The sequence below is a fragment of the Vigna angularis genome, chromosome 9, assembly GCF_016808095.1.
Source record: "Vigna angularis cultivar LongXiaoDou No.4 chromosome 9, ASM1680809v1, whole genome shotgun sequence".
NCBI classification, from domain to species: domain Eukaryota; kingdom Viridiplantae; phylum Streptophyta; class Magnoliopsida; order Fabales; family Fabaceae; genus Vigna; species Vigna angularis.
In genome coordinates, this window is record NC_068978.1 from 15,669,146 (window position 1) to 15,741,234 (window position 72,089).

Sequence of the window (72,089 nt, forward strand, 5' to 3'; positions counted from 1 at the left end):
AAAATAATTTTCTAGGATCTTACACACTTTATCATCTTTTATAAGCTTGGGTTGTTTTGTGGATTTTGTTTGAAATTGAAATTGAAATTTTAAGCAAGTACTTGGAAAATGATTTAAAGTTTTCAAGAATTTATATTTGATGATTTCAATTATATATAATTTGTTTTTTTTATGTAATAAATTCTTGATTTTTTATATTAAGTAATACTCCAACTTAGATATAAATTATGTAAATATATATTGAAAACAACTTACATAAAAACTTCACATTTTTGTTATTTCTAGATGTGTCATAATAAGTACATAAAAAGGCAAAAAATATCCAAAATTTATGTCAAACTATACTTTATACCATGTAAATTTCTGTCAAACCTAGCCAAATCCGATGTAAATTTATGTTGACTAGGGTGTGGTTCAACATAAATTTTAAATACTTATTAAAAAAAACATTTCCTTTGGGCTTCAAATGAAAATCTAAAATAAAGAAAATTATCAACACAATATAACTTTCAACTATTTCAATACAAAAACACCTACTCTATCCTGTAAACAACCTAATCAAAAACCTAAATTATTCTATATATGCTAGTCGAGGAAGCTTGTCCACTATTCTCTTAATTGGGTGATGTTCTACTATGACAATGGAGATTAATCGTTGATGATCCAAAACATTTAATTTACATTAGTATGAAATAATTACAAAAATAAAATATATTTTAGTCTATGTTAGAATTTGTTATCTCTGTCCAAGTGCCAATAATACCTACCAAACTATAACCACTAGTGTAAAATAGACTTTTTATAGCTATTGTTTATACCGGTTCAAATTTATCAGGTATAAAAAATAATGTAATGACAATATCGTAAATAAGATAAATTCTTTTACACCGATTGTATTAAAAATCGGTATAAAAAATACTTCTACACTGGTTAGAATAAAAATAAGTATAAAAGTTATTTTTTATACCGACTACAACTTTAAACCGGTATGAAATATTTAATATTCTGCCCGCGTTTTCCCTCTTCACTTCCTCTCCCCGCGTCTTTCACTTTCACGCTGCCTTTCTTCTCCTTTGTTTCTAAATCGCCAAATCAATCGTGAAAACTCTCATCCAACTGGACTGCGGCTTCTCTCTTTTGCTATATTTGGGAGGTTAGGGTTCCGCGACTCATCTAGAAGCGATTGATGCTGAAATTGCGGCCATTCTCGATGAGGCTCGAACATCATACGCCACCCACAACCGAAAGCTCATGTCACTCCTCCGAGCCAAATCCTCTTCTTCGGTCTTCTTTTCCGCCTTCTCCAGAACCCTAACTCCTCTCATTGATTTCCAGAGGCGCCTTGCCTCTGTTGAACGCGTCGTCTCCTTCGTCTATGCCCTTGCTGCCTCCGCCTCCGACGAGTTCCTCGATTGCTTCCTCAAGTTCCTCCTAGCTGCTACTACGACATCCAACAAAACAGCCAGATTCCGAGCGTGCCAGATCGTCTTCGAGGTAACTGATTCTCACAATTTCCAAGCACTATTTAATTGAGTTTTCTGAACATTACTGAACTTTATATATATCAGTCACTGAAGGGATAGTTTTATGAAGTCTGATACTGAGGTGAAAAATGCTTACAATTTCAATATTTATGATTGCACGGAAGATTGTTAAAATTAGAGCTAATATCTCGGATTTGTTGAATTTTAGATAATATTGCGGCTTCCAGATGACTACGCAGAAGTGAGCAATGAGATATGGGATGAGGTGATTGAGTGGATGATGGTGAGGGTACGAGACAAGATCCCTGTGGTACTTTTGTAGTTAGAGCGCTTTCACGTTTTGTGAACGACTCTGTGAACAGTGACATCCTTGATTTGTACCTCGAGGTGCTCCCTTTGGAACATAATGCAGTGAGTATTACAATCAGATAACGTCCATTTCTTTTTGTTTCATACTTCGGTTTGGATCAATTGTGTCGTTTCGTGTTCAAGATTTTAGTAGTTTATAGTATCTTAGGTGCAATTTCTATTGAGGTTTTTAGACAAAATCATCATATTCTCTGTTGTCATTAACTAGCATGGCTTTGCATTATACTGCAACTGCTCTACGGCCATACCATTATCTTAGAGCCTGCACCTTACGGTTATTTGGGTACACTAAATTTTTTATTTTTCTATTACTTCATTGATTTGACTAGAGAGATATATATCTTATGATTTTGGTGTTTGTGAAACATATCCACATGTATGACCCTCTATCCATTAACCTTATTTCTTTTTTCTTGTAGCCAATGAGATCACGTAGTGCATCACCTTTAATGTTATCTCCATACCGAGCCATAGTTTTTAGGCCAAATGCAATTTTTGTGCTTCTGAGAAAGGCATATAAATATTCTGAACTGGGCTCTGTTTGTAGAATGGTATTCACAGCCAATATATAATTTATCGTCGAAACAGTTAAACATTTACTAAGTAAGAAAGTATTGTCAAAACAGAATTTAACACAATAAAACAAATTCAAGTATATTAGTTCAGCTATCATTTTGCTGGTAAGAAAAGATATCACGATTTAATGCATTTTAGTTAAGAAAAAAAAAATCAAATGAAGTTTCTCCTTGGTTTTAATTTTTATTGTATATTATGCTATATCGTTTTGTATAAAAATAATGAGTATCATACTAGTTTATACTTTCCTTGTCCATTTTCGCATTTTTAGAAAAAGTTCAAGTCACTTACTATAATTTTTAATTCAATGTCTTCAAAAATATTAATTTGGTAGCATTAGATTTTGGGAATTTATTTATCTTTTATAGGGTATAATTGTAATTTTCTGCTATAGATAATAATTTTAGGTAATTAAAGAGAGACATTGAATTCCATACAAACTTGCTTCTGAGATAATTTGTAAATGTTAAATCAGCTCTCATTATTATGTTTGCATAACAACAATTTACATAATCATCTCCTCATAAATATGTATACGTTAATTACTTTAAACTGTATCTTCATGAAACATGATTTTTGTCTTACATTAGCTCCTACTCGATTCTTCTATGATAAAACTGGGGTTGTTAGTGACAACCTTCAATTTAGTTCTACCATGGTATTTACCTTTTTTGTCTGATAAAGCTATTTTGAACAGTGAAAGTCATTGATTCCGGCTGAATAATACAAATGAAAGCTTGGAATCTCTGACTCCATAACATGGGAACTTGAATTAAATGCTTTACTGTGTTCTATTGGCTTGTTATAAGCTACACTTCAACATCAAGGCCATTTCCAATATCTGTGTGTAAGTCCATCATCTACATACCATATGAGCCATGACAAATTCATTCAAGAGTTCGGGTGTAAGATGTGTGGCAGCAAATTCAGATTTATAGGTGATTCACAATATTTTTCTGATGAAAATCTGATTGCAAATTCAGCTGAGATGCATCTGATTTGATTAAGCCAGTATCATCTGAGAAAACTTCAGCAAAGCTCTCTTTGACAATTGGCCGATCTGTTTTTTCTTGATTTGTGTGAAGCTACTGCAATGTTAATTCTGGTTCAACACTTAGTTCATTGTTGGACATCTTAAAATGCAGTTTGAGTGCTTCACTCAAGTTTAATTTGTTGAATCTGACTGTTATTGATTGTTTAAAACTCATTTGTAACATTACAACTCAAAATTGGTGTTGGAGTTGCTTGAATTGGTGATAAAAGGGGAACTCCACTAGTGAAAATTCGAATTACTGTTATTTAGCCTCAATTGGCAGCACTTATACACTTAAACCAATAATTTGGACTTGCTTGTGCTGCAAAACTGAGTATTAAGCAATCTGGTACAAATAGATTTTTCAAACACCAATTTCAGCACTTATTTTTCTGAAACAAGTTGCTTTTCTCTGCATAAATGTTTGCTGGTTTGGTACATCAATAATTGTGTGAGAATTGCTGGTTTGACCAAATGGTTGGTTATTATGCAGTAGATTTAAACATAATCTTCTTCAATTGAATTATCTATTTAGGCGATTTAGTGATGCTAGTGGAGCGAGATTTTAGAGTGGCTTAGATAAGATGGATGATGTTAACCTTTTTTTATGTTTACTTTTTGTTTCAGTGCTTTGAACTAGATGTTGTTTGCATACTGACGAGCTTAGCATCTAACCAAATTCTGTTTGTTGCCTTTTGGGATGAAGGTGGCATTAATTCTCTTCAGCTCTTTAACTGAAACAATTGGGAATGCTTTTCAGCCGTATTTTGCAGATCTGCAACTCAAGTGCTTGCAGGACGAGACTAGCAACCGTGTTAGAGTTGCCATCCTCAAGTGAGTTGATCTCTTTTATCTATCTCATTTTGTCCATATGAAGCAATTACTTTTGTATCCTTTTGTTGTTTGTTGATAATTATGACTGTTCTGTCACGGCAGTGGGATCATTCTTGGAATTCACTCATGATGGGGATGAAGTGGTGAGTTACTGCTGTTTCTGTAGTAAAATAAAAGGGAAAAATTATGTTGTTAATGGTTTTTATCTTGAGTGCTAGCAAATTGTTCTAATTTCATTTTTAGTTAGTGAATGATTTCCATATTGGTCGTAGTAAGTTCGTAGTTCAAATTATAATATGTTTCCTATCAATGAGAATTAATTTACTGCAACCAGCTCCCAGATTATGAATGATGTATGGGATAATCTGCAATTTTTGAAGTGAGTTACTGTATTGGTATAAAGACATGACCTTAGTGACTGAATGTTCTGCATAGCAGTATTTTGCACTTGCGATCTTTGCAAGAGTAACACATGTTGACTGAACTTATTTTATGTCTTAGCCCTAAATACTTGTTTTTTTATGAAGTTATTTAAAATTTATGATAGGAAGTAATCATGTTTGTGTGATGTACGTTACATTAATTTGGTATCTATAAGGAAGCCAATAGCTTATATTTTAGTTTTTGGTTTTGGTAAGCTTCTTCTAAAATTGTTACCTATTCAACTAGATCTGCATATTATATATTTTGTCCTTTTTTTTCTCTCTCAACTCATAAATTACCATCTGTGATTGAATGTAGGACATCATTTGTTTATTACATAAATCAAACGTTAGTTGTCTGTTATGCTTTTTTTGGTTATGTACATTGAGCTTGATTGTGCCGATTTTTCTTTTTGACAGTTGCATTTAGATTGATTAACCTTACACAGAGTGGATACATTGAGCATCACGAGGTGAGTTACTACTCTAGCATTATGTAGTACATTTTTTTGTTGTGTACATTTTATAACTACGATATTAAGGAATTAATATTATAACTGGACTCTTCGTTGTGTAGATATTTGATGACAGATCTCCAATGAAGCAACATGTTATAAAGGATGTTTGGAAGCACTGGGTTTCATTTTTTTTAATCATTTATAAATGATTAAATGTTTCAATATTACATTTTGAGTTTAGGAATTATTTTATGTATAACTATGTTAAGTAACTTTGTTAGGTAAATATATTTAGGACTTTGTTAGGTAAATAATACATTTTGATGTGTTAATAGAAACAACATTGATTATTTTACTCGTTATTGATTATTTAAACTGTATTCTGGGATTCAATTTTATGCAGGTCTGTATATGGATAGTAGCACATACAAATCAATTATTTTAAAAAAAGTCACTTTTTACCCCGGTTAAATCCATATCAGGTATAAAAAGTTTTGTTCTATCACAAGTATAAAAAATATTAGATTTTTATACCTATTATAAATAAAGCAGGTATAAAAGTAAAATTTTTTACACCGGTCCAAGAGCAGGTATAAAGAATCGAAAACTTTCTATACCCCCTGCTTCTATACCAGCTTGAAAATAGGTATAAAAAGTCTTTTTTAGGAGGTATAAAAAACCTTTTTTGCACTAGTGAACTTTTCATTCAATACATAAAACATATGTTATATTAGGATAAACTTAAATTTTATGTTTTATTAATAATTTTGTTTAAATATTATTTTATTGGTTTTTGGGTCTAGTAATATTTAATTTTATTTGATAGAGATAAAATAAGGATACGTAGTTATGATTTTTTATTTATCTAGGTACAATATTATTTTATGATAGATTATATTATTTTATGATAGATTAAGCAGATTTTATTTTTAAGATAGTTGATATTTTATGTTCAGATTTTATTTATATTCCCATAATATTGTAAGTGTCACGGTTATTTAAAGCCTTCAATTATCAATGAATAATAAGAATCAATTTCAGGAAAATATCAGAGTGTGTGTATCGTGAGTTTTTCTTAACAGTGGTATCAGAGTTTTATGCTCTGAGTACCTAGAGAGAGAAAGAGAGAGAGAGGAGAGAGTCAAACACCGTGAGAGAAAAAGTGAGTGCTTGATTTTTTTTGGAGAGAGATGACAAAGGTTGTCAATGGTATGCGTGTGACACAATTGACGAGAAAAACCAATTATGATAATTGGTGCCTACAAATGAAGGCGTTATTGAGATCCCAAGACGTTTGGGATATGGTGGAAGACGGGTACGTTGAACCTGATGAGAATGAACATCAGACGGTGACACAAATGACAGCGTTGAAGAAAACTCATGTAAGAGATGGGTCAACATTGTATTTTATCTACAATGTAGTAGATGAGTCGGGATTCAAAAAAATTGCGAATGCTAATTCAGCAAAGGAAGCCTGGGAGATATTGGAGGTTGCGTATAAAGGTGACAACCGCGTTAGACAAGTCCGAATACAAGCTCTCAGAGGAGAGTTTGAATAGTTGAAGATGGAGTCCAAAAAGCATATAACTGAGTACATAACTCGGGTGGAGAAGATGGTCAACCAACTCGGCAAGAATGGAGAACAAATACCATCTAGCCGGGTTGTGGGAAAAAAATTTGAGATCCCTTACAAAAGATTTCGAAAGTATTGTGTGCGCCATCAAAGAATCGAAGGACTTGTCGGTTCTCACAGTGGATGAACTTGTTGGGTCATTAAAAGCCCACGAACAAAGGAGAAGGAGTCGGGATGATCAGGTTGAACCCAACGATCAAGCATTACAGGTACAATTTGACTCAAATAAAACTCGGATTACTCAAAGTCGAGGTCCTGGTGGTAGAGGACAAGGTGGACGTGGCCGAGGTAATTTTGAGAATGATAATGAAGAGCAAACCGATCAACAGAATTGGCGTGACCGAGGGAAAGGGAAAGGCCAAGAAGATCTGTGAGGAGTTGAGTGTTTTAAGTGTGGCAAGTATGGCCACTATGCAAATAAGTGTAGATCAGTCAAGTGTGACAACTGTGGCAAGGCTGGCCATATTGAAAAGTATTGCAAGATCGAGACAAAGGGGGAGAATAATCTCCTTACTGAAGATGCAAAAGAACTGTTGCTGGTAAAGAGCTCGGATGTAGTGGACATGGAAAATTCGGTCTCAATAATGGATTAATTGATCTCGGTAAAAGGTGCGACAAACGTGGAAAAGGAACTCAAACAAAAAAATGAAGAGATTCAGCAGATACGGAGGCTTCTGGATGAAGCTAATGAGATTATGAATAAACAGAGGGTTGAGCTTGAGGAGCTAAAGAAGGCGGATGTTGGAACATGCTTGAAATCAAAGACTGATGAGATTTTTACCAACTCGGTATGGTATCTAGATACTGGGGCAAGCAATCATGTGTAGAAACGAGGACTTTTTTTATAAACTCACCAAGGTGGAGGCCAAATTTGTGTCTCTCGGAGATGACTCTAAGGTGGCCGTGAAAGGGCGTGGAACAATTCGGCATATGCAGAACAATGGACGAGTTGGAGAGATTATGGATGTTTACTATGTTCTCGAGCTGAAGAGAAATATTTTAAGCATGGGTCAGATAATTGGAAAAGATAATTCAATTTTTATGAAGGACCAGGTACTGTATTTAAAGGATAAGCGTGGTCGTCTAGCAACCCAAGCAAAAGCGAAGAAGAACTGGTTGTATAAACTAGAGTTGAAAATATTGGAGAGAAGGTGCTTGAAGCAAGGTATGACTAGTAAGAGCTTGGATAACTCTAACTCAAATATGATTGAAAGAAGCAAACTCGGTGTGAGATGATGCACATGGAAAGCCAAATGAAGGAAGGAAGAATTTAAGTTTATGGGAGAGTTTGTTGGGATAAACTTAAATTTTAGGTTTTATTAATAATTTTGTTTAAATATTATTTTATTAGTTTTTGTGTCTAGTATTATTTAATTTTATTTGATAAAGATAAAATAGGGATACGTAATTATGATTTTTTATTTATATAGGTACAATATTATTTTATGATAGATTAAGTAGATTTTATTTTTAAGATAGTTGATATTTTATTTTCAGATTTTATTTTTATTCCCATAATATTGTAAGTGTCACATCTATTTAAAGCCTTCAATTATCAATGAATAATAAGACTCAATTCTAGGAAAATATCAGAGAGTGTGTGTATTATGAGTTTTTCTTAACATGTTAGTCATAATTGTCTTATAATCCTTAACAAAGAATAATAAAAACAATTTCTAGTTGGGTTTTGTTGTGAAGCTAATAAAATCACGTTATAATATAATCTCCATGTATAATTACAATGAATGAGACCAATAATTAACGATAAAAAGTTAGTTGAATAATTATCATAATTTAAAAAATCATAATTATTAAAACCAATCCTTTAATATATGAAGTCAAGTAAATATTTCTGTGTTATTTTTTTTATATATATTTTTCAATAATCATCTTAATGGTGTGGGTAGAGCATGTAGTTCTTGTTGTAGTTCGAGAAGATGGTGGCAATACATTATAATGTTAGAGTAACCTTGTTATGCATAATTTTTCTTTTTGAAAAACTTTATAATGTTTTAAGAAATGTAATATTATCTTTTTAGTTGTACAATACGATAATGTATATATTTAATATTATAGTTATATTTTAGATAATTATAATAACATATTATATATATATATATATATATATATATATATATATTTTAAATATTAAACATGTGATATTTCTTTTACTATATGTATGTTATTAAAGAATATCTTCCATGCTGACTTTTATATTTTGTCCTCTGTAATTCTTTTTCTTATCTTCCACATTGGAAACTAAACTATTATATTCTGGGTTGGTTCTTTAATGATTTCAATTGAATTTTAAGTAACAAATTTGTTCTTCAATTTCAGTAACAAATACATTTTAATAATTATATAAAAAACTTATTTCAAAATATAAAAACCACTTTCAAGAATTTAATTATTTTATTTAGAATATATATATATATATATATATATATATATATTAAAGTGTAAGAGGGTAATAAAACAATAAAAAATAATATAAAGCATTTGACCGAATTTGAATTCAAACCCAATGAAAAAAAATTATCATAAGTTTCTCTCACATTAGTTTTTTTTCGCAACCGGGATCACGACGAGAGAGACGATGAAAATCTTGAAAAATAGTAAAAAGTTTTTGAAAAGAGTTTGGAGTCGTTACCATATTTTATTTTGAAAAACTACGGAAAAACCATAAAAATAAGGCTTGGTCTACGAAATAAGAGATTATGGATTCAGGAGTCGGCTACGCGTAGGAAAAGTATTAACACCTACAACGCCTGCTCAAAAGGAGTACCTTTAATTAAATGTGCAAAGATGATGTGATTTTCAAAATGTCATTTTTCCCCGAAAATAACAATGCAAGACAATACAAATGTAAGAAAAATATTTTTTTATTTTTAGGAAGCCCGACAAGGATTGACCTTGCTCCTACATATTCTTATGTGAGAAATCAGGGATACGTAGTTCTTTTGAAAAATATGTTTGGATAATTGTTTGAGAAATTGTTTGGAAAATTTTAGATTTTTGGGAGGTGAACCTAACAAGGATTAACCTTGCTCCTAAGTATCTCTAGTCTTGATAGAGAATCAAGGATCACGTAGTTCTGGCAAGGATTAAATGCATGAAAATTTGATATTTTTTAACCTTTTTTTAGCTTTTTGGAGATTTTACATTTTTTTTTGTATTTTGATATAATATTTAGATTTTGTGTAATGAGCACTAGACTGATGTCTACGATCGCACGAGTACTCACACGACTTTTTGTTTATTTTTATTGTTTTACGTAATGAGCATTGGGCTGATGCGTACGATCACACGAGTACTCACACGTTTTTTTGTTTATTTTATTATTTTGCGTAGCGAGCACTAGGCTGATGCGTAGGATCGCACGAGTACTCATACGACTTCTTTGTTTATTTTTATATTTTGGGTAATGAGTACTAAGCCGATGCGTACGATCGCACGAGTACTCATACCGCTATTTATATTATTATATATTTTTTAAAGTTTTATATATTATTGTCATTTTCTTATTTGTTTTTTTTTTAAGAAAGATATGAGTTGAAAGATCTATGTCATAAAAATGTTAAAAAAGCATAAGATAAAACAAATGTGGTAGAAAACAAGATAAATTTATAAACTATAAAAAATGATCAAAATGCATATATAAATAGAATGAGAACAATATGTGTACCTTGTTGAATATTTGAATGATGGAGGAAAACCTTACTTGTAATAAGTTGTGAGAAGAGGTAGATGGAAGGTGAAGAAGATGACCTTGGAGTAGAAATGTGTTGTAAAAGAAGAATGAAGTAGAATTTTGGGATGAAATGAAGAAGTTTGGTGTGAGAGAGATGAGATGGATATTGTGTAATTGTGTATGTAATGGAGTGAAGAGAATATGAATATTTATAGAGTTAAGGACGGAGAAAGAGTTAAATAAAATATAATTTTTTTAAAAATTAGTGGAAAAATAAAAAACGTTAAGGTGGAAAATAAGTAAAAGAAATAATATAAAAAGTGGGTGGAGAAAGTAGGTGAAATAAAATATAGTGAATAGTAAAAGTTAATGTGGAAAATAAGTGAAAAAAATAATATAAAAAGTGGGTGGAAAAAGTAGGTGAAATAAAATATAGTGGATAGTAAAAGTTAATGTAGAAAATAAATGAAAGAAATAATATAAAAAGTGGGTGGAGAAAATAGGTGAAATAAAATATAGTAAATAGTAAAAATTAATGTAAAAAATAAATGAAAGAAATAATATAAAAAGTAGGTGGAGAAATTAGGTGAAATAAAATATAATAAAAAAAGTAAGTGGAAAAATTAGAAAAGTTATGAGAAAAAAATTAAATAAATAAAAAATAAATATATAAAAAATGTAATAGTAAATGAAAAGGTAGGTGATGTGAACAGTGACGTGGGAAGGTGTTGTGGAGAGTGGGGTGTGATAAGAAAAATAGGTGGTGAAGAAGTAAAAAAGTGTTGAATTATTTTGGACCATTGGGCTAAGGGTTTAAAAGTTAATTAAGGGGTGCAAACAGTAAAATAAATAGTATTTTTTATTTTTTTATTTTTTTGATGAATTTAATTTACCCGGATAAAATTGGGTGTTGACAGCTGCCCCTCTTTACTTAGATTTTACTAGATGATATGAAAATTTATCATTTATATATTATCGTAGTAAAAGATAAGTAAAGGTAGAAACACTAATTTTGTTCAGGTTTCAAAATAAACATAAAAAACAAATAGCAAGACATTTTCAACAAAATATACACGAGATAAAGGAATTGAGCTATGTAAACCTTATGGACGGGGTACTAACACTATTGATGAAGAAATTGAGCTCTACAAACCTCATGGAGGGTGTGCTGACCATATGATGAATGAATTGAGGTATACAAACCTCGTTGAGGGTATTCTGACCCTATGGATGATTGAAGTGAGGTATATAAACCTCGTGGAGATTTTGAGTTTGACCAATACTTTGCAGAGGGTCAAAGTCTCAAAGAATTGGGCTCGACCAACGCTTTGTAGAGGACTGACATCAAAGAAAGGATTGGACTCGACCATTGATTTGTAGAGGGCCAAGATACCAATGACAGAATTTTAAAACTGGGCTCGACCAATGCTTTACAGAGGGCCGAGACACCAATGTCATAAATTTAAAATTGGACTCGACTTTGCAGAGGGCCGAGACACCAATGATTTGAGTTGGACCAATGCTTTGTAGAGGGCCGACATCTCAAAGAAAGGATTGGACTCAACCAATGTTTTGTAGAGGGCTGAGATACCAATGACAAAATTTTAAAATTAGGCTCGACCAATGCTTTGCAGAGGGCCAACATCTCAAAGAAAAAATTGGGTTCGACCAATGTTTTGCAAAGGGCCAAAATACCAATAGCAATGCCAGACAAAATTGGGCTTGGAGTGCCAGACAAACTAGTCTTAGAGAGGTCACCTGGATTCGATCATTGCTTAGCAGAGGACTAACATCCAAATGGAGAACCTAAAATTGACCATTGATTAGCAGAGGGTCAAGATCCCAATAAAAATTGACTCGATCATTGCACAACAGGGGTTCAAGACATCAATGACAGAAATTTAAAATAGGTTGGTTGTTTTGATTTTTAAATTTTTGAATTTTATGACTTTCTTAAATTTTTTTTGTTTTGTTTTTGAAAAAGAAATCAATGAGAATTTCTGAGGAAATGTCCTAGTATGAGGATAATATAGAAAAGTTGTTAAATCTTGGCATGGCGTTGAAACCGTGACTTAAATGTGATAAAAAAAGTGTTGAAACTTTGTACAAGGATCAAGGTGTTGAAACCCCGATATGCAAGAGAAACATAATTGATATAAATTTTAAATTTGAAGGAGATAACTTTGATGCATATTGACTTGTTTTTTTTTTTTTTTCTTTTTGAAAGAAGGAGATTTGATAATCATTCATGGAAAACATGTTCATAATTTATGAAGATTTAGGCCTTCATTTTTTTTACAATGGATGTCACAAATTCTAAAGTCAAATGTTCAAAATGAAGCTTGTGAGCTAGACATTTTATGATAAAATACTAGTGTATGCGTGCTTGATATCAGAGGTTGGTTAAAATGGTAAGAAAAATGTTTAGAAGGGTTTGAAGGGTACCAAGATCACCATGTGGGCCTGTCACTCCTTAAAACAGTTGCAAATGCCAATGTGAGATAAGAGATACTCAAAAAGCTTCCCAGTTTGAGGTCTGGGAAAAAAATGGGTATGGACAAATGTATCTATGAATTGTCAAGACATGAAATCCATATGAGTCTCACAAAATTTCCCCTAGTTTCGAATATGGATCAATGAATGTCAAGGAAAATCAGTATCATGCGAGGCCCAAAAAGGTTGCCCCCGTCTCGGGCCTACGAATGATAAGGTGAACCAACATCATGCAAGGTTTGAATATGGATTTATGAATTTTAGGACGAACTAGAATCATGCAAAGCTACAATAACTGCTCCAGTTTTGATAGAATGGACAAATCAGGATCATGAGAGGCCCACAAAGGTTGCGCCAATTTTAAGAATGGATTTATGAACGTCAGGGTGAATGAGGCGCAACAGGGCTACCCCTAGTTTGTGAATGGGTTTGGCAAGGATTGAATGAAAAGGATGCCCCCAAATGATCTGACCTTTCTTTTTGACTAGCTAGCAAGAAAATCCCCTCTTCCTAAGACATTTCATTTCTTTGTGTTTACCTTCTCTCTTTTTTTTACAACTACATTGTAAACTTATCACATAATTAAGCTTTATGAAAATTGAAGAAATCGTCATTCAATCAATGTAGACTTTTATTCGGCTTGTAACAAGGTTATGGGCTCAAGGGTTTTCAAGGAAATGATAAGGCCCAAACAAATGTTTCAAGGTTATTATTATTTGTTTGAAACAAGGGTTACCATTCCGGTCTTGAATTCTGCTAGTTGTCAACCTCTTCAGTGATTTACTCTTTCTAAAATTCTATTTCTCATTCTTTCCACTTATCATCACTTCGTGGTTTCTCTTTTTATTTATTTTTCTTGATGAACTCTCTTTATTTGATCACTAAGTATCTATGGTTTTCATCTTTAGTTGACTTCTATTGTAATGGTAACCCTTGTTCGGGTAAATTTTGACAAAGAATTTATTCTTTTTTTTAGCTCAAATGGGGTTATCAATGAACATATTTTTTGATGACTTGCCTTGAAAATAATTGACTCAACATGTGATATTTTGTTCCCCATTTTTTTAGTAAATGCAATATGAAATAAAAAAATGATTCTTGCTTAAAGAAATCTTTTTGGATTTTTCAAACTTGTGCTTCTCTATCTTTTATGAATGAAGAAATGTAAAATGAAATGGAAATTGTTTCTCCTGAATGGGACCGGGGAAAACTCCTGCTACCTCCGTCCGGAAACACTCCTCCACCTCCGATCGGTCTTCCTCCTCTTGCCTCCTCTGTGCTCGGTATCAGTGCAAATGGGTTGACCTACAGCAAACACTCCGACGATCAAGTCAGAATGGGCTCTCGCAAGTCTATAATTATCAAAAGAACAGAGAGTTTACCTTCTCCTTTGACTGCTATTTATATGATTTCAGGGAATATTCCCCATTAATTTACCTTTTAATGGCTTTCAATGCGTACCTTAAATACTCGACAATGACCGTTACCTCATTAACTAATCATTCATGAGCCTTCAACTGCTGTCCCCCGCCCATAGCTTTAGGTGTTCGCCCAGCTTGGTCGTGTTACCTCTAAGAGAACCGATCGGACGTATCCGGCCGAGGAGCCCGATCGGATAGATTAGCTATGCTTCTACCCGATCGGCCCTCTCTAAAACCTTCCCGGTCGGTTGTCCGCCCTTGGTAGTAACACAAGTCCCCCAAGCCTTAGCAAAAATACCTTTTTTGCGTAGGGTTTGAAGTGATCTCCGCTCGGTTCTCCTCTTTCTCTGTCTGAATCCTACTCTGGCGAAAACGTAAAGTCATGATTGTAATTTTTTAGGCGGGAAACACAGAAAACCAAGCGTCAGATCGCCTGATCCGTCAGATCTTTTCGTAATCGAAACGTCAAGTCACTTGAGCCGCCAGATATCCTGACGTTTGGCGCTTCGGATATACCCGTTGAGTCAGTTTTAACCTTGGTATAAATATCAAAATTTTACCCTAACATTTTACTTCCATCTTCTCACCGCCGTCTGCCTCTCCTTGCTCTGAATCTTCCTCTACTCCTTTGGTTCTCCACTCCTCAGGTAATCATGTCTTCTGATTTCTCCGGCGACGAGGGTAGGGGGTATGCTGACAATGACAATGCCAGTCCATCCTCTTCCTCCTTGGCTGCATTTTCCGGTCCCGGTGCTAGGGCCTCACCTTCCGGGAACTCCTCCGATCTCCTGGTTGATAGCGATGCTCCTAACGAAGTTGCCATCCACGTGGACTCAACCGGCGCTTGGGACGGAAAGCCCCGAGCTTGGCCACCTGTTCCTGGCTACGAATGGGTACCCCATGAAGTTAGGCAATTTCCCTCCTCTTTCTACGATCGTCAGGCTTTCCGCAACTTAATCAGCCACATCTGCCTGGTCAAGACTGCTGCCGACGCCAAGCATTTCAAACTAGCCATTTGTCAAAGGACCGAGCGCGTCTACCACGGTCGGGGCAACTACCCCTCTGACTTCTTCTACGTTTATGCCACCATGTTCAAAGATTTGAAGGTTCTTCTGCCCTTCTCTGACTTCCAGATGAGTGTATTGAGAACACTTAACTTGGCTCCTACTCAGCTTCATCCGAACGGTTGGGCCTTCATGCAAGCGTTCTCCGCCTTCTGCTCCGGTTTAGCTCTCAAGCCGACTCCTGCCGCCTTCCTTTACTTCTTTCACGTACAGCCTCATCCGTCCAAGCCTTGGGTTTCCTTTCGGACTGTCGGGAACAAACATCTGTTAACCCTCTACAACAGTTCCTACAAAGACTTTAAAAATCACTTCTTTAAAGTCGTGTCGACGGAAATCGGCCACTAGAGCTTTTGATCCCCGACCGGAGAAGCCAAGTTTCATTTCTACTGGACCCGAGATCCGCGGAAAGTTCTTTCCTGGCCAAAGCCCCAGATGGCTCCCGAGGACCTGGATTTGATAAATCAGCTTTGTCAGCTACCCCCTAAGTCCTCCTGTCGGGTTCTGATCAGTTTCCTGGGCAACAAGAACCTTTCTTCTCACGTGTTTGGTAAGCTATTTTTGACCGCCTACTATTGAGCAGCCATTTGAACTTATCTGAATTTTCGTTTGTCTTTGCAGATTATCTATCGAAGATGGATCCGTCCAAGAACAGCACCTTTGCCCGCCTGTTCGCTCAAAGGGGGGGTGATGTGAGAAAATCGGGCGGGAGCTCATCCCACGCCCCATCTACCGTCGCCAAACCTGTCACTCCTCGTCCAGTGCAACATGCTTCCATTCCTCCACCTTCGGTCGAGACTGTGGCCAATCAAGCTCCTCCTCCCAAGTCCCCCCCGAAGAAGAAAGGGAAACGAATGGCCGCTCAGGAGACTTCAGCAGAGTCCAAGCATGCTAAGAGGAGTTTGCCTGACGGGCCTCCTCTCCCCGGTCTGCTGAGTTCAGATTTATGGGTGGCCAAGCGTCTCCACTTCGACCTTTTCACTGAAGAAAAGGCCCTGGTCAGTGGGATGACCGAGGAAGAGGCCTCCAACATGGCCCTAGAGTTGACGGCACGGTTGGCCATGTGTCAGACCTATGTCGCCCAGAAAAAAGCCTTTGCTTCCGTCGAGCTTCAAGCGCTTCAAGCAAGGTTCGAGTCTACTTTCAAGGCCAATCAGGACCTTACCCTTCAGTTGGCCGAGGCCGAATGGATGGCAGAAGAGGACAAAAAGAAAGCCAGCACATTGTTGGCCGAAGCTCGCGCTACTCAACGTCGTATGCAACGGTCTTTGGATGATGTCAAACTTGACCTCCAAAAAGCCACCTCCTCCAACGCCACTCTGACAGCCGAGCGGGATTCTCTCCGCGGTCAAGTAACCAAGTTGGAGGCAGAAGTCAAGCTACTGGGCGATGAAGTGGTGAACGAGCATGTGCTCAGTTTTGACAAGGCTCTCGCCCAGTGTAATCTTCTCTTCAACGTGCCTATCGACGATCCTCGCCTGGACGTGAGTATGATGGTGGTGGACAACAAACTGGTTCCCATAAGCATCCCCCCATCTTCTCCTCCGGTCGGCCAAACTGTCGACGCTGCCTTCGAAGTGGTTGGAGAGACCGATGAAGCCGCAGGCCAATCTTAAGTGTTTAAGCTTAGGACTTTACTGCTTTTGAACTTGTACTTCTAACAACTTTTGGAAATCAATGAAAAATTCAAGTTCATTATGCCATTTTACCTTTGTTCCTGTTTACTTGCATTTTCCTGTTTACTTGCATTTTCCTGTTTTGTTTTTTCGCGCATAGCCTTTTCGTTTGCTGCTTGGTTTGCCCCGTAAGAGTTCCGCTCGGTTTAGGTCTTAGGAGCTCTCTAGAAGCGTGCCCTAAGACCAAGGTGAGAGTTCACGAGAGAATTATGCCTCACCCGCTCGGTTTAGGTCTTAGGAGCTCTCCAGAAGCGTGCCCTAAGACCAAGGTGAGAGTTCACGAAAGAAATCTGCCTCACCCGCTTGGTTTAGGTCTTAGGAGCTCTCTAGAAGCGTGCCCTAAGACCAAGATGAGAGTTCACGAAAGAAATCTGTCTCACCCGCTCGGTTTAGGTCTTAGGAGCTCTCTAGAAGCGTGCCCTAAGACCAAGGTGAGAGTTCACGAAAGAAATCTGCCTCACCCGCTCGGTTTAGGTCTTAGGAGCTCTCTAGAAGCGTGTCCTAAGACCAAGGTGAGAGTTCACGAAAGAAATCTGCCTCACCCGCTCGGTTTAGGTCTTAGGAGTTCTCTAGAAGCGTGCCCTAAGACCAAGGTGAGAGTTCACGAAAGAAATCTGCCTTACCCGCTCGGTTTAGGTCTTAGGAGCTCTTTAGAAGCGTGCCCTAAGACCAAGGTGAGAGTTCACGAAAGAAATCTGTCTCACCCGCTCGGTTTAGGTCTTAGGAGCTCTCTAGAAGCGTGTCCTAAGACCAAGACGAGAGTTCACGAAAGAAATCTGCCTCACACGCTCGGCTGTTAACACATGACGAAAATTCTGTGATAAACAATGTATTATTGATATGAAATAATGAGTACAAAGCTCTTAGCTGAAATAAAATTTTAAATGAGACGCGTTCCATGTATTGGGTATAGCCTTTCCCGTCAGGTGCTCCAGGCGGTATGCTCCATTTTGCAAATTCTCTACAACCCTGAAGGGGCCCTCCCAATTTGCAGCTAATTTTCCTGCCGATCGGTCTCGTCGGGCTTCTGCTATTTTTCTCCACACAAGGTCTCCTTCAGCAAATTGTCACGGCTTGACCTTGGTGTTGTAGCGCCTCGCCAACAGTCTCTTTTTAGCCTCCGCTCGGATCATAGCTACTTCTCTCCGCTCGTCCAAAGTGTCAAGCTCCACGCGAAGTTCCTCATTGTTATCTTGGAGATTTTGGACTTCCCTTCGAATAATAGGTTCGCCTACTTCGATTGGTAACATTGCGTCCATTCCGTATGTTAAGTTGAACGGGGTTTCCCCCGTTGTACCGTGCGGGGTGCAGCGATATCCCCACAGGACCTCCTGAAGTTTATCTACCCAGAGGTCTTTGGCTTCTCCCAGCCTTTTCTTCAACTCGGATACGATGACCTTGTTGACCGCTTCCACTTGGTCGTTCGTTTGAGGATGCTCTACCGAGCTCGTGACATGCTTAATTCCCAGCTTCTTGTAAAATTCTCCTAAGCCTTTGTCAATGAATTGTCGGCCATTGTCTATAACTATGATTTTGGGAATTCCAAACCTGCAGATGAGCGTCCACATAAACTTTTGAACCCTTGCTGCCGTGATCGTTGCGAGCGGTTCTGCCTCCACCCACTTAGTGAAATAGTCAATTGCCACAAGTAGGAATTTCTTTTGCGCTCGGCCCACAGGAAAGGGTCCGACAATGTCGACTCCCCATTGTGCGAACGGCCACGGTGACACCAAGCTGTGCAATTCGACGGGTGGAAGATTGAGGTTCTTACCATGCTCCTGACACTTCAAGCATTTCTGCGCAAATTCTTTGCAGTCTCTCTCCACCGTCGGCCAAAAATAGCCCGCTCGTATGACTTTGGCACGTAACGCTCGCTGCCCTGTATGCATTCCACACACCCCCTCGTGCAACTCCCTCATCACATATTCAGCTTCCTCCACGGATATGCACTTCAACAAGGGTGATGAAAATCCTCGTTTATATAGGTCTTCCCCTATTAACAAATACCGAGTGGCCTTCTTCGCCTCAGCCACTCGGACGTGCAAGTCATTCTCCTGCCTTTGAATGACTTCCCTTATATCTTTCCTTCAGTCAGGCCGATCGGAGACCTCGTGAACGGCCAAACACTCCACCGACGGGTTCATCATGACCTGCCTTATAACTGATGACAAGTGATCATTCCCTTTGCTGTTGGCGAGTTTGGATAGGATATTTGCTCTCGCGTTCTGCTCCCTTGGCACATGTTTGAATTCCACCGTCTGAAATTGCTTTACCAACTCTTTGATCTTGTGAAAATATCAAAGCAGCTGATCATCCTTGGTCTGGAAGCTCTCAGTGAGCTGCCCTACCACCAATTGGGAATCCGTTTGGCATTTGACCGAGATCGCCCCAAGTCCTTAGCCAGCTCGAGCCCCGCCAGTACTGCTTCGTACTCGGCCTGGTTATTGCTTATCTTGAACCGAAAGACAATTGCCTGCTCTACAACAAAGTCGTCCGGTCCTTCCAACACTATTCCTGCTCCACCACTAGACTTCTCCGAGGAGCCATCCACATAAAGGATCCACTCCTGGTGACCTTCATCTTCCCAAGGCAACTCGACTGAAAAGTCAGCCAAATGTTGCCCTCGGACCGACCCTCTTGGTTCAAACTGGAGTCCAAATTCAGACAACTCCACAGACCATCCTACTATCCTTCCAGCCAAATCTGGTTTGCGCAGGATCTTCGCGATCGGGTGATCTGTTCGGACTACCACCTGATGACTCTGGAAGTACGACCTTAGGCGCCGCGCTGCCATCACCAATACCAAAGCGATCTTCTCCACTCGCTTGTATCTGGTTTCCGCCGACTGCAACGTTCGGCTAACGAAGTACACGAGTTTGAATTCAGGTTGCTCTTGTACCAACGCCGAGCTGACCGTGTCCTTCGAGACTGCCAGGAATAGTTGCAACACATGTCCTGCCTCAGGTCGCCCCATGACCGGTGGGCTGACCAATATTCGTTTAACCTCATTAAAGGCTTGCTCGCACTGGTCGTCCCAATCCGTTCCCGAACTCTTCTTCATAATTCTCACTATCGACTTTATCCGCTCGACTAACTTCGGGATAAAGCGGGATAATGACGTCAACCTCCCCACCAATCTCTGAACCTCCTTCAACTTTTGCGGACTCCTCATCTCCAGTACTGTTCGACATTTATCGGGGTTCATCTCGATGCCTCTAGTTGTTAACAAGAATCCCAGGAATTTTCCTGCCGATACCCCGAACGTACAGTTAGCCGGATTAAGGCGCATATTGTATTTACGAACCTGGTGGAAGACTTCCGCAAGATCTCTCACATGGTCTTCTACCGATCGGCTTCTTACTACCATATCATCCACATATACCTCCATGCATCTGCCAATCTGGTCAGCAAAGACCCTATCCATCAGCCATTGGTAAGTAGCTCCTACGTTCTTCAATTCGAACGGCATAACATCATAACAGTAGTTAGCCCGTTCGGTGATGAACGCTATCTTGTCACTATCTGGGAGAAACATAGGAATCTGATTATATCCCGAATATGCATCCAGGAAACTTAGCACATGGAAACCTGAGGCCCCGTCCACTAACGCATCAATACTAGGTAGTGAGTAAGAGTCTTTAGGGCAAGCTTTATTCAGATCCGTGAAGTCCGTACACATTCTCCACTGCCTGTTCATCTTCTTCACCATCACAACGTTCGCCAGCCAGGTTGTGTACTTGATTTCACGGATGAAATCTGCTTCCAACAACTTCTTCACCTCAACTGCTACTGCCGATCGCTTCTCTTCCCCCAATCTTCTCTTCTTTTGGGCCACCGGTCGGGCCTCTCTGAATAATGCCAACTTTGTGACATAACTTTTGGATGGATTCCTGGCATGTCAGTTGCAGTCCAGGCAAACAAATCTTGGTTTTTCTTTAACTCTATGCCAATTAATCTGGTCTGGTCCTCCTCCAATTCACTCCCGATGGTAGTAACTTGGTCCTCCTTCTGCCCAATGTCGAAGGGCTTTGTCTCCCCCCAACGGCTCTATCCGATCGTCCGTATTAGTCCTCGGGTCTAAATCTGCCATGGCTACCTCTGATCGTCTTCTCCTCTGTCGACCGGGTGGGTCTAATCGTCTTCTCCTCTGTCCACCGTCATCAGACATGGTCGTCCCAATAGCACATTGTCCTCTATCCTCTGTCGACCATGTCTGAACGCGTTCAGGGCAATTGTTTGGGGTGTGGAAACAATTGCCCCGAACGCGTTCAGACATGGTCGTCCTAATAGCACATTGTAAGAGGTACTCGCGTCCACCAGCAAGAACCTGGTTTTCACCTCCTTGCTTCGTTCGGTTCCTAGGCACGTTCTGAGATCCACATATCCTTTGGTATCTACTCTCTCTCCCGAAAATCCTACTATATGCTCGTTGTACGGTGCAATCAGATCTTCAGATATGTCCATCTGTTAGAACGTTTTCCAGTACATAATGTTAACAGAGCTGTCTTGGTCCACCAACACCTTTCCCACACTATACCGGGCAATAACTGTCGTTATCACCATCGGGTCATCCTCATCTGGATCGGGAGCGTGGAAATCCTCATCTGTAAACGTGATTGGCGGCATAAAACGCTTTCTCACATCTACCCTGTGGACGCTTTTAAGCTCCCTCAGGTTTCTCTTCCTTGCGGACGCCGACGACCCTCCCGCAAATCCACCCGAGATGGTGTTTATCGTTCCCCGCAGCGATCGGTCATGGCTGCGACTTCTACTCCGCCTGCGGTCGGGACCCCTGTCCTCTCTCCTGTCACCTCTTTCCACCCTAGTCCTTCTGGGTGGACTTCTCGTCTTTCGTTCCTCCTTGACAAACCTCTTTAGATGACTCGCCCGGATCAATTCTTCCACCTTATCCTTCAACACCGTGCAGTCCTCGGTGTTATGCCCTATGTTTAAGTGATAGGTGCAATGTTTAGTTCCATCTGCCTTAGGTGATGACCGGGAAGGTCTTACCTTTATTAAATCTGCGCTCAGGGCTTCCTCCAGCACCCTTGCCCTTGGCATATTCAATGGGGTATACCGTTCGTACCTACCCCCCCTCGGGCCATCTCTAAACTTCTGGCCCTTTGGTCGTTCGCTTGGAACGAACGGCTTCTTGCCTTCTTTTTTCTCCTGTCCCGAACTTGTACCTTGATCTTGTTGTCGTCTTTGGACCGCCCTCATTTCTTCTATTCGAATGAACCGAGCGGCCCTCTCTTGCAACTCGTCCAGGTTTAATGAGGGTTCCGCGAACAAGTTATCAGCAAACGAGGACGGTCTCAGCGCAGTAGCCAAAGTATTGATGGTAAACTTCTTGCCTACCCCCCTTACTTGGCGAGCGGTTCTGTTGAACCTGTCCATGAAATCCCTAAGACTCTCTCCCTTCTCCTGCTTGATGTTGGTCAACTCTAGATACGTCAGATTTCGCGCTCTCCCCGCCGAAAACTGTCGTTCGAACATATCCCTCAGGGTGGCAAAATTGTTAATAGTCCGAGGTCTTAATGAGTGGAACCAAGCCAAAGCTTCTCCTTTTATTGACAAAGAAAAAACTCTACACCACACATTTTCCCTGGGGGAGTAGATGGTCATCGCGTCCACAAACGATCTCAAATGCTCCTCCGGATCCCCCGAGCCGTCATACTTCTCCAAGGCCGGGAACGCTCTATCCGAAATCTGCTCCTCCATGATCACTGCTGTGAACGGATGCAATGCTCGAGCCCGACCGGCTGGGGTCGGACGGTTTGCAGTTCGATGCGAGCCGGCCTCACTTTGTTCCCCCCCCTTGATAGTAGCTATCAGGATTGGGATTTGTGTCCTCTTCTGAGTCCAGCTCGGTTTCCGGCATCTCTACAATTGGAGGTGTATGAGTGCGCGCGGAGGATTGGCGATTAGCTTGCGCCCCTCCAGTCGCATTACGCTCGGCTCTAAGCATTTCAATTTCCGCCTGCATTGCCTCCATTCTCCTTCTCATCTCCTGTAAAAACGTTGTCGAGTCCTACTCCATCCTTACGGTCGAAATAGGTTGTCTTCAACTATCCTCGGCCCCACGGTGGGCGCCAAAATGTTTCTACTGAATGGGACCGGGGAAAACTCCTGCTACCTCCGTGCGGAAACACTCCTCCACCCCCGATCGGTCTTCCTCCTCTTGCCTCCTCTATGCTCGGTATCAGTGCAAATGGGTTGACTTGCGGCAAACACTCCGACGATCAAGTCAGAATGGGCTCTCGCAAGTCTATAATTATCAAAAGAACAGAGAGTTTACCTTCTCCTTTGACTGCTATTTATATGATTTCAGGGAATATTCCCCATTAATTTACCTTTTAATGGCTTTCAATGCGTACCTTAAATACTCGACAATGACCGTTACCTCATTAACTAATCATTCATGAGCCTTCAACTGTTGTCCCCCGCCCATAGCTTTAGGTGTTCGCCCAGCTTGGTCGTGTTACCTCTAAGAGAACCGATCGGACGTATCCGGCCGAGGAGCCCGATCGGATAGATTAGCTATGCTTCTACCCGATCGGCCCTCTCTAAAACCTTCCCGGTCGGTTGTCCGCCCTTAGTAGTAACAGAAATGATGAAACTTACTAAAAGAAATCTTTTTTTATTTTTCATTTGTGTCCTTGTTCTCTTATGAAGAAATGATGCATATCACTAAAACAAATCTTTTTGTATTTTTCATTTGAGCTACCCCTTTTTATTTTTATAAATGGACAAATGTACCATGAAGGAAAAATGATGTATTTTTTGAAAGAAATCTTTTTGAATTTTTGAAATTTGTGTTTTTTTGCTTTTGTGAAGAAATGTACTATGAAGGGAAATGATGCAAGTTACTCAAAGAAATCTTTTTGTATTTTTCACATTATGCTACTTTTTGTTTTTATGAATGAAAAATGTGTTAGAAGTGGAAATTATGCAACTTACTGAAAAAAAATCTTTTTTGTATTTTTCTTATTTGTGCTACTTTTTTCAGAAATTGAGTTTAATGAAAAACAATCTATGACAAATGGACTCAATGCTCTAAAAAAATTTTCTTTCACTTATTACACTGAAAAGCAATAAAAATGCATTGAACTCCTTTTTTTCATCTTTCTATTTTTTTGTTTGAAATTCTCACTCATCCCTTCTTACTTTCTAAGACTATAAAAACCAGATCGAATTGAACTTGGAAGGAATTAGGCTTGAAGGAAGTTGTGCTTATCAGATGGGTTGGCCCAATGAATCAGATGGCTTGAGCTGTGCAACTCTGACATAGGAAAATGATAAAGAAAACACTTTTCATTTTTAATGTTTTATGGAACAAGCTAAAAGAAATTAATTTTTTATATTTTTCATTATCAAAGGATTTCAAACAACTAGGCTAAAGAAAAATTTTACAACACGACTCGATCCAATGGGCTAAGGAACTATTCTTGTTATTCTCATGACAAAAATCTTAAAATAGAGTTTGAATTCCTCAATTTTTCATCTTTTTTTTACCACCAACACATTTATACACAAGGGAAATTATGAATTTGAAAACACAAAACACACAGAAACATGCATTTTCCTCTATTTTCCAGAAATTCAGATGTACTAGGCTCAAGAGAAACCACACATGGCAACTCGGCCTAATGGGCTCGAAAACTGCTCATCTTTCATTCTCAATTTTTTAAACAAAGAATTCAAAGACTACAAATTGGTCAAATGTAGTAAAAAGAAAATGTTGAAAATTTGATATTTTGAAATCAAGTTTTTGATTGACTTTTATTTTACAAGACTACAAAGAAAACTGGGTCGAACTTGGGCTTGAAGCAAATTGAATTGAATGCAAACCGGTCTGAGCAAATTGAATTGAATTCAATACCAGTGCAACTCAAGGAATTGAAGAAATAATTTTTTATAGTTTTTGACAATTATGAAACACGATAAAGGAAATATTTTTTATTTTTTATTTTTTTGGAAAAATGAGACTAAGGAAAACCTTACACTAAAAACGAGCCCAATGGACTCAACAACTGTTATTTCTACTCTCACAATAACAACTCTTGAAAATGAATTCAATTCTCTCTTTTTTTAAAAAAATTCTCATAATGTAAACATTATACAAAAGAAAATTATAAAAACAACATATTTTATCACTTTTTTCAAAAAGTGGACTCCAGGAAAACCATACAAGCAATTGGGCTTAATGGGCTCGAGGACTGTTCTTTCTCTTTTCACTCTTTTTTTAATTTTTATATTTATTTGAAATGAAAAAGAAGAAGAAATAAAATCAAACAAAATGATGTGATGTGAAAATTATGAACATGCAACAAGAATTTTTTCAACATTTTTAGCTTTAGAAAAATTGGGTTTAAAGGAGCTCAATATGGAAACGAGGCACAATAATCCTGAAAGATATTCTTTCTCATCCAAAAGAAAAAAAATCTTGAATAATTCAAATTTTACATCACTTCTCATAATTTTTCTTGAAAATTTTCCCTTTTATTTATTTTTTTTATTTTTGTTTTATTATTATTATTATTTTTCAGTGAATTGGATCATCCAAAAAAAACTTCCATATTGGGCCAGACCGACTCAAGAAAAATTTGCCCGCTTTCACATTTTCTTTTTTACTATTTATTTATTTTTCTAACACCATAACTGCTATAGCCTTCTGTAGCAACAACCGAAACTATTTACACAGTAGAGTTTTCGCTTATAAAAGGAGACGAGGAACGCGTCGAGCGACATTTTCCTTTTGCAATCTGAACATGTTGAAGAGAGAATGGGAGAGAGAGAGAGAGAACACTTTTCTTCTGAGTTTCTGAGATGAGTGAGTGAGATCTGAGCGCCTTCTAGGTGAGCTTTCGCTTCTATGTTAATCAGTTTCTCATCCCTTCCTGTAAGTCTTCTTTCCCTCGATCTCTTCCTTTTCTTCTCTAGATTCATTCTTTACTTTATGCTTTTTGCCCCTTTTTTATATGCTTTTTCTTATCTCTTATGCTCTTTACTCACACTCTTCTTATCTACTCTTGTTATTTTTCTTGCTCGCTCTTTCCTTACTCTTTAATCTTTTTATGTTATTTGCTTTCCTTTTGCTTCATCTTTTGTTTTCCTTTTTTGCATTTCGCTCTTATCTTTACTTTGTTCTTGCTTTTATCCACTTCTCTCTTCACCTTCTACATTTTCTTTTATTTTAACTTAAAATACACACTGTCGTACAAACACGGGGTATATAGGTTGAAAAAATGTTGTTAATCTCCCTTCATTTGAAGGTATGAAAGAGACATTCGGGTAAAACAACGCCATATACCCCACTTAAAAATGAAACTCAAAAGTGGAAAAACTCTTTATTTTATGAACAATTGACATTTTGGACTTAGATTTATTTAGGATCCATTACAAGGACCGTGAAACAGATCTACTCCTAGACCTCAAGACTAGACAAAGAACAAAATTAATTTAAAAGAAAAGACAACAATGGAAGAAGACACTTGACTATGAACATAATAAGTTTTATTATTTATTTATTTTTTTGCTTTTAGACTATTTACAAAAGAAAAATGAACCAGAACCTTGGAAAAAGAAAGGAGATAGAGTGATCAACCTATTAACGATAGCGGCCGACAGAGGACCGGGTTAAGATCATGACGAATATCTTCAACTATGGAGTCTCACACCCTACTCGAGCACAAATTTGTGAAATTACCGCGCGACTCAAGGATTATGGAGAAGTTGGGGAATACAATGTTCAATGTTGGTTTCAGAATCACGGAAACCGAGTGACACGTCTACACTTAGAGCTAGACCCTACTGGCACCATATACTCCCTCCTACCACAGTTCATGTATGGTAAGCTTATTTTGACCTCATCTCCCTTTTTATTACTTATTCTTTTTCTGACCTTTTCTTCTTTTCCCAGAGATCTTTCTTGGGTAACCATGAAAGGTCTAAAGCTCCTGAACCATTCTCCAGTTTCGATTATACTTGATGAAGAAAAAGAGGTCAATCAACCCCTACCATTTCGCACCAGAGCTCCCTCAATGGAGCTCTCCTTGAGACTACCACTACCCAATCAAGAGTCTCCTTGAGGAGATTTTATTTTAATGTTTTTTTTATGTTTCTGTTGGCCATAAGTGGCCAAAGTCCGAACAAGGGATGTAATATGCACACTAAGTTTGTTTGAATTTTTTGTTTGTCTATTTTTTTTATTGATGTTTTTATCGACGACTTGTGGCCAAACTTGAACGAAGTCTGTAATATGTACTTTGATGCTTGTTTTATTTTGTGATTTTTTTTGTTTGTTTGGTGTTTTTTTTGTGAAATTTCAAACGTATCAATTATTGATTATATACAGGTTGTCAACCTACCAAACTCGAAAGTGTCATTAGGAGGCACGACTTTTGAAGATCTGACCTTCATTTTTCCCTTTTTATTGGTTTTATGCTTTTTGTTTTTTTTTCTTTTGTATTTGTCTTTGTCGACCACTTGAGGCCTTTATTTGTAATAATTCAAATGCTACAAAAGAAAATGTATATTTTTTTAGTTTTTTTTTTTATGTACATGTTCATAAATCCACATGAATTAGTTTACACATTAGTTTTGCAATCTCGGTTCATGGAATTATTCTCAATTTTTTATCTCTTTTGTTTTACTTGGTTCAAAAGAAAAACACTTAATTTATCATTGAGTTTGAAACAACATTTGAATGACATGTATGAAATTGTTCAAGATTTTTTTAAAAAAAAATGCTTCGACGCTTGATGAATTAACAAAAATGAACATGAATTTGCCCCAATCTAAAACAAACTTATGTGCCCGAAGACTCAAAGTTAACCAGTATGAACTCATGTTAAGACAAAGACATGAACATATGCCCCTAATGCCAAAGTGTTGATTAACTTTAAGATGAAAAACACACGCTTGACATGACCTGAATCGGGTGAAAATGGATAATGAGATTGACTCTTAATGACTGTTACTATGGACTTACAGGCAACCGATCGGTATTGGTCTATCAGCTTCTCAGCCGGTCGGTCTCGACAAGCCTCTTGTCGTTCGCTCTCGACAGTTGTTGAGCAGATTTAATGCACAAATAAATGTGGTAATGACTACCGTTAGACAATTAAGGTTTGCATTAATGACCATTAAGAGGTAAATTAATTGGTCAGATTCCTTTAAACTCTATAAATAAGAGTTTAGGCTTGAGGTACAGACACATTCAACTCATACTCCACTACGCCCTGTTTACGTCCTATAAGGATTTCAATATTTAATTGTAACAAATAGTTCATAAAACGACCCCTAACTTGAGCGTTGGAGTTCCTTTTGCAGGTACCTCCCCTCTTTTACAAAGAGGGTGACCGAGCGATCAAGACCAATAGGTCACCTTCAATAGTAGTCGCTCGGTGAACTTTAGTCTTGACCGCTCGGTCACCCTCTTTGTAAAAGAGGGAAGGTACCTGCAAAAAGGAACTCCAACGCTCAAGTTAGGGGTCGTTTTATGAACTATTTGTTACAATTAAATATTGAAATCCTTATAGGACGTAAACAGGGCGTAGTGGAGTATGAGTTGAATGTGTTCGTACCTCAAGCCTAAACACTTATTTATAGAGTTTAAAGGAATCTGACCAATTAATTTACCTCTTAATGGTCATTAATGCAAACCTTAATTGTCTAACGGTAGCCGTTACCACATTTATTTGTGCATTAAATCTGCTCAACAACTGTCGAGACCGAACGACAAGAGGCTTGCCGAGACCGACCGGCTGAGAAGCTGATAGACCAATACCGACCGGTTGCCTGTAAGTCCATAGTAACATAAGCCCCCCAAGTCCGAGTTAATCGTTCGGCTTTAGCCGAACGGTTAACTATAGGACTTATGAGTTTCAGGGAGGTTGTTCTCGTTGTATTGAGCAGATTGTTCTCTATGTGCTTCAAGTCGTTATATCCTTTTTAGGCTGAACGGTTTCATGTATTGAATCTGGCTGCATACTTGACAGTCCTTGTTATAAGAGCTTCCCAATTGATGAGAGTAAAAATCGTTCGGTTGAGAGGGATTTTTCTCTCGGTCTGACATCAACTTTGACGAGAGGGTTTTACCTCTCGGCCAAGAGGGTTTCATCACTTGGTCTTTAACTTCAACTTTGACGAGAGGGATTTACGTCTCGGCCGAGCGAGATTTACCTCTCGGCCGAGCGGGATTTACCGCTCGGCCTTTTTCTTCAATCTGGTCGAGAGGGCTTTACCTCTCAGCCAAGAGGGCCGAGCGGAATTTACCGCTCGGTCTTTTTCTTAAATCTGGTCGAGAGGGCTTTACCTCTCAGCCAAGAGAGCCGACCGGGATTTACCGCTCGGTCTTTTTCTTCAATCTGGACGAGAGGACTTTACCTCTCGGCCAAGAGGTAGGGCTTTACCTCTTGGTCTTTAACTTCAACTTTGATGAGGGGATTTACGTCTCGGCCGAGCGGGATTTACCGCTCGGTCTTTTGCTTCAATCTGAATGAGAAGACTTTACCTCTCGGCCAAGAGGGCTTTACCTCTTGGTCTTTAACTTCAACTTTGACGAGAGGGATTTACCTCTCGGCCGAGCGGGATTTACCGCTCGGTCTTTTTCTTCAATCTGGACGAGAGGACTTTACCTCTCGGCCAAGAGGCTTTACCTCTTTGTCTTTAACTTCAACTTTGACGAGAGGGATTTACCTCTCGGTCGAGCGGGATTTACCGCTTTGTCTTTTTCTTCAATCTAGACGAGAGGACTTTACCTCTCGACCAAGAGGTAGGGCTTTACCTCTTGGTCTTTAACTTCAACTTTGACGAGAGGGATTTACCTCTCGGCTGAGCGGGATTTATCGATGATCTTTTTCTTCAATCTGGACGAGAGGACTTTACCTCTCGGCCAAGAGGGGTTTACCTCTTGGTCTTTTACTTCAACTTTGACGAGAGGGATACTTACAGGCAACCGATCGGTATTGGTCTATCAGCTTCTCAGCCGGTCGGTCTCGGTAAGCCTCTTGTCGTTCGGTCTCGACAGTTGTTGAGCAAATTTAATGCACAAATAAATGTGGTAATGACTACCGTTAGACAATTAAGGTTTGCATTAATGACCATTAAGAGGTAAATTAATTGGTCAGATTCATTTAAACTCTATAAATAAGAGTTTAGGTTTGAGCTACGGACATTCAACTCATACTCCACTACGCCCTCTTTACGTCCTATAAGGATTTCAATATTTAATTGTAACATATAGTTCATAAAACGACGCCTAACTTGAGCGGTCGAGTTCCTTTTGCAGGTACCTCCCCTCTTTTACAAAGAGGGTGACCTGGAAGCAGACAAACGGAGCGCACTAGTCGAAGGTTAGTGTCTCGGTCTCACAATCCCTACCGAAACAATGACCATTAAAAAAAATGGATAACACATGTTAACAGGAGACTGAATCGGGATTAGACACACAAGGGTTATCGAAAAAATGAGACATGTTAATGGATGAAGGTTTAGGTTTTGTTAAGATATGGGCTGAATGACAAACACAGTTTGGACAAGGTTCGGGTTTAGACGCGAATGATGGGCAAAGCTTGACATGGTTTGGGTTAAGTCAAACAAGGTTTAGACTCACAGTGGATCATGGTTTGGGCTTCACACCGGGTTCAAGAGGGTTTAAAAATAAAAGAAAACATTCGTGAACCTAAGACATGAATGATGTGGAGATGTATGACACATACAGCGGGTGACAAAGGAAAAACACGGAGTACGAATGAGAGAAAAATGCCCCTAACGTGATGAATGGACTACGAATTTTGAGGGATTGAAATATGCTGATCATTATATAAAACAACCCAAAAGTTGCTCTGCAAGCAAATCTCTTAACACCAATATATTTTTTTAAAATTTTTATTTCTGATAGAAACTTATTAGCATATTTAAATATTTTCCTTTAAATTAAAACTTTTAGAAAACTAACGACCAATCTTTAATGTATGCAAACTTTATTGAACTTGTAAAACAACTAAGGTACTAAAATGGTTTGATAATTACTTGGAACAAGGATGTGTGGACAATGTTTCATCTACAATATGCTTCGTCTTCTTCATTCATTTTCATTTTAAAACATTTCATTTCTTACTCTTCTTTTTTTTTGGCAATTTTCTTAATTTTATTACATAAATTAGATGCAAAAAGCATACCAACCTTCAAGAAAAAGTAATCCTTTTTCAGAGCAATTTGAAAGATTTATTTTTTAATTTTTTAATTTTTGACCCAAACTGGATTACAAAAAGATGATATAATTTTTACAAGCAAAGAAACGTGTTCACAATCATCTCAAATTATCATCATTTATTGTCCAGATGTCTTAGTATAAATGAAAAAAACAAAATTCAAATGCAACAAATTGAACTCACAAATTGTTTTAAGAAATGTTGAAAGATTTATTTTTTTTTTACATTTTTTTAGAATAAAATGGGTACCAAAAGATGATACACCCCTTCTTTATTTTTTATGAAGAAATGTAATGTAAAGTGAAAATGATGATACTTGTTGAAAGAAATCTTTTTTGTATTTTTCAAATTTGGGTTTAGGAGGTTAAACAAAAAATGAGTTCAATTGGGCTAAACAAAATGTCGCAATGAATATTAAAAATGAGTTTAAAATTTTCTCTCTTTTTTTTAATTTTTTTTAATAATTTTTTTATTGGATATATAGATCACTCATATGAATGAAATTGACCATTAATCCGAAAATATTAAAAAAACAAATTTATGCACATGTTATGAAATTTTTAATTACAATACAAAAAGAATCCAAAATTAAGTGTATGCTAAATGTTTTTACAAAAAAAAAATGAGAAAATTATGAGTTTGACAAAGTGTTAAAATAAATCTTTTTACATTTTTTGTCATTCTTTTAAGAAATTTTGAGGAACGGTAACAAGAAAATGAAAAATAATTAAGTATGAATTTAATTATTATTTATTTATTCTTATTTATTACGTTTTTTTTCTTCACTTTTCTTTTTTTTATTTTATTATTATTTTTTAAAAAAAACATGACACATTCATTGTAAAATACAAAGAAAAAGTAAAACAAACTATACAAATAATATCCCTTTTGTACCTTATCAAAGGTTCGGTACTCAAAGTTCTAAGGTCGAATACCTGCACTCACAAGGGTAGCTCCCTAATACTTAAAGATCAAGGTCACCAGAGCTATGACTCTCTTCACCGCATCTTCACAACAGTCAGAGTAATCAACTAGGTGTGAAGACAAAAATGAGGAGAACAGATTCTGGCTGGAGTTCTCACGATAGCCAAACAAGAAGTACATCACAGAGTGACACCGCTACACAACCCCTCTAATTCTAATTTACGCTCAAACTCGAGTATAGGGCCCCACTCATGATATTCATAATGTGTTTGTGAAGGGAGAATATGAAACATATCTAAAACAACACCAGCAAAAATGACCAGAAGGTTCCAAAGATATGTAAAACATGTCGTCTACCCTAGAGTTCAATATTCAATAATTATAAAAGAAGTACATTCATGTAATAAAAAAATACACACATGCAATTATTTAAAGTAGAAAGACATACATACAATTATTCCAAATATTAAAAAAAACACGATAATATACATGCCCAATGAGAAAAGGGGAAAGAAAAACATAAAGAAAACCACATCAATTTTGTATATTTAATTAAATGGCTTGACTCTCTTAAAATTGGTCCCCAATGGAGTCGCCATCTGTCGCAATCGGGATCGCGACGGGAGACACGGCGAAACTCTTGAAAAATAATACAAAGTTTTTGAAAATCAGAGTTTGGAGTCGTCACCATAGTTTATTTTGGAAAACTACGGAAAACCCATAAAAATAAGGCTTAGTTTACGAAAACAAGAGATTATGGATCCAGGATTCGATTACGCGTAGGGAAGGTATTAACACCCTACAACGCCTGCTCAAAAGAAGTACCTTTAATTAAATGTGCAAAGATGATGTGGTTTTCAAAATGTCATTTTCCCCAATGCAAGACAATACAAATGAAAGAAAAATATTTTTTTATTTTTAGGAAGTCCGACAAGGATTGACCTTGCTCATACGTATTCTCATGTGAGAAATCAGGATACGTAGTTCTTTTGGAAAATTTTGGATTTTTGGGAGGTGAACCTCACAAGGATTAACCTTGCTCCTATATATCTCCACTCTTGATGGAGAATCAAAGATCACGTAGTTCTGGCAAGATTAAATGCATGAAAATTTAATATTTTTAAGCTTTTTGGAGATTTTACATTTTTTTTGGTATTTTGATATAATATTTAGATTTTGCATAATGAGCACTAGGCTGATGCATACGATCGCACGAGTACTCAGACAAATTTTTGTTTATTTTTATTATTTTGCGTATTGAGCACTAGGCTGATGCGTACGATCGCACGAGTACTCATATGACTTCTTTGTTTATTTTTTATATTTTGAGTAATGAGTATTAGACGGATGTGTACGATTGCACGAGTACTCATACTGCTATTTATATAATATATATTTTTTAAAGTTTTATATATTTTTGTCATTTTCTTATTTGTTTTTATTTTAAGGAAGATATATGAGTTGAAAGATCTGTCATAAAAATGTAAAAAAAAAAAAAGCATAAGATAAAAAAAATGTGGTAGAAAACAAGATAAATTTATAAACTAAAAAAATGATCAAAATGCATATATAAATAGAATGGGAAGAATATGTGTACCTTGTTGAAGATTTGAAGGAGATGGAAGGTGAAGAAGATGATCTTGGAGTAGAAATGTGGTGTAAGAGAAGAATGAAGTAGAATTTTGGGATGAATATTGTGTAATGGTGTGTGTGTGTAATGGAGTGAAGAGAATATAGGTATTTATAGGGTTAAGGATGGAGAAAGTGTTAAATAAAATATATTTTTTTAAAAAATGAGTGGAAAAATAAAAAAAAATTAAGGTGGAAAGTAAGTAAAAGAAATAATATAAAAAGTGGGTGGAGTGGAGAAAGTGGGTGAAATAAAATATAGTGAATAGTAAAAGTTAATCTGAAAAATAAGTGAAAACAATAATATAAAAAATGGGTGGAGAAAGTAGGTGAAATAAAATTAGTGAATAGTAAAAGTTAATGTGAAAAATAAATGAAAGAAATAATATAAAAAGTGGGTGGAGAAAATAGGGAAAATAAAATATATTAAATAATAAAAGTTAATGTGAAAAATAAGTGAGAGAAATAATATAAAAAGTAGGTGGAGAAATTAGATGAAATAAAATATAATAAAAAAAGTAAGTGAAAAAATTAGATTATTTTGGAAATAGTAAATGAGGTGGAGAAATTAGATGAAATAAACATATAAAAAATGTAATAGTAAAAGAAAAGATAGATAATGTGAAGAGTGAGGTGTGACAAGAAAAATAAGTGACGAAGAAGTAAAAAAAGTTTGAATTATTTTGGAACATTGGGATAATAAGGGTTTAAAAGTTAATTTGAAAGTAAAAACACTAAAATAAATAGTATTTTTTGTTTTTTTATTTTTTTATTTGGGTGTTGACCGTTTTTATATGCAAACTTCTTTTTCATTATTTCTTCTAAGTAAAAGCTTTGTTTCTTTACAGGATTATTACCCAGAGAGTATTTGAAATTAACTTTTACTTTTTATTAAAGATAGATAAAATGGGTATGTGAAAGCATCACTGAACTGATAAGGGTCCTAGGTGTTGGTTGGCCTGGACTCTAACAACCTTTCACAAAACAAAGACAAGGTTTTTGCCTAAAATCATCTTCCATTCACTCACTCACTGTTCACATGATTTGTTCTTCCTTGAACTCTTAGAACATCCTCGTTTTCAATGGAAATCAATTCTCTAACACTCCCCTCTTCTCGTATGTCCATTCTGCTGAAGGATTCTCCCAGTGGAGCTCCTCAACAACAGAACAAGGTTTTCCACTTTTTATCACTTCATTAAGAATTCTGTTATTAATGTTATAATTGTTATTTTATCCAAGCATGCACTTAGTTGCCCATATTTAGTACAAGCCCATATGCTTTTGACTTGCATTTGATCTTGATTTTTCCTCTGTGCTGTTTTAATAGGGACCAAATTCATCTGTGTCTGCTCTTTGAATTTGAGTTTAATTTTTAAGTATCCTCACACTTAACCAATTAAAAATTAGAATGGGTATTTGTTTAGAAAATTGTTGTAAAAGTCGACAAATCTATTTTACGTACCCGTTTCTGATATTAAAAAAACAGTCTTTATATGAGCTATTTACTCTTGAATTTATAAAATCTTCAGTTTTTTTCATATATGCTCAAGTCAACCAATTAAGAATCACTTTATGTATGGCTTTTAAATTAATTATTATAAAGTTAGTTATGTAGAAATCTATAATTGGAAGAGAGGCTTTTTAGTGTTTTCCAGCATTTTATATATTTTGGGATGGGCGTTGAACAGATAATCTGGAGGAGGAATAAAAAAAGAGCTTTTGATGGTACACACAGCAGTGTAGATAGCCCTTCATTGGTTCAAAACAATAGTAGGAAAATAATGTTTCCTCAATCCGATGGGGTTTTTCATGATTCCAAAGTTGATGTTTATATGCCAAAACAGACTTCTTTGTGTGTTTTGATGCTACATTACACAGAAAATGGTCTCTTTCCTCAAGCACAGACTACATGGGAGCAGCTCCTATATAGTTCTTTTGTACCTTCTTTTGAATTTATTTCAAGACTATTTGATGCTTATGCAAAACATGGAAAATTCGATGAAGTGGTCAATATTCTACGCTATGTGGATATGAGGAATTTCAGTATATTACCTAATGTTTACTCGTTGGCTATTTCTTGTTTTGGAAGAGAAGGACAGCTTGAGTTAATGGAAGATATGGCAAAGGAAATGGCTTCAAGAGGTGTTCATATCTCTTCTAAAACTGCTAATGCTTTTGTTTTGTATTATAGTATTTTTGGTTCTTTGAAAGACATGGAGAATGCTTATGGCCGCCTAAAGAAATCGAGATTTATGATAGAGAGGGAAGTGATTCGGGCAATGGCCTCTGCATATACAAGGGACAGACAATTCTATGAATTGGGTGAGTTCCTAAGAGATGTTGGTCTAGGTAGGAAAGATGTCGGAAATCTTCTATGGAACCTTTTGTTACTTTCTTATGCTGCAAATTTCAAGATGAAAAGCTTGCAGAAAGAATTTCTGCAAATGTTGGAATCCGGGTTCCGTCCTGATATTACAACCTTTAATATTCGTGCTTTAGCCTTCTCAAGAATGGCTTTGTTCTGGGATCTTCACCTTAGCATTGAACATATGGAACGTGAGAAGGTCATTCCTGATCTAGTGACTTTTGGGTGTGTAGTTGATGCATACTTGGAGAGAAGGCTTGGAAGGAACTTGGACTTTGTTCTAAACAAAATGAACGCGGATGATTCTCCAATGTTGTTAACAGATCGGTTTGTGTATGAGGCCTTAGGTAAAGGGGACTTTCAAATGAGTTCTGAAGCATTTTTGGAGTTTAAAACACAAAGGAAATGGACTTACCGTGCTTTGATACAAAAGTATCTCAAGAAACATTACAGAAGGAACCAGATATTTTGGAACTACTAACTAATTGCTGGATATTTAGGTCCACTCAAGTTCTAGCCAACTGGGATACTCTTACTGAATTGTTCTCTGGTAAAACAAAGAGCTAACTATCTGTCTCTGCATTTCTTTTTCATAGAATTTTAGTCTTACACATAGACCTTGGTTCTATACAGACATTCACTATGCAGTTAACTTGAATCAAACTTTTACATATGGTGGATGCATTTGAGGGATCAGAGTTAAGGTGGAAACAGCGTGTTGTAAAGCGTACTGTGATGCATACAATGGAACATTAGAAGCATCCTATCTTGAAGAAAGCTTGGAGGAACTGAAACTTGGTAAGAATGATTATTGCTTAACAAAGTTGTACATTCTCCACGTGATCAACTCTTATACTACGAGATTGCTTGTCCCGGCATACATATTTTATTTCTTAATAGATTACGTATTTCACATCTTATTGTTAATAGATATAAAATCTGTTAGTTTTTTTTGGCCTTGTAACTCGTTAAGTTGTTATGGAAACATACTCAACATAGATTTTGTCAATCTTTCTTTTACCCTGATTAACCTTAGTGATGTTATCTCAACATACTTGAGGTCGGAATAGTAGCTTTGTTTGTGGAATGAAAATGAAGTTCCAAAGACAAACTCTCGTATTCCAAAGGAATGGAAAAGTGGTTCCAAAGCCAAATCCTCATTCTTCTTATATTTCAACTGGAATACTTGTTCTGATGCACCCATTAGTCTCACATCAATTGTGTTGAGACCAATGACAATTTAAATATATTTTTCTTTTTCGATCTTTCGAGTGCCTTTTAGGACAAAACTACTACCGGACTTTTGATTCTAAAGCAAATAATATTTTAGATGTGATGATTGATCTTAACGATGTTATCTTAATGGATTTGAGGTTATCTCAAGATTTTTTACACTTCTAGTGCAATTTTAGGCAAAAATTACGACAAGGATTTTGAATTCATTATGAGTCATAGACTAAGTCATGTGTCAACCAAACGACTTCACCCTTGAAATTGTGTCCAAGTCGCATGACTTTGGGTTAAATTTATGAAAAGTAGAAGTCATGTTCGAGTAGCATGACTTTGGCTTAATTTGAATAGTATTGAAGTCGTGTACATTCATGATGACTTCCAATGTTCCTCTTGATTGAATTCCATGTATTGTTGCTAATAAAGAAGTTGTGCTTAGTGCTCATGAATTCAATTGGGTTTTGTAAATTAGAAATCGTGCTTAAGGGGCATGACTTTTGTGAAAAAAAAATGTGAAGCAGTCGTGAACGACTCTGACAACTTTAGCTTTGGTATTTTTTTTTTAAATTTATTGGTACGTGGTGTTAGGTTGGTGTATGAGTAATTAATTTAGTTATTAAATTAATGTTTATTGTTGAAGAAATTTAATTTATGTAATTTTAAAGTGAATAAAAGTTGATAAACAAAGAAAATAGTAAAATTGAAAAAAATACTATTCTACTAAAATTGATAGAATAAAATTTATATTGAATAATGCTTTCATACATTTATCTACGACTATCAGTCCCACATGTAAGTTTTCTTCTTAGTCTCCTTGGTCGTCTTTGATCTTGTTATTTGGAATGAGTTGTTGTTTACGTCACTATTCAGTTTCAGAAAATTGAACAATATCTAGTGATATTTGAAAAGGCATTCTTGGGGCATAAAAAGACATTGGTAAAGAACTTGGATTATACAAAAGTGGTAGTGTCATGGTGGAGGTGGAAAACATATGTGATGGTCTTGCAACAAAGGTTGAGTGAGGTGGAAAAATCGTGTAAAAGAGACTTGTTTGTATAGGGAGTAAGATGGGATGTTAGGTCGATGGTTCACATATCCTAACATATTAGTTTGGTCCCAACTAGATTGACTGAAAGATTAATGTGGATGATAAAGAAAATCCGAAGAAGACCCAACATGGCGTATAGGAGGTTGAAGAGGCTCATGTGGGATATCATACTGTTACATAAATAATGGTTTAGTTAAGATCAACAAATATGGTTCATAACAAAATAATTAAATAAAAATAAGTTGATCTTGTTGTCGAAATATTTAGAGAATGTGATATGTAGCATATAGTGTGGTTGTACCACTACATATATGGTGTATAAATGGCCATTTCTGTTCAACGAAGTTCCTTGAATGACACGATTATTTTGATTATTTCACATTGTTATCCATCGTTCTTGGTAGTCTGGCAAATATCTACCATTTCTTCCTCTCATATCGTCTTTATGTGTCTGATCGAGGTTTATTGGCTTGAACGAAATATTTTGTCTAGACCTAAATTGTCGCACTATCCAATTGGCATATTGAAATTCAACTATTGTAGACCAAATTAGAGGAATTGTTGTCGAACATATGAGAGATATCAATAATAATTAACCAACTTACTCCATCATGCCTATAAGGAGTCCACAAAATTGTAACCAAGTGGATTAAAATGTATTTAATATGAAAAATAAATTAAAAAGAAAATAAAATGATATGTTACTTGTATTATGTAGTACTTGTTTAGTAAGTAATTAATCAAAAGTCCGACAAAATTGACTAATTGTAGTAGAACTTTTTATGGTTATATGAGTCGTCTGAGACCACCAAACATAAACATAGTTGCATATTTTCAATGAAGTGAATATAATTCTGTTAACAAGTATATTTTCAAAGAGTTCACATGAAAAGAAAATTATACCTTTATGCTAAGGGGAAACTAACGCTTGGAGCAATATCTTCATTACTTAAATACTCAGTTGGTGAAGATATGCATGCAATTCTTTTCTAAGCCTAAAACTACAAAAGAAGCATGTTTCCTCTTATATTGTCTTGATTAAAGTTAACTTTGTGATCTAGTGAACGATACATACATGCCAAGACTACAAAACTCTAACTAAAGTTGGACATAGAGTTCAAGTTTGTTAGTAGTAATAAATACATTAAATGTATCCTACTAGCAAATGTATTTGGCATTAATAAACTTCTATTCAACATTAAGATGTGTGCTCATACATGTTGAGCAATAATAACATTTGTTATGTCATCCGACAATTCTTGGAATATATTATTTAACCAAGATAGTTTAACTGTATGTCCTATTATTGTCGATTGAGGTGGTACATTTCCCAACCATTATTGGTGACAAGTCATAAGGAGAACTCCACTTGTGATTCCTGTAACACTCCTTTTAGGATGTCACATGTAGTTTGTAAACATTCATTAACTTAAGAAAATACAACCTTTGATACCATTATGAAATGGTGAACTTTAAAAACTTTATTTAATTATCATGAAGGAAATTAAAACCATGCATAAATAAACATTATTTTGATTAGGAAACTTAAGATATTGTTCGAAAATTATATTTTAAAATAAATAATCGTCTCAAATACATTTAGAAAATTTCCATAAGATTTTCTCACGAGTCTCCTCACTATAAACATCACTAGTATCATTTATAACACCATTTGCTCCTATATAACTACATGAGTTATACGATCATCGTACAAACACAAACAAACAAAAGTGAGCTAACCAGAAAACAATACAAGATAACATACAATAAACTATATTTACCCACATTGCTAAAAAAACATTAATTTTAAACCATGAAGTTAAACCACATTCGCCACCAAGTAATACCAACAATATGTTATTTTCTCGTAATCTACCATCACATAAACTTGCTTACCAAAGTCAGGTAGTCTAAGTCATCATATCTTGCTTACTAAAGCATCATGCACCAAAACCTGCTTTCTCTGCTTCCTAAAAGTCTGATGAGTAAAATCTCTATATGCTTACCAAAGACTCACTGATAGAACACTATACTCAGCTCAAGCCAAAGCCTTATGGGCGAAACAACCCTCCTCTCCCCTGACTTACCAAAGCCTCAAGCAGAAAAGAACAACACTCGAACCTCCTCCTTTTCCTCAGCTTACCAAAGCTTCAAGTGAAAAGGTACAAAACCCGATTTTACAAGTTATGGAAAGAAGGCATAATAAACAAACTCATCTTTCAATACCATATTAAGATAATGAGTCACATCAATAAGCACAACTAAAAACCAACAACACAACATTGTTAAAACATAACATCGATTAACCAACCATACAACTTGGCAACAAAACATAATAATACGACCAACAAGACATACAATTCCACAATCATCACAAACAACTCAACTAACATCACAAACAACATGACACTATATAAAATAGCATGACAACATACTCAAACAACAAAGAATCATACAAAATAGCATGAAAACATATAGTAACACATTGGCAATGCATTCCAACATCACAACATCATGTGAAAACACTACGACAACGTAAAACATCACAATCATACTAAATAACATTTGTAACAATTATGTATTTTCAAACAAATAAAGTAAAATAAAATAATACATCTAGTTTTTTTATAAAATCTAAACATTTTCCCATATACAGTAATTTATTTATTTTTAAATTCTTTGCACCAATCCATCTACTAACATTTCCCATTTTAATAACCACAAGTATTGTCAAGTTCACCTATATGAATAAAAACAATATTGAAATAAATTAGAAACTTAATTTGGTGATTACGTACTAATCACAATAATTTTCACCTACCCTACTAATCATACCACTATGTTATATTATAGCTCTTTAATATCTTTTCAATTCCTAAACTTATCTAATTCTTCTTATCAAAGTGTCTAATTTCACCTAGTCCATATCAAAACTTTTCTTTCAAATTTCAAGGGTTGTCTTGAGTATCCAAATTGTCATTTTATATATAATATTTTGTAAAACAAAATTGCAACTTTCATAAATACTATATATTATAATTATAATAGTATTAGAATTGCATAAAATATAACACTCTCTTCAAAACGTCACGTATAATAAATTAACTTAAGAAAAAAATGACTTATGATACCATCACAAAATAATGAAACATTAAAAATTTGATTTCATTATCGTGAAAATAATTAAAACCATTCAAAAATAACAAATAATCCAATTACATATTATGATAATGTTCAAAAATTTCCAAATTAAACTATATTATTATCTCAAATATATTTCAAGAATCCCCATGAGATTTTCTCCATGCATATCTTTGTTCTAAACAATACAATATATAATAAAAAAACGAGTTATACGATCATCATACAAACACAAACGAGTAAAGGTGAGTTAACCATAAAATAATATAAGATAATAAACCACAATCGTACTTACTTGCCCACACTATTTAAATCATTCATTCCAATCCATGAAATCACATCACATTCATGAAAAGCAATAATGCATTACCACCAAGTGATACTAAACAACATCACACGAAACTACATCACTTTCAAGTGATACCAAACAATGTGTCATTCTCCCGTAACCTACTAACACACAACATGCTTAACAAAGCAGTCATGCTTATCAAAGAAACCTGGTTAGAGTCATCCTGCCTGTTTATCAAAGCATCCCAACCATAACCCGTTTCTCCTACTTCCCATAAGTCTTACAAGTGAAACCTTTGTTTGCTTACCAATTACTCATTAACAGAGCACTATACTCAGCTCAAGCCAAAGTCTTACGAACAAAACGCTTCTCCCTTTCCCTCGACTTACCAAAGTCTCAAGCGGAAAGGAAAAGAACTTGAACCTCTTTCTTTCCTGACTTACCAAAGCCTCAGGCAAAAAGACAAAACTCAGATTTATAAGTTACAGAAAAAATACATAGAAATCAAACTTGTCTCCCGTTAACAATTGAGATAGTGAGACAAAACAACCAACAAACAAAAAAAAAATAGCTTCATAACATAAACAAACAATTCAGCCACAACAAAAAATTAGCATGACAACACATCCATACAAAATAGCAAAATTTTGGACTCACACTGAATTAAACAACAACGACAACTTAATTTAAAATAGGAACAATAACTTAATTGTATGAAAAAAAAAACAAAACAACGTTGAATTGAGTCCAATAGGATGAGAACCCACGTGGACCAAGCATGCATCTCTAAAAAAAGACACACATCACGATCAATTAAGAAAGGGCCCAACGTGAGACAAGAGACATGCATTGCATAACCATAGATAATTGCTAATTGCCTAAAAGAAAAACCGTAAGTATCACGGAATGGAAGCAAACATCACAAAACCATTGCACCACTTGCACAAAAATAGTTTAAAGAAAATCAATGTCTGCATTGCACATAACAAGGACATGATGAGAGACATATAAATTGAAAACTGCACCGCATATAATAGGGAAAAATCTGAACCACTAATGAAGAAAATAGACGGAACTACACCATATATAATAGACCTACGCCTACACTATAATATAAACCTGCATCGAATATAAAATAAATCTGCACCTACCCTATACATCCATGTAAAGAGTAAGGGAATGAGTGACTTGCACTACAACTCAAAAGGAACAAAAAACTACACTATGCATGAATATGATTTTGTTGGAATTGATATCGCAGTGAAATGTTTAAGAGCATGTAAACAAACACAAAACCAAGAGGGGAGGGGTGGATTGGTTCTACTAAAAATTCTCGTATTCTCTTTTAAATTTTCTTCGAACAGATTAAAGTAAAGAGATTAAGGGATGAAGAAAATGACACAGAGGATTTTTGTACTAGTTTGAATCAAAAGATTATACGTCTAGTTGTTAATCAGTATAAAAGAGTGATTAACCTTTCACTAAATTCAGTTTGATGTTACAAGATGAATGAACAATTAAACAATAAGAAAACACCTTCTTTCGACACACGAGGGCATGAAGAGAAACTTGGTAGAGAACCGCTTGCACCTTTAGATACACTAAAAACAAGTGTCTCCTTCTTCAAGACCTTAATCAAGCAATCACTTAAACACAAGAGCTTCCTCAGACCCAATTATGTACTCTCAATAGTTTAGGTAACCTTCAAAAGGTTTGGGAGACTGCTATTCATAATGAAAAGGAAACTCCCAACTGCTAGATATAATCAATTATCAAGAGTAATAATTGATTATTTTAGACCATTATGGGTTTTGAAAAACGTGATAATCGATTATCCTCAGTGATAATCAATTATTGTCGAACCCTGGACAATTATAACTTTCAGAGATAATCGATTATTGCAGAGACAAAGCCTTTCTTAATTTTACTAATGATAATCGATTATCTCCATGAAATCAATTATTGCCGAGAGAAAACTATGCTTAAAAGAAGTTACATGACATCTAAATGATTACAATTAAAAGTTAAAGCCTAATACAATTGTTTCTACAAAGAATACTTTTAACAATGTATGTAGATATTTCTTCAAGTATTCAAGTGCATCATGATCAAAAAATCTCTTTAAAGCATCAATGCTTCTCATTGGTAATAAATTTAATGCATATATATATATATATATATATATATACTTTAATTATTTATGCCAAAACCATCTTATATATTCACGTATATATGTTTCATAGTGACATACAATTGTTTATTCAAATGAAAATAAACTAAGCCATGTTAAACCACAAAGATTATAAATATTTAGCAATAGAGCTTGACATTACAAATTGTTTGTCTTGTATGTGTTTGTCTCCTTCTTCTATAATAATAATAATCTTATCACCGTGAATAAATAAAGTGGATGATGAACAAACAATTAGAGTTAGGAAAATACTTTGGAAATATAAGTGATTAGTTTTGGTATAAAGCCTTTGTTAGTTTAGTATAATTATATAAATGTCATATTTTCACAGTCTTTTATTTTAATAGGACTATATTAGTATATTTTATATTCTGAATTATCTGTTTTGAATATTATTATTAAATATTTTACTTTATTAGTTTTATGTTCCTAAAATGAATGTTATCGTTTTTCATCAACATTATATATAACTTTCTAAACTTTAACTTCTATTTCTTAATAGATTATGAAAATGGTTAAAGGTAAATTTTAACTAAATTAATATTTTTTATATTTTATTCATATAGGTATATTTTATATTATAAAAAATTATATAAGATTTTAAATTATCTTTAATATCCTAAAAAATAATTAAATAGTTATTATTTAATCTAACATTAAAATAAATAACTTAATTTAAATTTATGTGTCAAAATAATTTTAAATATAAATATGGTAAATAAAAAACTACAATATACATAATACATATTATATATATATATATATATATATATATATATATATATATATATATATATATATATATATATATATACAAAAATTTGTTCTATTTATATGTAAGTATTATATATATAAAATGAAATATTTTTTTTCATATTAAACCTAACTAAGCTTTCTCTAGAAAATAAATTAAATTAATAAAATATAATAAATGGTAAGATAATAATATTATAATGTCCCAAATTTACTATGAGTATATTAGCTAGTATATTAATATATAAATAAATACCTATTATATATATATATATATATATATATATATGAGTTTTGTTAACTTATCTTTATATCAAATTTTAGTTGACAAAAAAAATTTTATTCAAAAAAAAACATTTTAAACAGAGGAGTATTTTAACAAGTTTTATTTTTAATTTAAAATAAAAAAATCAGAAATTATTTAAATATTCTTCACCTTAAAACTTAGAAATCCTAATATATGAGAGTATTTTTGTTAACTAAAATTTGATACAATTTAAGAGGTTACATTAGCAAACCTCATATATATATATATATATATATATATATATATATATATATATATATATATATATATATATATATATATATATATATATATATATATATATATATATATATATATATATAATAAACTGTAAACACATTATATTTATATCAACGTATCTAACTAATTATGTAAATTTACATAATATTACTATATTGTAATATATATTGTAATATTGAGTTGTATCCTTAATACCTAATCTACCTATTCTCAAAATGTTAAATTTTTCTAGCAACTTTAAAAAAATTTAGCCACCACTAGAATAAAATTTGAGCTATAAAACACAATTTAGAACTTGTTTGGGAAGCAAGTTACTGATATTCAATTTGAAAACACCTATTTTTAAAAAATTTAAAAGAAATTACAATGAATCCAATTATACAACATTTCTTAGAAATCATTTAAATCCTCGTCTTAGCAAAAAGTAAATTCCAAATAACTTATTAAAACCATTCCAATTAACTTATTAAAATCATATTAAATATTATTATAAACTTTAACATTTTAATTATGTTAAACTTTCAAAACCTAATTGATCAGTCCATATTTATATCTATATTTATGTTTTAAAATTTAAATTTTTAATGAGATTCCTGTATTTAAATAGTTGATTTAAAGTAAATTTGTAACAATTAGATTTATTGGGTTTGAGAAATCAATATGCTTAAAATGTGATTTTTAAGTGCATAAATTATGTCGAATATTCTAATATTTATTTGTGTAACTGAAGATATAATTTTATTCATTTAAAGGGCAATTAGAGGAAATTTAAAGGGTTTTTCTATAATTTTGAAAGATTAAGAAGGACATAAATGAAATTTCAGAGACAATTCAATTAATATTTAAAGATAATTAATTTAATTTGAAAATATCAACAAGAAATATCTATCAAATATTCTTAAAAATTGATTAAGTCAGTTAAATATTTGAAATATATAAGATATAAGATAAAAGATCTTATCAACCGAATATTCCGAGTCAAGACCCAATCAAACTTATATAAAGAGACCTAGAGAGGAAAAAATCATAACTCATTCATTCGCTCAAATTCCTCCACTAGAAGCAATCATCCACCACTCCTCTCACTTTTATTTTACCATGTATTCTACTCCATCCATGGAAGACTAAGCTTCTAGGGCTATTCCACTGTAATTTCATTATGGATCTTGAGGTTAAGTTGAATTAATGTATTTGTTTCTTTTGATTATTGATTTGAGTTATGTTTCTTCTATTCCTTTCATCTCTCAATCAAGTTATAAATAATGATTTTTGCATCATAAGGTGTTTGAATCTACATGCATATTGATCATATGAGTTCAAGGATTTCTATGTTTGATTGAGAATGTAGTTTGAGAATGTAGTTTGATTGAATTTAGGAACTTTCATTTGATTAAACATGTTTTTGCTACTAATTATAAGAATGTACTTTGATTTCTAGTAAGAATTTAAACTATAATTAATTGAAAATTTACTTTGATTAATTAACTTTTCATTTGGTTAGGAGATTTAAGAATATACATGATTAAACACAATAGGATTGGATTGAAAATGTACTTTGGTTGAATTAAATATGAATAATCTAGAAATGTCTTGCATTTGATTGAGAATCTACTTTGGTTAATTGTATGATCGCTCTCAAGTTAATTAAGAATGTAATTTAATTAATTTGATACCCCGAACAATAATCAATTGAACAATGATTTGTGGAAAACCGATGATGAATCTATCTTGAAAAATAGTGTAATTAGCCTATTTCATTATAATTGTTTCTAAGTTTCTCATTTGTTTTTCAATTAAACTCACGACATTCTTCAACATTAAATTCATTAGGATAATTTTTCATTCTTATTTTTAAAGCGTTCCACAACATTTACTAACCTTTTGAGGGTCTTCATAAGAGTCAAGAATTGAAAAACAATTTCGTATTCGTTGGGAAACAACTCAGGGTTACTTTAACCCTATATACTTTCTTGACTACTAACTTGGCAATACCGAAGTTGTCTTATAAAGTAGCATTAATTTGATAGCTTTAACGACAACGTATCAAATTTGGCGCCGTTGTCGGGGAATACAGTTAGTATTTTAAATATTTTGATTCTTATTTTTATTTATTTTCTCCTAACGCTTATACATTTAATTTAATTTGAGTTCTTTTGTAGTCTTTAGTTATTCTTATTGTTAGCAAAATCTTTGTTCTTGTTTTAATTAAGAATTTCTCTTGAGAAGTATTTGAGGCTAGTTTGAAAATACCCTGGTTAGGAAGGACTTGATATTTAAGTTGTTCATTGTTGAAGGGAGTAAGACTTTGTTAGGTCCTCTCTGAAGAAAGAGAGGAAGGGAGTAAGACTTTGTTGGGTCCACTCCTAGAAAAGAGAGGTGCATCACAATGGACCACTTAATTACCAAGTCTTTCCTAGTCAGAGAGTATTTTCAAACTAGCCTCAAATACTTCTAAAAACAATTCTTAATTAAAACAAGAACAAAGATTTTGCTAACAATAAGAATAACTAAAGACTACAAAAGAACTCAAACTAAATTAAATTAAATGTATATGTGTTAGGAGAAAATAAATAAAAATAAGAATCAAAATATTCAAAATACAAATTATATTCCTTGGCAATGAAACCAAATTTGATACGCTGTCGTTGAAGCTATCAAATTAATATTACTTTACAAGGCAAATATAGTATTATCAAGTTAGTAGTCAAGAAAGTAGATAGTGTTAAAGTAACTCTGAGTTGTTTCCCAACGAATACAGAATTTCTTTTCAATACTTGACTCTTATGAAGACCCTCAAAAGGTTAGTAAATGTTGTGAAATGCTTTAAAAATAAGAATGAAAATCTATCCTAATGAATTTAATGTTGAAGAATGTTGTGAGTTTAATTGAAAAACAAATGAGAAACTTAAAAACAATTATAATGAAATAGACTAATTCCACTGCTTTTCCAATATATGTTCCTCATTGGTTTTTCACAAATCATTGTTCAATTGATTATTGTTCGGGTTTCAAATTAATTAAAGTACATTCTTAATTAACTTGAGAGCGATCATACAATTGACCAAAGTAGATTCTCAATCTGCAAGACCTTTCTAGATTATTCACAATGAATTCAACTAAAGTACATTGTTAATCAAATCTTATTGTGTTTAATCATGTATATTCTTTAAATCTCCTAACAAAATTAAAAGTTAATTAATCCAAGTAAATTCTCACTTAATTATAGTTGAAATTCTTGCCACCAAACAAAGTACATTCTCAATTAATAGTAAAAACACTTTTAATCACATGAAAGTTTCTAAATTCAATTAAAGTACACTCTCAATCATACCTAGAAATCCTTAAACTCATATGATAAATATGCATGTAGATTCAAACACCTTATGATGCAAAAATCATTACTTATAACTTAATTGAGAGATGAAAGGCATAAAAGATGCATAACTCAAATTAATAATCAAAAGAAACAAATACATGAATTCAACTTAACCTCAGAATCCATAATGAAATTACAGTGGAATAGTCTTAGCTGCTTAACCCTCCATGAATGGAGTAAAATACATGGTAAAATAAAAGTAAGATGAGTGGTGGATGATTGCTTCCAGTGGAGTGAATGAATGAATTATGATTTCTGTTGATAAAATCTTTTATCTTATATCTTTCAAATATTCAATAGATTTAATCAGTTTTTAAGAATATTTAGTAGATATTTGTTGTTGATATTTTCAAATTAAATTAATTATCTTTAAATATCAACTGAATTGTCTTTGAAATTTTATTTGTCCTTCTTAAATTTTCAAAATTATAGAAAAGCCCCTGAAATTTCCTCTAATTGCACTTTAAATGAATAAATTCTAACTTCAGTTGCACAAATAAACATTAGAATGTCCAAAATAATTTATACAACTAAAAATCACATTTTAAGTATCTTTAATTTCCAAACCCGATAAATCCAATTGTCACAAGTTTACTTTAAATCAACCATTTAAGTACAAAAATTTCATCAAAATTTTAAATTTTAAAGCATAAATATGAACAAAATATGCACTCATCACCATCAATAATTTGTTATTATATAAAAATTTATTAAAATAAAATAAAATAAAAAAATACACAACATAAAAACTACACCAAAGTTATAATAAAAGTAATTATAAATATATTTCTTTCATACATATAACAATCTAAAATACCATTTTTTTCAACCATTTAAAATATACTGATATAAACATCAACTACCCTGATTACAAGTTTAGGCTTTCTCTTGAAACTTCCAAAAACCAACGAAAAATTAAATAGATTTAGAAAATCAAACCCCATATCAACATTACTCTTTCTTAACCAATTGCCTAAAAGGGAAAGAAAAAGAAATTAACTGCACTAAACTATAGATTATCTATACTATATTAAACTATAAAAACTAAACTATTTTTACTAATAACTAAATTATACCATGTTGTGGTTCAGTTTTAAAAAACTGAACCTTTATAGTTACAGTGCAGTTAACTGCATAAACTATCTCTTTTATGTTTATCTTCTACCATGCTTTGTGGTAAAGTCTTTTTCTATCATTTTTTTTTTCAATCATCGATTCACTATGGTTATAAATATTTTTTGTTGATGGTCATGTTGACGTTCTATTATTACAATTTTAGATTTAATTTTCTCATATTAAACTTATAAGTTTTTATTTCTGATTTAATTTTAGCATCTTACCTTAATTGGGGATTTTTTATTTAGTTAATTTTTGTATTAATTAGTTGTTCTTAAGTTTAGACAATCCACAACATAATTAAATTGTAATGATAAATAATTATAGTAATGATAAATAATTTTTGTATTAATTTTTGTATTAATTAGTTGTTCTTAAAAAGTTAACTATTATTATAATAATTATTAAAATAAAATGATATTATTAAATTTATACTAAAATAATTATCTATTTTAAAAAAAACTAAATTTTATTATATTGTAATTATATTTCAAAAACTGGTAATTATTTTTATAACTTAATAAAATTAACTATAATTGTAAAAATAAAAAGATAAAAGTACTTATGTAAATAATTATAAAATATAATATTATATATATATATATATATATATGAGAATTCAGAAAAAGGTGAGAAGAGAAGAAAGATGAGAGTTTTTATATTAAACTAGATAATTGTCAAAATAAAAATATTTCGAATAACGCAAAACAGAGATAAACAGAAATATTTTTTAGAGATTAAGTTTTTAATCTATATAAAATAATATATAAACAAATTTATATTATTAAATTAAACTATATTTAATATGAGAATCAAATTTTAGACATTTTATATTTTAAAATTAATAATAAATAGTAATGATAAATAATTATAGTTATTAATTTAATTTTAATAATATGATAAAATAGTACCAATAATATTTCATTAATTTTTTTAAATTTTTTATTATAATTATTTACTAATTCTAATTATATAGATTTATAATTTAATTTTTTTAAATGCTGTGATGTTATTGAATATTAATTTATTCGTTTGTAATTATTAAAAAAAAATCAAATTGAACTAATTCTTTTAACTCTATCGATGATTAGCCATTGACAGTTGTACTAGTGCAAAACTACATTTATTTATTAGAAAAAGGTGCATTATAGTTAACTGAATTGTTTTGTAGTTAACTGAACTAAAAAGTAGTTTAGTTCAGTTTTTGTGAACTATTTTCTAGTGCAGTTCAGTTTTTTTAAACTATTTTATAGTTAATTGTAATAGATTTATAGTGCAGTGCAAATAGTGCAGTTTGCCCACCCCTACTTAATAGAAATTGAATCAGTTACTAAAATTTCAATTATGATTCACTAACTATACTTCTTATTGAATATTTGAGGAACATGAACTAATAAAACTTTAATAATCTGTTTTTTCTCCTAATCTTATAGAATTTGGAAAATTTGAATTCACTAAAAAAAAACTAAAATCCTTATTAAAATAAAAATAAAGCAAATCTAAATTTCTATTTATTTAAATTTATATTTAAATAAAACTCAATACTTACCGGTTATCGTATATTACAACAATATTGGATAAGATCTTTAAAGAAACTTAAAAAACATAACAATTAACACTTATACAATAATATATGATAACATTTAACACTTTATTTGTACAACAAGTAAGAGAGAAAAAACATTAATGTATCAAGCTTTTAGAGTAAATTTTTAAATTATTCATTGCTAACCTTTTTTATTGATAATTTTATAAATGAAAATAAAGTAATATTTTGGTGGAGCCGCAAGGAGAGAGAGAAATATTAATATATTTTTTATATTTATTTTGGCGCCTGATCTTATTTTTGAAGCTTCTTGGGGAAGCTTGTCACTGCAAGTAGTGCTGGGCTAGTTCGCCTGCTCGCTCTTCCCCCTTATCTCTATGCATTCATTTTCAATAATTTCTTTTCAGCACTTCTCTTCTCCGTCGCCGTCGCTTTTGCTGTCGCTCTCCCTATTGTTATTTTCGTCGCTGTCACCGTCGCCGCCTCCGTGGCTGTCGCTGTGGCCATCTCCTTCGCCGTTGCCCTTGTTGGAATATTGGTTCTCCGATGAGAAAATCCACCAGACTTTCCGCCATCGGCCTCGTACAGGCTCCAGAGCCGGTAAGAACGGACAAATTCCACTTTCAATTTGAATTTGAATTTGAATTTATGTTCAATTTCGCGCTCACTTTCAGAAGAAGCCTTTCAGCACTCGATTTTCGCTGAGGTCGTTCGCGAAGCGCGTGCAGCTGCTCACACCGGAGCAGAGATCCGCTATTTCGCGAACCGGCTTCGGGAACCTTCTATCCGTTCCAAACCACTGCCTGAACAAGGTGTTTCTCACAGAGCTAATGGAGGCGTGGAGCAGCGGGAGCCGCGCGTTCGTGCTACGCTCCGGCGGCGAAATCCGAATGACGCTGCTGGACGCAGCGCTGATCCTGGGCCTTCCGGTGACCGGTAACCCCGTGAACTTGACAGAACAGGAACCCTTGTCCGATTTGGAAGAGTCGTACGGAGCAACGAAAGTGAAGAGGAAGGTGGCCATGAGTTTTCTCGAGAATAGGCTCGATTCAATTGGGGATGCTGTGAGTGATGATTTTGTGCGGAGCTTTTTGCTCTACACAATTGGAACGTTTCTTGCTTCGAACGACGGGAAGGTGGACTCGCAGTTCTTGCGGTTTCTCGGGGATTTGGGGGAGGTTTCAGGGTTTTCTTGGGGCGCTGCTGTTATTGATGATTTGTGTCAGTGGCTGGACAAGAGAAAGGAGCAGAATGTCAAGTATGTGGGAGGTTGTCTTATCTTTCTTCAAGTAAGTTTGTTTCACAATGTCATAATTTGATGTGAAGAATATTAGCTACAAGGTATTTAGTTCGTGTTGGTACTTAACATTAAAATGTGATATATTTGTGGACAAGCTAATTGGTTTTTCGAGATTTGAAGTACTTCGTGTTTGAAAGTAAGAACTTTTGCTTGAGAAGCTATAACCATTAGCTCTTAAGTAAACGTGAAATAAATTAAAAATTACATGTTAAATGTGAAAAGAAACACGCAAGTAATAAACATACTAAAATTGCGGTCGCAAAGTCAATGTTTTTGGGAGTTTGCAATTTTATGTAGTTTTATACAATAAAAAGAATTGCTACTACAACCACGATTTAAAATCTTGTTAACAATAAAATGCTTTAAATAATGATTTGTAAATGTTTTTCTTTTGATCATATCTATGAGGTGTGGCTAATTTTCATTTTTTAATTTATTGAGTAATTGATATTTTGGTCGTCTATATTTGCAAAATTTCATTCGAGAGATGGAATTGTAGTCCTCCAAGTATTTAGTTAGTATCAATTTAGTCCAAAAAAGAACTGAATTATAGTTGGAGGTTAGTAAAATGGAGATATGGTGATTTCATATTTCAGTGTTTTCTTCTCTTCTTTTCGTATTTAGATAGTACATAGAAGCTATATGCATTTTAAAATTTATGTATCATGGGCCAATGACGCAATCTTTTTTCTAGCTTTTAAGACCATGAGTATGCATTAGTTTTTGGTTGGAAAAGATGTCCAGATCAGTACTTGTAAAATCTCATTTATGTATGCTTATTTGATGGAATTCAAGTTTAATTTTTTTGGTCTATGGCTAGCAGACATGGTCCTATGAACATTTTGACGTAGCAGCCAGGCCACAACTGCAAGAGCATGATATCACCTTTCCTCGCATGTGTCGATGGGATAATATTAAATCTAACCAAAGACAACAGGGTACTTCATGGTTTAAAGAGCTGGATGATGATCAGGTAACTTAGAAACTTGCTTACAAATCTGTTGAGTGTTGAGTTTCATTACCGACTCCTTATATAACATAGAAGGTTGAGAAAACTTACGTCTGTCTTGACGCGCTGTCATTTTTGAGTTATATCAAGTCCTTATTTGATTATTTGTTGAGTGTTTGGGTTATAGTTCCTTTGAAAGTAACCTACATTTTTGTTTTCAATTCATTAACGTTGTTGCTTACTAAAGTGAAAATGGATGTTTGGTCATTCGTAACAGCAATTCAAACACACAGTTAATGGTTGAAGTATTGGAGCATCTCTCTTCATCTGTCATTTATGATTTAGTATGAATATGCATGATTTTGGTGTTTGAATTGAAGACAGTGACGTTGGTTCTATTTGTATCATCGATGCCCTGATTAAAAAAGTGGAGGAAAGAAAACGGGTTATAAACTTATAGTTCCTTTTGTCTAATGTGCAGGTAATATGGAAGCTTCAACCTACTTCTGGAGAGTTGCAAATAGAGATAATTAAAGAAGCACTGGAGTTGATAGGTGACAACAAAGAGCTTCGAAGTGCAGAAAGCCGTTCGACATGCACTCCATCTAGCGTGAGTTATGATATTTATTTTTATTTCTGGTACATGTGAGTTTGGCTCAGGGTTATTGCAATTGAACTTTCAAATGCAGAAAATGCTCACCATAAAAAACTTATTTATTTGCACTAAATAATGAAACAAATGTATTTTCAACATCTTTGGGCCATTTGATTTTGTTTTAACTGCAGGAGCCTGCAGTTTTTGTTTGAACTGCTGGTGATCCTCCTGCTCCTAAAAGTTTAGGGTTAGCAGTTTGCTCCATTGTAAGGTTAGTGCAAGCCACCTGCCACAGCAAGCTGACTTACCATTCACGTTTGCCACAGCAAGCTGACGTACCATTCACGGTTTAGGTTGACGTAGGACGATCTTATTTTTCGAGCCAAACTTTAATTTACATGGTTTTAGTTTGAATTTTAAATATTAATAAAAACGTTCACATGTTTAGATTGAATTTAAAATATTTATCTATCTTCTAGGGTGTTATATTTTACTTTCTATTTCAATGTTCATATTTCGTACTCTCTACTGATTGATAATTGGGCATTGGCAGGTTTCTGATGTAGATTCAGGGTTTCGGCATAGTATCAACGGTGAGGTATGTAGAGAAGACGAGGATAATATGGAGAATCAGGTAGTGGAGGACACTCCCACAAGGTCGAGCACTAGTCATGAAAAATGTAGAAAGCAGATCAATCTCGGGAACTTGGTAGTGTTGGACACTCCCCCAAATTTAATCATCTGCGACAAAGTACGCGGAGAGCAAGAAATGGATCCTGAAAATCTGGTAGTGGTAGTTGAAGGTTCCCTCACAACTATCAGTATTCCTGATGAAGTAGGCGGACATAAAGAGTTCAACGGTGAAGAACTCATGGTGGTGGAGGATACTCCCCCGGATTTAACAATTTATGACAAAGTACGTAGAGAGCAAGAAATGAATCTTGAAAACCTGGTATTGGTTGTTGAGGATACCCCCCCAACTATGAGTTTTTCTGACGAACTCGGTGGTGATCAGGATTTCAAGTGTGAGAAACTCATTGTGGAGGATTCTCCTCCAAAGTTGAGCTTTTATGATGTGAGATTTTATTCTACTTTAATCATTTGGGTCTGGTGATAGATTATTAGCCCTTAGTTTTTTTCTTTTCCACATATCATTAACTTTTTTGATTAGCAGGATGATATAAGACAGAAGAATGTTACGTTACAAGAGGAAAACGCTGAATTCAAGATGAAACTAGGCCAATTAATGGAGGAAAATGAACTTCTCCGTACGCAGATTTTATCAAATATTCAATTTGAAGAGCAGAACGATGAGTTAAAGAAAGAGCTGGACTTATTGAGAGAAGAAAACCGAATTTTAAGATTGTCACTAAGTAGTTTTCTGGACCGAATGGATGGACATATTTTGGATTTCGAATCTAATACAACTAATTGAGTGAACATGCAACCCTTGAATTTCACCCCATAACTTAACTAGCTGCTTATAGAGCCAGAGCTGTAACAACCAAACAACCTCTGAACTTTCAGACGTTGCTGCAGCCGCAACATTAGTTCTTCCGCGAACTATAGATTTTTTGGGTAAACAAGTGTGTAAACATATTATCCATTCTAAGTTAGGTGTGAACAGTGTTAGGAGGTTTCATTTCAGGTAAAAGAACGTTATATATATTGTTAAGCCATGGCATTCATGTCAGGTAAACAGGACTATTTATTTTTCTTCTTTGTTGTATATAGTTGATTGTGCATGTACTCTAAACAGATGTCGGAGTTCAGATGGTATAATTATGCTTTTTTTTGAGCATTATGAGGCAAGTCACTGCAAGCTTCGCCTGGTAGGTTCATTATGTTTTATGAGCAGGTCCATCTACTACTGCTACTAGCCTTTTCTTGTTACTCAGAGCACATTGCTAGGCATGGCTTGAACAGGAAGAAATCAGCAATGGCACCCAGCGGTGGAAGGTGTCCTTGTTTGATTCTATGTAATTCAATGGCCTGCGGTATATAGGTCTGTGTTTGGGGCGGATATATGCGGTGTTTTTCATGACTGGGCAGCGCATTTAGTTTTGTTGTGGCGATGAAGTATGCTGAATTGATGACACTGAGGGTTAGTGTGCTGAATTTTTAATAGTGATACTTGAATGGCATTGTTGGATCTATGCTTAAAGCATTTGAAGAATCCAATAATTTTCCTTGAAGATTTGCAATAATCCATGAAGACTTAGATATGTGTTTGGTTAATTTGATTTGATTAGGAAACCATTGTATGTTTTCTCTTATTTAGGTTCATCTTACATTGCAATATTTGGAAAGCTTCTCTGAATGTATGATCGCTTTTTCTGGTTATAGGTGGCAGTTTTTTTAATTTATTAAATGTTTTTAATACGTTAACATATTTTTGTCTAGTTGTAAGAAATATTCGAAATGATTATATTATCATTTTAATAGATTAAAATTATGAGTTATTCTGATCTAATCATTTTAATGTAATATGTTAAAAAGAGCTTTTAATGAATTAAAATCACTCAAATTGTATTGAATTATGTATTTTAACAAGTTAAAATAAGTTGTTTCAATTAATTTTACTACTAAGTCAAATTAATATATTAAAATCTAACTTTAATTCAGTAAAACTCTAGTAGTTTTTGGCAGTCTTATTTGAAGATTCTCTTTTAGTTAATTAAATTAAAGGTCTTTCAATACATTAAAAATGTACGATTGGATTCTACACAACTCTCATTTCAAACCAAAAGACTCAACCATTCTTTCTGAAATCAATTTATCTTTTAAAAGAGAGTTGAAAGTCTTTTTGAATTTCTTTGAACAATTGAGATCAACATCTTAATATGAAGAGAAATCGTAGTTACTTTAGTTTATTTATTTTTAGGGTATATTGCTTTTGTTTCTATATTCATTTTTCAAATATGTGTATACTTTTTGGACAAGGTTTTTAGGTTAGTTTTGTAACAGGGTGTTATAAGGTGTGAAATCAAAGTTGGTAGAGTTCAAGATTTGGATTTTTTATGTAGTTTACTTTCAATACTGCGGTTGGTTGTCTGTTTGTAAAACTTTTATATAATCTTCCGAGTTTGGTTGGTGCTAAACAACTATATATAACTTGATATAGATTGAACAAGTATAAAATTTGCTGTATTGAGATGTCTTTCTATATATATCTCTCGGTTTCTTGTAATTTGTATATCTTTAATTGAGTGCATTGTTTTATGTTAATAATATTCTGCAATTGAAAAATTTAATAAGATTTTTCTTTTAAAAATTTGCAAACGTTATTCTTAGTTCAATTCATTCCTCCTTATAAATAAGGCATGACCTACAAGTTTTTCGTTGCAAGGCTATGGTATTTGTGATTAGGGATGTATTCGTTGTTTTTGTTGAGTATCACGTGAAGTTTCTAGAGGCTGTATTTTGCAGGAATTTGTGATGGGTTTCAAGTGTTTGTAGGTGTCACTATTGGCGTGGGTGGTGATTTGATTTGATGTAATAGAAGGCAAACATAAAATAAGATGAGATTAAGGATTTAAGCGAGAATAAGTGAGTTATTTTAGTTACACGGGTGAAGGTGGTGTATATGAGGGAGGCAAATTTGTCATTTTAATTAGAGACAAAAATGGTCTCAATTTTCTTAGAAATGCTGATATTGTTTCAGATAAGTGTTGGCATGACCTTCCAATGATTTTAGAGGAATTTAATTTTTCATTTATTTGTATTAAATGGTGTTTGCATGTGAGTAAGGTTAAAAATATAGAGCAAGTTTAAATGAGGTAAATTTAACTTTACATATATAAATAATAAATGAATTTGTTTAAATATATTCTGATTTTGATGAGGAATTTTCGTAATGAGTAGGTATAGGATTAAATATGGATAATATATATTTTTGAAGTTGGATATAAAGACAAATAATCGTTCTGTTTCATTACCACCACCGTTGGAAGGGCTTAAAACAATTGTTAAAACATGTTTTTAATGACAATTCTAAGACCGTCCATAGTTGGAATTGAGAGGAATCGGTGATGATTCGTATTGTCGTCATAAGTTTACAAATCAACTACTATTAATGGAAACAACCATAGTTAAATGCATCACAAACTGCAATAGTAACAAATAACCATTTTAAAAAAGGTCTAAAATAAAGTCGAACACATATGACGACAATTAAGGTTTGAATTTTTTTAATGACCTTTGCATTTGTGCATAAGCCACAATCATGCACAAATCTTTCAAAAATAGATCTTGCAACTCTAAATAATTCAATAAACATATAACAAAATTTTAATGTTTTAAACAAAGTTTTATATAAAAGTTTTATGAGTTGATATGTTTTAACTTGTTAACTACCTAAAGTGTTATATATGTTAACAAAATGTTTTGCTCATGTTATTTAGACATAAGCTAATATGTCTGATGTAACATCCCAAAATTATACAGTCATCAACTATATACTTAGAATAATCACATATATTAATAATTCAAAACAGTTTTAAAGTAAAGGGAACGACAATAACGAAAGTGGCCGAACGGCCTTTCATGTACGTAATTAAACGAGCGTTCACAAAATAAAAGAGGACGAACGGTTTACAAAAACTATTACCGAACGTCCTAATATTTACACAATCAAAAGAGCGCTCGTTCACAGCCGCTCGCTATTCTAACTACTATAACTAAAAACCGAACGCCCTTACTGTTCGGCCTTAACTTCTATTTCTACGAGATTGGCGTCCTCCAAATTTTCTTCTTCCAGTGTTTCTTCCAGTAACGCCTCTCCGTCTGCTCACATCCACACGGATGATCATTGCACAGACAAGACGAAGGTTCAAGGACGAACGACAACACAAGAAAGAGACACAGAGTAAGCTTATTGAATTTAATTCATTCCAAAACATACATTTCATGCATATCAAATCCAACAAGTAAGTTCACAACGTATACATTCAATTCATACATAAATTTCATCCAAAATCCTGATACTAGACCGACCGTCCGGACTGTATGAATCCTGTGTAGCTAAGGCGTCCGTGCACTCAGGTGGGGTAACTGGAATGCTCATCAGTAGCCACCTAAGGTTAGTTTGTTTTGTCCAAGTTACAGTTATGGACTAGACCTCCTGCCATTCCCACGCATGACATACTCCTCTCTACTTGAGAACGAGCACTCATGAAATATCAGGATGGATCACCATCTAAGCTTACCACGTTCATACTTACAAATCTCAATATCCATTCAAGAGTCGTTCCACCCTGGAACGCTCGTTAAAAATCCAAAATCACAATTTCAGTTCTCATAGTGTTCGCACTGCTTAATTTATGCTCTTGAATACATTTTCATTCTATGTTCCACTTTCTTAAAAAGACGAGCGTACACTCCTCTTCATAACGAGGACGAACGTCGAGAGCGAGACCGAGAAAGATTTCTTGAATTAGTTAAATGAACTGACTCTAGAACAATCGGAAAATACTTAGAATAATTTAAGTTCAATGACTCTGGAAAGAATCCAATGTATAGATACATCACAAATCCGTTTGGAATAAATAAACCGAACACTGTTTAATTCAGGGGACAAACCGCCAATCAATGACCGAGCGCGAAAGTAGGCGTTTAATGAATTTTTAGACGAACGTCACAGAAGACTTGGACGAACGTCACTAAATATATTGGACGAACGCTATTTAAATTTAGGGACGAACGCTTATGGGAATTCAGGACGAGCGCTATTCTCGCTCGTTGAAATTTACGGAAAGGACGAGCGTTCGGTCTGAGACCGAGCGCCACTTAGGACGAACGCTCAAGTAGCATTTCAAATGGGGACACTCGTTCTAAGACAGAATCCTTTCCCAATGAAAGAATCTCACTCTAAATCATTTTCAGAGAAACCGAACGGTATATGACCGTACGATGACGAACGTATTTTATCATATGACAGGATCATTATATTTCAGATTTTCATTTTCATCTAAGCTTAACATTTCTCATACGATTTATAATCTTATAATTTCCGTTTCATCATTTACTTCACATACTATATAGAACTCACATTAATAAATCATACTATACAAAAATCATCCAGTATCTAATTCATACGTATCAACCAGCGCATACCATATTCATTCATGCGTAACAGCGATCACTCATAACTAATACATCAGCATACATCTCATGCATACAATCTATACCTAACATGCATACAACACACAATATAAATTAAATCACAATAAGTTTCCCTTACCCGAATTTAGTAGCGAACGTCCTAAAGAGTGGATCTTGACTCGTCTTAAAAGAAGCTATCTCAACGTTTCTCTTAAGCTTTCCCACTAAACTAACCAAAAGAAAAATGAAGGACTTAGCCTACACCGTTGCATGCAGCCGAATACCGTTTACAGGAACACCAAAAACGATCGCCCAAGTGAAACTTACCAGAACTGGAAGTTGTTCGGTTCAATATAGAGCTCTCGGTGCAGGGAACGTCCTCACGGTGCTGAAAGGTGAAAGGAGCAGAGAATGGTGAGTTACGGTAGAGAGAAGATGGAGGTTCTAGAGAGAAGATGGAGGATTTGAAAATTCAGAGTTTGGGGAAGAAGACGAAGTGTGCAGAAGAGTGGGGAAAGAGTTTTTCTGAAAATTAATTTCTCTCCCCACTTAGGACGAACGTCCACTCGCCTGCTGCCACTTGGATTCCATTAAGGTTTTAGAATGTTCCAACACGACACTTGGCAGTCGCATGCAGAGTGGGTGTGATGGCGTGTCAGTGGAGGTGCACGTGTGGCGAGATGCATTTATGGGAGCACAGTGGTGACTCAGCACAGACATTAATGGGACGTGACATCTGAGTTCAATGATTATGCGTCATAAAAAATCTACAAGAAATGAATTGAAGTTAAAATAAGTTAGTGCGTAAGTTACATATATATGACAAAGTCAAGGAAAAAAATATTAGAAAAACAAATACCTTCAAAGCTCATGATTCAAGAAGCTAAAAACTCAAAAAAATATGAAGATTATAACTTATAGCTTACTTAGAGAATAATTGAGTTGTTTTGAGTCCTTGTAATTTCATTTTAAGTCTTGTAAGTTTGTTAGGTAAACTATAGATCACTGAGTGAGCATTTATTTAGAGTTTTCCAGAGCTCAATAATTCACTGGGCACCAATTGTTGTTGGGCAAGTGATCACTAGGCAGCGAGTTCGTTTTAATTTTCTGGTTTTTTGTTTTTGAATTGAGTTAGTTTTCGGCCTGATGTATTTGGGTTTATCATAAGAATCTTAGGTGGTTAAGTTTATTTATACATTTTTCAAAGACAAATGTAAACACCTTTGGTTGGTCATTTATGAAATTGAATTTCATTTAACAGATAATTCTCTTTGTTCTTGGATTATAACATTAATTCTTATAAAAGATAAATATCTTTGTATCAAATTTTCCTTAAGTTATCAATTTAATAGATTGTGACCTCTTACCATCTCTGTCATATTCCACGTTCTTTATATTTATAAATTGTTAATCTATAATTTATTTTTTTTAATAATTTATCTACTTTACAATAAGAATTAAAAATTAGAAACGCTCATAGTCTTTTCTATTTAGGATTATGTCATTTTTGTATTCGAAATAAGGTTTTAGTTTAAATTTCCAATTATCATATTCTTCTGAAATATCATTTGGATATATATAGTTTATGTCATTTGAAGAATACCTAACTATTATTTGTATATATATGTTTTTGGTATTTATATTCTTTAAATTAAGTATTTATGCATTTGATTCATGGAAATTTATTGCTTTTTGTATTTTCTGTTAAGGACAATCCCAACTAATTGTGTACAAGTGCAATTATGTTGTCTTGGAGTCTTTGAAGGGCATTATATTGTCAAATTAGGGTTTTTGATGGTACACTCTCATCCAACGAGCCATTAATTTTTCCCAATGAGAGAAACATATTCAATCCCTCACCCAAAGAGCTTTCGATCGCCCAACAAGTTATCCTCTCTCCTAGTGAGACTATTTGCCTTGTGAGGATTTGGTTTTGCACCCATTTTTCAATGAATTATAAATTGAATTGCGAAATTAAAAAGAAAAAGAAAATCAAGGGTCCATATACAAAAGGAAAGAAGTAAAGGTCCAAAAGCGAAAAGAAAATTGAAGTGTTCAACCCAATTGTTTTACTGCCCTAAATTGAGTATGATTTATTTAATTTGTTGAGTGTGCATTCTATTATTTTATTAGAGTTTTGTGTTTCTTAAATTCATTCTTTTAACAATTCTATTTATCTTTATTGTTTTGATGTCTTACTAAATTTCCTTAAAATTTTTGTCTTGAGTTTTGTATTGTTCAGTCTCTTGAGTCAAGTTTAGATTTGTAATGCTTTTCACATTGATTGGTATTCTTCTACTTAAGCGACTAGGGTTCTTTGTCAATAGCCAAAGGGAATTAGAGTGGTAAAAGAAAAGAGAGTACATATGAGTAAAAGCCTACAAGTGTGAAACACAGAGTGATCCTTGAGTGAAACACTTGAAGAGTGGTGAGGTCTTAACTTAATATTTTATTAGTTCACTAGTAAAAAAAAGCTATTTTAACGCGCTATATATGCCTCGATTTTACTGAAACTGAAGCGTATAAAAGCGTGGTGGCATTTTTGTAAATACTGAGTGATTATATGCCTCGGTTATTTTTGAACCGGTGCCTATGTCTGTTACTGTCTCGGGTAGAAGGACAACCAAAGCATAAAAGTCATGTCACTTCACCACTGCCAAGGGTTTTTTTTTTCTGATAAAGCGCTATCACCTCGGTTCAACTCAGAACTGAGGCATAATATGCGTTACTGCTTCGAGTACAGGCCCAACCGAAGCATAATGGGCTACCCTTAGGTTAAAATCTGAAAAGGCTTTTCTCTTTCTCTCTCGCACGTGATTTTCTCTCGCACGCCTCTCTCATCTTTGCCTCTCGATCAAGCCATCAAGATGGTCTGTGCCTCCCTCTGCCGGTGCTTCTTCCACGGACTCCATGGTGCCTCCAGTTCTCTCGCTGCTACCGCTTATTCCTCCAATAATTGACACCGCTGCTCCAGTTCTCACTTCTCACCAATCTCTTTGCTCTTCCTCCGATTCTAACTCAAACCCTCCCGCCAGACCCTCCTAACCCATCATCATCCAACCAGTTTCCTACCCTGTCAAGCCCAAATCCTCGCCGCTAGAACCCTCGCTGGAATCCTCACCACCACCTGCCGAACCGCAATCCCTCCGCTCACCGTCGGACTCAGAGCGCGCATGGAGGCCAGATCTGTGGTCATCGTGAGCCTCCAATGCCAGATCTGTGGTCATCGTGAGCCTCCAATGCCAGATCTGTGATCATCGTGAGCCTCCAATGCCAGATATGTGGTCATCATGAGCCTCTGGCCACCATCGCGCGTTTCTCCCCCAACGGCGAGTGGGTTGCCTCCGTCGAAGCCTCCGGTACCGTCACGATCTGGGGCACGTGAAACGATCTCCGGGCGCATCGACCACCTTTAGTGGTCCCCCGACGGCCTCCGAATCATTGCATGTGGCGAAGGCCTAGGATCTTCTCGAAGCTTCTTTGTGTGTGTGTGTGATATTATGTTTGACTTCGTTTATACGTGTGTTGTTGTTCTTACTGAAACATGCTTTGAGTTCTTACTATGCTATGAACCCCCAAAATGAAGCCTTGAGTTCTTACTATGCTTTGTGTGTTGTTGTTCTTACTGAAACAGGCTTATTGGTTTGCTGACAGTGAAGAGATGATGCCTAAGCCAAAGGATGGTTGTTTACCAGCTTTGAGAACATTAGAAGATCATTTCACAGTGAATCAGTATCTTAAAATTAAAAAAAAAAAAGTTACCGCCTCGGTTACCTAAAAACCGAGGCATAATTCATTCTTTTCTAACTCAGTTCATAACCGAGGGATAAAACCAATGTCTTATTACCTCGTCTGAATATGCTTCGGTTGTAAAACCGGTGCGTATAAACAAAAGCAACTGGTGCCATTTCCTCGTAATGCAGTAGTGGTTGTTTTACTAACCTTTTGTAGGATATGGAATCTTCACAACAAAGTGACCCTTTGTCACTTAAAACTGCAACAATAGTGGTGGAAATTGAAAGGATCACTACATAAATGAACCAATTACAATAAACTACTCAACTATAGTTTGAAAGACTCCAAAAATCTAATAAAGATATACAATTGGAAGAAGTAGGAAAATAAAGAGAAAGAAGTGATGATTCAATCCATTCTTTCTATGAGGAAGAGGAGGAGCATGATGTTACACCTAAAAGAAGCAGGATAATTCAAGGGGGAAAAGGATAACTACAACCCTAGGAGAGAAGAAGAGTTTAATTCCAGACCAAGAAGAGGTAGAGTAATTCACGATGAAAGGGAAAATCAAATACCTAGAAGAGATTAGATGATAAAGAAGGCTAGAAATCCCAAGTTTAATGAAGAAAATGATTCAAAAGCCTACCTTGCTAAGCCTGATTAAATTTTCCACTCGCACAACTATGAAGATGATGACAAAGTCCTTATGACAACTTTGGAGTATGAGGGCTACACCATGGATTGGTGGAATCAAATCACCATGGACACAATTAAGAGGTGAAGGTGACCAATAACTACATGGGAGCAATTAAAGGAAGCGATGAAGGAAACATTTGTGTCTCTTTATTACAAAAAGGAGATATTTAACAAGCTTTAAAAGCTTACATAAAGAAACACAATTTTTGAAGTATGTCCAATGAAGGTTACCTTGATAAAAGCAAAGGTGGAAGAAACATATTTGGCTACAATGTTTAGATTCTTAAATGGATTGAATAGGGAAATTCAAGATGTAGTAGAGATTCACCATTATGAGACTTTGGATGACTTGATTCACCAAGCTACCAAAGTAGAACAAGAACTTAAGAGAAAAAGTTCTTACAGGAAATCATCCACCTCATGGAGGGATAAAGATAATTTTCAGGAGGGAGCTAGTTCTACTATCACCAAGCCTAAAGAGAAGGAATATTCAAGTGATAAAGTAAATTCTCAAACTACGACTGCTAGTTCTTCACATTCTAGTTCAATTAAATGTTTTAAATGTTAGGAAAAAACCATATAACATCTCAAGGTCCCAACAAAATAATTATTGTATTGTTGGAGAATGAAAAGTGTAACACCCCATAAAGGTTCTACTAAAACGTATAACATCTTTTAATGTAAAAAAAAGAAACATAGAAGTAATACGACTTTTATTTAATAAAAGATTAAATTTCCAAAGTAATAAACGTAAACTTAAAAGAATTTCTCTTTAATAAAAAGTTTATTCGAAGTATATATCATGAAAATTTAAACAAAAATCATGACAAAGTTTTCCGCTCCTCACTGTTGTGCATCCTAACCTTTATCTACAATATTAGTTGCTCGCACATAACACAAGTCATACAATCATCATAGGTGGAAACCTATAACCATAACAAATGCAAGGGTGAGCTAGTGTAAATAGAATATGTAATTAAATATTTAGCGATATTAACATTCCAACAATTCACCCAAATATAACATAACTCACTCATACTTTACAACTCTAACTCACATTATTAACTACTCATACCCCTTTGTAGTGCCAAAATTTCATTTTATCAGGTAGCCCATTTGTACTATGTGCTTTACCCGTAACATTCTGTTTACTCTGCCTGCTCTACCAAAGACTTACAGTTAGAGTCACCTTTCTTGTTCAACAAAACCTTACGGTTACGGTCATCTTGTCTCCTCAACAAAGTCTTACGGTCAACACTAATTTTCTTGGCTTTTCAAGTCTTATGAGTAAAAACTTTGCCTGCTCAACTAATCCTTATAATTAGAGCACTATTAACAGATCTAGCCAAACCAGGACAAGAACCAAACCGGATTTATAGTTACAACAAGTACATAATCTCCATTTTAAAACACTGGAGATGTATGATGACTTACTTAACATAATCATGCTAAACACACAACTTAACCAATAAGTCAAATAACATGTCCAACCTAAAATACTATTCGGCTAGATGTTAAGCAACATAGCAACACTTTTCATAACATCACACATCATGAATATCTAGGAAACTAATCGTGAGTTTGTTTGACCAATACACAAAAATTAGACACTAATTATACTTATAAACTCCCCCACTAATCTAGTTTAATTAGAAATGAAAAATATCCTTAGCCACCTAAAACATGTATTACTATTTACTCTATGCTAATTTGTCCTATTACAAACCATGCGAAAACCATACCTCAATGTTAATTAAAACCATAAATTATCATAACCATTAAAAGTATATCATTGTTGCGACATAAATACCATGGTTCTAGCCTTCCTACCAAGTGTTCAATCCTAGATCACTTTTAAACAAACTTCCTCTCGAATATCATTATTAACATTATGGCACACCAAAACTATCTAGAAACCATACCTTTCAACAACTCAATTTACCCTAGTATACTAAGGTTCTTACTTATCTTAACGCACCGACAACTAAGAATTATCTTAAAATGAGTTTTTTAAGTTTCTGGGAAAAAATGTTGTTCTTATTACCATTCTAGGAATAATTTTTTTTAATTACGATTATCGGTAAGTTGTGCAGCTCCTACGCAATTTCAAATGAAGAAGTCGTGCAAGGGTACACGACTTCTGTACTGCCACATTTTAAAAGGTGAAGTCGTTCAACTCCAACACATTTTCTGGGTCTGGTAATCTATTACAATTAACTATAATCAATTACTTAATGTTGAACGTTCAAGGGGTGCATGACTTCACTAGTAATTGATTGTAACATTACTATAATCAATTACTAGTGATTATAATTCAAATTACACGCCTTTGTAATCGATTACAGTAATATTGTAATCGATTACCAAAGTTTGTAATTTGAATTACATGCCTTTGCAATCAATTACAACAATCGATTATAGTAATGTTGTAATCGATTACTAGAGGAAAAAATGGTTAAAACAAAGTTAATGTATTGGTTGATAATGTGATTTATGACTTGTGGTGTAAGTGTATAATCAAATTACAATTGAGTATGATTTAAGATTTTAGTAGAATTTGAGAACAAAATAACACGAATAGGGGTGAAAAAAATTCATATACTAAAATAGAAGGTATTTAATTAATTCATAAAAGTCATTACAAAAACATAATCATTAAATTAAAAGATAATACAACAAAATTTAAGAGGGCCTTGGTAGCCCAAAGTGACGGTGTAGATAATCTATGACTTCCTCGAGGTGTCCAACTCGAACATCATTGTTGTTGAATCTGTTACAAAGAAAGGCCTAGAGATTACGGATCTCATTCATAATTTTGGTGAGCATAAGAAAAGAAGTATCTTGCTGAGGGGAAGATGGTAGGCGGTTGTTAAACTGGATTTTGGTCGCATAAAATCAGAACAAACTAAGTTTCCCCACTAATGAAGTATAGGGACAACCTAGGTATCAATCCTTGGACTCAGTACAATTAAGCTCAAAGTGTTTAGTTAATTCTTACTTTTATTTTCTATTTACTAACTAAAAGACAAGGTGGGGAAATAAAATGAAAACAAATAAATTAAAAAGGAAAAGAAAATTTAAACTAAAATTTGTTTTAAAGATAGAAAGAAAAGTCAACAAAAGATAAAATCTAAAATCTATAACTGTTTAAAAGAAGAAAGAAATTGAAATGCAATAAAAGAAAAGAAAAGAAAACTCAAAACTTCCTAAAACAGAGACAAAACTTAATACTAAAACTAATATGATCTAATCACTAGTGTAGTCAAGGGAAACGACAACGGTTATTTTCGTCCATAGGCAGCGGTTCCCCAACCGAGGCATATACAGGCGAGGCAAAAAGTCTACCCTTTTATAACTCGGCTTTGAACCGATGCATAAAAGTGTAGGATTTTGCCTCTGTTCAAAGGTAACCGAAGTAGTAGCGTTTTTGTTTTTTATTTTTTTTCGTAGGACTTTACGTCTCGGTTCCTTTTGAACCGAGGTAGTATGTCAGCGTTTACTGCCTCAGTTTTATATTTTATATTTTTTTGTTTTTTCGCCAGACTTTCTACCTCAGTTGTGACCTTAACCGATGCCATAAGGGGACTTTTTGCCTCAGTTTTGGTCATAACCGAGGCGTATTCTCCTGTTTTTTTAAGAATAGGTCTGTTTCTGCAACAATGCCAACTACAAAAACAGACCTACATATAATTTTACAGTAGAAACAATCCAGAAGCATATATTTTCAATAAAAATTATATTAAAACATAAATGCATTCAATGTAATCATAAATCAACTTCTTAGAAGCATAAATCAATTCAATGTAATCATAAATCAAATTCTTAGAAGCATAAATCAATTCAATGTAATCATAAATCAACTTTGAAGCAAAAATCAATCCAATGTGCAAAGTTAAACTAATAATAATGTACAAAAGCATAAAACAGCTTAGAAGCATAAACTTAGAACTTACTATATCCTAATATCTACTACATACTATTATATAGTTGAATTAGATATTTAGCTAGTGCTTTCCTCATGAGTTTAAGTGACTTCTCTGGAATTGGAGTAGTCATATTGAATCTCTGCATAAAACACACTGATTTCAATTAGTGTATATGAAATCTAAACTATAGAGAAAATAAAATTCAAACCTAAATATTACCGTTTCCCATCCACTGGTGTAATGTGCACGAATAGTGGTCATCATCCAATACATGACGTAGTAACCACACTCATATGACCCGTTTTGTCTATTACACTACAATATATCATCATAATTATAAAATGTTATGTAATATAATTAGAATAGTACAAAATGTAACAAAGTATTGACTAAAATACCAAACCTTAAGGTTCATCCATGCAAGCTTTTTAGCTACAGTAGTAGATCTCCCAAACAATATCATATGTGCTGCAAGGGAACTATTAAAAAAAATTGCTTTAGCATACATTTATATAACAAAGAAAGTTGAAATATTGAGGTTCTTACCAATCTACTACTTGTCTAAGAGGGATGGGAGAAGACTTGTGCAATGAACAAAACCAGACAGCATTGTTCTCCGGTATGGATATCACAAGTAGCTGCCAATGATGCCTGAAATTGGTAATAACTTAATTGTCATATACCAAAATTCATAAATGAAACTTTAAAGTTAACAAACTTCACTTACCCAAGTATATAAGGGAGAAAATATATGTCCTTCCCCATTGCAAAGTAGGTGGTGATGTATACTTGGATTTCATCAAATTTATTTCTTTCATGAGTCATATAGGGGTCAATGAACCCATATATATCATTGAACCCCATCTTGTTACCGACACCAAACATATACCTGAAATGAAGAAATTATCTGATATAAGTAACTTGATAAATCAATTTTATATAAAAAAGTTCTCATAAACTTACATCATCCACAATTGAACGAGTGTAATATTAATTTCTTCTCTCCCGACGCAAGCTCCCTAACATCTTGCTGATGCAAGTACAATGGGATCTCAGCATCTCTTCCAAATGTAGTGATGTTAACACGCTCGTGTAATGCACCGAGAGGGTCGTCCTCAGATAAATGAGTCTTCTTCAGTGTAGGACTTCCCTCTTGACCTGTTTGCTGTTATATGAAAAAATAGTTATGTTCTAACGTCAATAAGAAATAAATATTAAAATTGAGAAGTACATAGTAGGAGTGTTTACCGAGTGGTCAGATACAACACCAACCGAATGTGTAGGCCAGGCGACGAAGGAATGAAATGCCTATGCCACAATGAAAAACTCCTTTGTACAGGAAGAACGACATCTGGTACGACAACTTCATCCACCTTGACCTCACTAGTACGAAAATCGCGTACAACGTCAAATATTTTGGACTTTTAACGGTGAATTCGCGAATAACGTCATATCAGGAGACGTTAAATTTACGTTGAATTTTGTTAATATACGATGTTAACATCGAATTTTGTCAATATTCGACATTAATTAATTTTTTTTTGTTTTTTTTAATTAATTTTGATCCTTTTTTACAACTCTACGAGACCTGAAAAGCAAAAAAACAACAAATTTGAGTGTTTGGTATTTTATAAAGCATGAACTATGAACGTGTAGTGTAGTATCAACAACAAACAATAATAACCAACAACAAACAATAATAACCAACAACAAACAAGTTCAATCAAACAATAACAACAAAAGAGTTCAACTAAACAACAACAACAAATAAGTTCAACAAAAAAAACAACAAACAAGTTCTTCAAAACGAAAACGATTCAAAAGGTGGCTTCGTCCGAATAAAGTTTCGTTAGTGAGAGAGAAAGCAGAATGCACCTATGAAGGACAAGAGCGCGAAAATAATCGGTTAAAACAGACAAAAATCATGCATAAAGTAATTAATTAACATGCATTTGTATCAAATGAAAGAAAGATTATATGTGATGCTCGTCAAACTTCGTTCGAGAAAAGTTTGAGAAGAGAAGGGTATCGTGCGCTAAGATAAAGTGAATGAATTTTCAATCTCCCACTCAAATTTTTATTGCCATAATGCTTAAACTGCCATAATGCTTAAACTGCTGCTGGAACTGGTGCGCAACCATTTAAGCAACTTTATCATACAACTCTGCCCAGACTTTCGTTGTGATCTCTTGCGTCATCTCTTTTCTAATGTCCTTCTTCAACTTTTATTCATACTCTTTAGTTAATCCGTATGAAGATGGACGCGAGGAAGACCCAAAAAACTGTCGTATGCATATGCTAGTCCCAGCAGCACACACTCGTCCTTAGTGCTCAGGTCGTCCAATAGCTGTGGCAAGAATATCCTAACGACCTTCTTGTGTGAATTGTTGACCTTGGGAGCTTTGCTCAACCAAGGAGTCCTATAACATAATAAAACTTCATAATTATTTGAAAGATCTATGCAATATGTCAGGAGCGGTTGCAGCGGAATGGTTAGCGTGGAATAACAAACCAAGAGGGTTTTTAATACTAACGTGTGCCTTTTAATTTCTACTCAATTAAACTTACTTAGCAATTAATAAAGACAAATAAAGCAAGAGTAAGGTTGAGAGAAATTTGCACAGATGATTTTATCCTGGTTCGGATCTTACCAATCCTACGTCCAGTCGTTTATCTCAAACAAGATAAACCTTTTCACTAACACAAAACAATTACAAATTACAATCACAAAGAAACAATTTGTAAGAGTTTAGAAAACACCTCTCTTGATACCACAAGAGATGAAACTACACCTCCTTTGAGTCTTCACAAAGGATGAACACCTCCTTCGAATACTTCACGAAGGATGATTCTCTTCCGAACACCTCCTTAGACACACCAAGGATGAACCGACTATTTCCACTGTCACCGTAGCAGCACTTCACCAGCTCCACAGACAAGAGTTTCACAAGCCGAACAAGAACACACAAGTCTCAAGAATTTCTGAGTATTTTGAGCACAAGGGAAGAGTTTCTGTGTCTCTGGTTGTTCTTCTTGAGAGGAAATGAGAGTCTATTTATAGACTCATCCAAAGGCTCTTCCATTCTTCGAAAATGAGCCATCTAACTGTTTTAATCGATTAAACCAAGTATTAATCGATTAAACTGAGTACAACGGCTAGTTTTTCAAATCTGAAACCCCCAACGGACTGTTTTAATCGATTAATTTCAGGATTAATCGATTATGTAATCGATTAAAACAAGCTTTAATCGATTATTA

General features: G+C 34.4%; 2 protein-coding genes and 1 long non-coding RNA gene across 9 annotated transcripts; all 3 read left to right on the top strand.

Annotated features, from left to right (window-relative positions):
- Positions 1–1,044: 1,044 nt before the first annotated feature.
- On the top strand, positions 1,045–5,538 carry LOC108347346 (uncharacterized). Of its 2 annotated transcripts, XR_008245442.1 has the most exons (6): positions 1,045–1,494; positions 1,693–1,895; positions 4,169–4,296; positions 4,399–4,439; positions 5,139–5,191; positions 5,296–5,538. It is a non-coding gene; the product is annotated as an uncharacterized LOC108347346 (long non-coding RNA). The 2 variants fall into 2 exon arrangements; XR_001833866.2 differs by lacking the exons at positions 1,045–1,494; positions 1,693–1,895 and adding an exon at positions 3,043–3,367.
- Positions 5,539–34,861: 29,323 nt separating this feature from the next.
- LOC108346919 (pentatricopeptide repeat-containing protein At3g42630) lies at positions 34,862–37,318 on the top strand. 2 transcript variants are annotated; one of them, XR_001833822.2, is made up of 3 exons: positions 34,862–35,095; positions 35,612–36,838; positions 36,922–37,318. XR_001833822.2 is itself a non-coding variant. In XM_017585987.2 (2 exons), the coding sequence occupies exons 1-2, from the start codon at positions 35,006–35,008 to the stop codon at positions 36,767–36,769; spliced, it is 1,248 nt and encodes a 415-aa protein (XP_017441476.1). In that variant the 5' UTR covers positions 34,862–35,005; the 3' UTR covers positions 36,770–37,318. The 2 variants fall into 2 exon arrangements, 1 of the variants encoding a protein (XP_017441476.1); XM_017585987.2 differs by having other exon boundaries at positions 35,612–37,318.
- A 14,524-nt stretch (positions 37,319–51,842) lies between these two features.
- On the top strand, positions 51,843–56,719 carry LOC108346371 (protein MAINTENANCE OF MERISTEMS). Of its 5 annotated transcripts, none has more exons than XM_052868913.1 (6): positions 51,843–52,128; positions 52,203–52,817; positions 53,649–53,801; positions 54,259–54,387; positions 54,926–55,447; positions 55,544–56,719. In XM_052868913.1, the coding sequence occupies exons 1-6, from the start codon at positions 52,075–52,077 to the stop codon at positions 55,805–55,807; spliced, it is 1,737 nt and encodes a 578-aa protein (XP_052724873.1). In that variant the 5' UTR covers positions 51,843–52,074; the 3' UTR covers positions 55,808–56,719. The 5 variants fall into 5 exon arrangements, with proteins under 5 accessions (XP_052724873.1, XP_052724874.1, XP_017440942.1 ...); XM_052868914.1 differs by having other exon boundaries at positions 55,547–56,719; XM_017585453.1 differs by having other exon boundaries at positions 53,652–53,801.
- The last annotated feature ends 15,370 nt before the right edge of the window (positions 56,720–72,089 follow it).

Coding starts and splice junctions, on each gene's coding strand:
- LOC108346919 (XM_017585987.2), top strand. CDS start 35,006: ATGGAAATCAATTCTCTAACACTCCCCTCTTCTCGTATGTCCATTCTG. Junction 35,096..35,611: donor CTCCTCAACAACAGAACAAG/GTTTTCCACTTT, acceptor GGCGTTGAACAG/ATAATCTGGAGGAGGAATAA.
- LOC108346371 (XM_052868913.1), top strand. CDS start 52,075: ATGAGAAAATCCACCAGACTTTCCGCCATCGGCCTCGTACAGGCTCCA. Junction 52,818..53,648: donor GTTGTCTTATCTTTCTTCAA/GTAAGTTTGTTT, acceptor GTCTATGGCTAG/CAGACATGGTCCTATGAACA. Junction 55,448..55,543: donor CAAAGTTGAGCTTTTATGAT/GTGAGATTTTAT, acceptor TTTTTTGATTAG/CAGGATGATATAAGACAGAA.